We start from the raw sequence: 70,942 nt of genomic DNA, 5'->3' as shown, positions 1-70,942 counted from the left end.
GGAACAAGCATCCTGGGAAGAATGTAGGGAAACTGCCTGAGAGTGTAGGGATGGAATTGGGAAAGCTAAGGCATAGCTAGAGTTAAATTTGGCAAGGGAAGTGAAGAATAACAAAGGCTTCTACAGGTACATCAGTCAGAAAAAGAAGACAAAAGAAATTGTACCTCCTCTGATGAGTGAGATAGGAGACCTGGCTACAAATGACATGGAGAAGGCTGAGATACTCAACGTTTTTGCCTTGCTCTTCACTGGCAATTGCTCTTCCCTCATCTGCCAAGTCCCTGAATGTCAAGGCAGGGACTGGGGCAATGAAGTCCCACCTACCACAGGAGAAGACCATCGAAGGAACCTGAATGTGAACAAGTCCATGGGAACCGACAGGATGCATCTCAGGGTCCTGAGGGAACTGGCTGAGGTAGGTGCTAAGTCGCCATCATATTTGAAAAGTCATGGCACTTAAGCAAAGTCCCCAGTGACTGGAAAAAAAGGGAAACATCACACTCATTTAAAAAAAAAAAAAAAAAAAGGTAAAAAAGATCATAGAATCATAGAATATCCCAAGTCGGAAGGGACCCATAAGGATCATCGAGTCCAACTCCTGGTACCACACAGGTCAACCAAAAAATTCAGACCATGTAACTAAGTGCACAGTCCAAACGCTTCTTAAACTCCGACAGGCTTGGTGCAGTGACTACTTCACTAGGGATCCTGTTCCAATGTGCGACAACCCTCCTGGTGAAGAACCTCTGATATCCAGCCTGAACCTCCCCTGTCGCAGCTTGACTCCATTCCCTTGGGTCCTATCACTGGTCACTAAAGAGAACAGATCGGCACATTCCCCTCCACCCCCCTTATGAGGAAGTTGTAGACTGTGATGAGGTCCCCCCTCAGCCTCCTCTTCTCCAGGCTGAACAGGCCAAGTGACCTCAGCCGCTCCTCATATGTCTTCCCCTCTAGGCCCTTCACCATCTTTGTCGCCTTCCTCTGGACACTCTCCAACAGTTTTACGTCCTTTTTGTACTGTGGTGCCCAAAACTGCACACAGTACTCGAGGTGAGGCCGCACCAGCGCAGAGTAGAGCGGGGCAATCACTTCCCTCGACCGACTAGCGATGCCGTGCTTGATGCACCCCAGGATACGGTTGGCCCTCCTGGCTGCCAGGGCGCACTGCTGGCTCATATTCAACTTGCTGTCAACCACAACCCCCAGATCCCTCTCTGCGGGGCTGCTCTCCAGCGTCTCATAGCCCTGTCTGTATGTATAGACACGGTTGCCCTGTCCCAGGTGCAGGACCCGGCACTTGCTTTTGTTCAACTTCATGTGGTTGGTGATCGCCCAGCTCTCCAATCTGTCCAGATATCTCTGCAAGGCCTTTGGTACAACAAATTGGTACAACATTTGCCAGCTTCCAGTCCAATGGGACCTCTCCAGATTCCCAAGATCGTTGAAAAATAATTGAGAGAGGTCCCGCGATGACGTCAGCCAGCTCTTTAAGCACCCTGGGATGAATCCCATCCGCACCCATGGACTTGTATGGATCCAGGTGGAGCAGCAAATCCCGCACACGTTCAGGGCCGGTTGGGAGTTTGTCATTCCCATCGTCATGGTCCTCCAGCTCAGGGTACCCTGGGTCCCGAAGCCCATCATCAGCACTGAAGACAGAGGCGAAGAAGGCGTTAAACGTCTCTGCTTTGCCTATGTCATTGTCTGTGAGGAGACCTTCCCCATCTAGTAGCGGACCTATGTTTTCTTTGGTCCTCCTTTTTCTGTTCACATATCTAAAAAAAACTTTTTTATTGTCTCCCACAGACCTGGCCAGCTTCAACCCTAGTTGGGCTTTGGCCACACGAATTTTCTCCCTACAAATGTGGACAGCATCCCTGTATTCCTTCCACGTTGCCTGACCCTGCTTCCAGCAGCTGTACACTTTCTTTTTTCACCTAAGCTCCAGTAGAAGGTCCCTGGTCAGCCAGGCCGGCCTTCTGCCCCGCCTGCTTGACTTTTTTGGAATCGCCTGATCTTGTGCTTTTAGGAGGCAGTGCTTGAAGACTGACCATCACTGATGGACGCCAATGCCTTCAAAAGCAGTTTCCCAGGGGACCTTGCTGACTAGTTCCCCGAACAGCCTGAAGTCTGCTCTCCCCATATCCAGGACTGAAGTTTTGGTGGCAGTTTTCCTTCTGTCACCATAAATTCTAAACTCAACCACTTCGTGGTCACTATGACTGAGACGGCCGCCAATTGCCACGTCCCCCACAAGACCCTCTCTGTTCTCCAGCAACAGATCTAGGAGGGCACCTTTCCTAGTTGGCTCCCTTAGCACCTGCACCAAGAAGTTATCATCTAGGTGTTTTATGAACCTCCTGGACTTGCTCGTGTCAGCCGTGTGGTGATCCCAGCTGACGTCTGGCAAGTTGAAATCCCCCATAAGGACAAGGGGAGTTGATCTCGAGGCATCTCTTAGTTCTGCAAAGAATAATTCATCGGCGTTGTCGTCCTGGCCGGGTGGTCTGTAATAAGACTCCCACAACGACTTCCCCTTTATTTGTTCGTCCCTTAATCCTTACCCAGAGGCTCTCAACTTTGCCATCGCCACCTTGAAGTTCCACACAGTCCAGCCCATGCTTCACATACATTGCCACCCCCCCACCTCGCCTACCCTGCCTGTCCTTCTTGAAGAGCCTGTAACCATCTATTGCAACACACCAGCCACAGGACTCATCCCACGAGGTTTCGCTTATGCCGATGATGTCGTAGCTGTGGGACTGGGCCAAGACTTCTAGCTCATCCATTTTATTCCTCATACTGCGTGCGTTTGTGTAGAAGCACTTCAAATGCGCCTCCCTGCACACAGCACCTTGTGTACCTGACCGAAGGGCCTCACTAGGACACAGTCCCTCTGATTCTAGCACACCATCCCTTAGCTTATCACTGGCGTGCCTGGTTTTATCCCTTTCCCCCCTTGACTTTAGTTTAAAGCCCCATCTATCAGCCCCACTAACTCCTGAGCAAAAATCCTTTTCCTCCTCTGAGAGAGGCGCATCCCATCTGGTGCCAGCAGGCCTGGTGTCACGTAGACCTTCCCATGATCAACAAAGCCAAAGTTATGCCGGTTGCACCAGTCCCGAAGCCATGTATTAATATGACGAGTCTGCTTGTCAACATCGATCCCCCTTATCAGGACAGAGGCAAACACAACCTGTGCCCCTGAACCTTTAACTAGTCGCCCCAAAATAGAATCATAGAATATCCCAAGTTGGAAGGGACCCATAAGGATCATCGAGAATGACCCTGGGAACTAGAGACTGCTCAGCCCCACCTTTGTACCCAGTAAGATCGTGGAAGAGATCCTCCTGGAAACCATGTTAAGGCATATGGAAGACAGAGAGGTGATTTGAGATAGCCAACATGGCTTTACCAAGGGCAAATTCTTCCTGACTAATCTGGTGGCCTTCTACAATGGACTGACAGCATCTGTGGACACGGAAAGAGTAATGGATGCCATCTACCTGGACTTCTGTAAGGCCTTGGATATGGTCCCCCATAACATTCTTACCTCTAAATTGGAGGGGTATGAGTTTCATGGATGGACTGTTCAGTGGATAAGGAATTGGCTGAAAGGCCATGTCCAAAGAGTTAGAGTTAATGGCTCAGTGTCCAAGTGGAAACCAATAATGAGTGGTGTCCCTCAAGGATCCGTGCTGGAACCAATACCACTTAATATTTTCATTAATGACATAGATAGAGGAATTGAGTGCACCCTCAGCAATTATGCATATGACAACAAGCTGAGTGGTGCAGTTGATACTCTACAGGGAAGGGTTGCCAACCAGAGGGACCTTGACAGGCTTGAGAGGTGGGCCCACATGAACCTTATGAAGTTTAACAAGGTTAAGTGCAAGGTGCTGCACCTGAGTCTGAGCAATCCCAGACATGAGTACAGACTGGAAGATGAACGGATTGAGAGCAGCCCTGAAGAGAAAGACTTGGGGATATTGGTAGATGAAAAATTGGACATGAGCTTGCAATGTGCACTTGCAGCCCAGAAAGCCAACCATATCCTGGGCTCTATCAAAAGAACCACGGCCAGAAGGTCAAGGGAGGTGATTCCCCCCCTCTACTCTGCCCTCATGAGGCCCCACTTGGAGTATTGGTTTCAGCTTTGGGGACCTCAGCATAAGAAGGATATAGACTTGTTGGAGCAAGCCCAGAGGAAGGCCACGAAGATGATCAGAGGGCTGGAGCACCTCTCCTATGCAGAAAGGCTGAGAGAATTGGGGTTGTTCAGCCTGGAGAAGAGAAGGCTTCGGGGAGACCTCATTGGAGCCTTTCAGTGGCTGACAAGCTGGTGCCATTTGTGGTTTTTTTTTGACCATGGGGCAGTTTACTCAGCACCTGGCCTGATGGCTGCAGATGGGTCCCACCTGTCTCAAAGGGGGAAAGGGATCCTAGACCAGGAGCTGGCAGGGCTTGTTGAGAGAGCTTTAAACTAGTTATGAAGGGGGAAGGGGATGAAATGAGGCTTGATAGAGATGAACCTAGGGGCGCAATGCCAGGGTTAGGGGTGAGAGCAATGGCGCAACTGAAGTGTATCTACACTAATACACACAGCATGGGCAGTAAACAGGAGGAGATGGAAGCCATTGTACAGCAGGCAAACTATAACCATCACTTGCCATCACTGAAACGTGGTGGGACCACTTCCACAACTGGAGTGCTGCAATGGATGGCTATAAGCTCTTCAGAAGGGACAGGCAACAAAGAAGGGGCAGTGGCGTGGCTCTCCATATTAGAGAGAGTTTTCATGTTGTTGATGTCGGGGCTGGGAATGATTAGGTAGAGTCCCTATGGATAAGGATCAGGGGAATGGCCAACAAGGCGGACATCCTGTTGGGGGTCTGTTATAGACCTCTAAACAAGGATGAAGAGATGGATGAGGCATTCTACAAGCACCTGGTGGAAGTCGCACAGTCACCAGCACTTGTTCTCACAGGGGACTTGAACTTCCCAGATATATGCTGGAAATACAATACAGCCCTGAGGAAGCAGTCTAGGAGGTTCCTGGAGTGTATGGAAGATAGCTTCCTGATTCAGCTGGTTAGTGAATCTACCTGAGGGGTGCCCCACTAGACCTACTGTTCATGAACAGAGAAGGACCGGTGGGAGATCTGGTGGTCGGGAACTGTCTTGGGCAGGGTGACCACGAAATGGTAGAGTTCTCTATTCTTGGTGAAGTCAGGATGGGGGTCAGTAAAACTGCTGTCTTGGACTTCCGGAGGGCAGACTTTGAACTGTTCAGGACACTGGTAGGGAGAGTCCCTTGGGAGTCAGTCCTGAAGGGCAGAGGGGTCCAGGAAGGCTGGATGCTTCTCAAGAAGTAAGTCTTCAAGGCGCAGGAGCAGTCTGTCCCTGTGTGCCGTAACATGAGCCGGCAGGGAAGAAGACCACCATGGCTGAACAGGGAACTTTTACTGAGTGTCCGGGAGAAAAAGAGAGTTCATGTCCAGTGGAAGAAGGGACAGGCAACTCGGGGAGAGTACAAGGAAGTTGACAGCATATTCAGAGAAAACATCAGGAAGGCCAAAGCCCAGTACAGGCTCAACCTGGCCACTATGGTAAAGGATAAAAAAACTGTTTTTACAAGTATATTAATGGTAAGAGGAAAGCCAAGGAGAATTTCCATCCTTTACTGGATGCAGGGGGGAACATGACTACTGAGGATAAGGAAAAGGCTGAGGTTCTTAATGCCTTCTTTACATCTGTCTTTACTAGTCAGACCATTTATCCTCGAGGTACTCAGCTTCCTGACCTGTAAGTCAGGGATGAGGAGCAGAAGAAACCCCCCACAGTTCAGGTGGAAACGGAGACCTGCTGCAACACCTGGACTGTCTCAAGTCCATGGGGCCAGATAGGATCCACCCGAAGGTGCAGAGGGAGTTGGTGGATGTGATTTTTGGGCTGCTTTCCATCATCTATCAGCAGTCATGGTCATCTGGAGAGGTCCCGGATGGTTGGAGACTTTCTAATGTGATGCCCATCTATAAGAAGGATCGTAAGGAGGACCTGGGGAACTACAGGCCTGTCAGCCTGACCTCGGTGCCAGGAAAGGTGATGGAACAGGTCATCTTGAATGCAATCACACAGCATGTGCAGGACAGCCTGGGAATCAGGCCCAGCCAGCATGGGTTCATGAAAGGCAAGTCCTGCCTGACCAATCTCATCTCCTTCTATGACTGTATGACCCGCCTGCTGGATGAGGGAAAGGCTGTTGACGTAGTCTACCTAGACTTCAGCAAAGCCTTTGACATGGTCTCCCACAATATTATCCTGGAGAAGCTGGCAGCCCATGGCTTGGACAGGTACACTCTTTGCTGGGTTAAAAATTGGCTGGACAGCTGGGCCCAGAGAGTGGTGATGAATGGAGTGAAATCCAGCTGGCGACCAGTCATGAGTGGTGTTCCCCAGGGGTCGGTATTGGGGCCCATCCTCTTTAATAACTTTATTGATGATTTGGATGAGGGAAGTGAGTGCACCCTCAGTAAGTTTGCAGACGACACCAAGTGTCGATCTGCCGGAGGGTAGGAAGGCTCTGCAGAGGGACCTGGACAGGTTGGATCGATGGGCAGAGGCCAATGGGATGCGGTTCAGCGTGGCTAAGTGCTGGGTCCTGCGCTTTGGACATAACAACCCCATGCAATGCTACAGGCTTGGAGCAGAGCAACTGGAAAGTTGTGCAGAGGAAAAGGATCTGGGGGTGTTGGTCGATGCTCACCTGAACATGAGCCCACAGTGTGCCCAGGTGGCCAAGAAGGCCAACAGCATCCTGGCTCGTATCAGGAATAGTGTAGCCAGCAGGACCAGGGAGGTGATCATCACCCTGTACTCTGCTCTGGTGAGGCCACACCTCAAACACTGTGTTCACTTTTGGGCCCCTCACTACAAGAAGGACATCGAGGCCCTGGAACATGTCCAGAGAAGGTCTACAAAGCTGGTGAAGGGCCTGGAACACAAGTCCTATGAGGAGTGGCTGGGAGAACTGGGTTTCTTTAGTCTGAAGAAGAGGAGGCTCAGGGGAGACCTTATTGCTCTCTACAGCTACCTGAAGGGAGGTTGTGGGGAGCTGGATGTCGGCCTCTTCTCTCAGATAACTAGTGACAGGACAAGGGAATGGCCTCAAGTTGCAGAAAGAGAGGTTTAGGTTGGAAATTAGGAGACATTCCTTCTCAGAAAGAGTAGTCAGGCATTGGAACGTGTTGTTCAGGGAGGTGGTGGTGTCACCCTTCCTGGGGGTGTTTAAGGAAAGGTTGGGCATGGTGTTTAGGGACATGGTTTAGTGGGTGATATTGGTGGTAGGGTAATGGTTGGACCAGATGATCTTGGAGGTCTTTTCCAATCTTAATGATTCTATGATAATACTTAAAGGGGGCTTATAAGACAGATGGAGAGAGAATTTTAGAAGGGACTGTAGTGGTAGGATAAGGGGTAATGGTTTTAAACTAAAAAAGGGTAGGTTTATATTAGACATTAGGAAGAAATTCTTTCCTATCAAGTTGGAGAGACACTGGAACCCAGAAAACTTGTGGATGCTCCATCCCTGGAAGTGGTCAAAGTCATTTTGAATGGGGCTTTGAGCAACCTGATATAGTGAAAGATGTCCCTGCCCGTAGCAGGGGGGGTGGAACTAGAGATTATTGTCACTGTTATTTAGATCAATTAAATACCGCCACCTTTTGTCTATAATTTTGGACCAGGGGATAGACCGCAGGGTTCTGCATACCATGCCCCCAATATCTTTCACAATAATGACAGACAGGCAGAAAGTCTGATCAAAACACAATTCTCTCTTACTTTTCAGGGGAGTACTGGCACAGTCTAAAATTTTGCAGTGTCCATATTGTTTAGATAAATAGCAGGATAATGCAAAGGGTCACGAATGCTGGCAGCTTCAAGACGGAGCTGAGCGTAATCACCAGGTTCAAACAGGTGCTGTAAGTGATCAAAAATTTGCTCTTCACCCCAAACAAATGTTTCACAAGCTTCATGTAGCAATATCTGATCTAAATTAACAAATCCGTATTCTTCTGCATATTGCCTAACTCCAAACCTCTAGATTGGCCGTTCCTAATGCCTAACATGCTCCATGGAAGCCATGAGGCAGTCTGCTGCTTCCTCCATCACCCGTGCTACACTTGAGGGTGGTGGTAAAGCTGGCATTTCAAATGCCTCCTCAGGACTTGGGAGTGCAACATGCAGCCTCCCCAGGGAAACATCCTCATTGTGTTTCACAGCATCTTGTTCTGCAGGGGGCTGCAGTAACTAGGAAGGCCCTTCAAGGGGATCATCATCAAACTTCATGGTAGATTTATTCACTGGCCCACCACATTCAGAAAAACAGTATGCATTTAAGGGTCCTTGTGGTCCCTGTAACCCCTTGTCAATAAGATGCTTGCAGTGACACAAAAATTGCTTAGTTTTTCTAATTAGCAATCTTCATTCTACCTGTTTGTTTTTTTTTTCTGTTTTGCATGCTTGTAAGCTAAGGCATCAGAACTAACAGCCCCAGCAGCACTTTTATCACCACCATCCTGCCTGCTACTCTTCTGTGCTTGAAAATAATGATGGTCTTTGAGAGCTAAAAACATTTGCTTACTGTTACATCCCCCCCCCCCCCCCCCAACTGGCTTATCTGTGCTAATTAATGGCCTTGTTTGTAACTGGGTGTTTTGCTTCAATGTCCTGTGAACAATAGCCACAGCCTTATGAGCACAACTAGCACTTGTATGACCACCCCCCTGATTTGCAATAGCCTCTGTCATAGTACCACTGTCAGCCCTTTTATCAACAGCATCCTGCTGGCTACTCCTCTCTACTAGATAATAGTCATGGTCTTTCAGCTCTGCAATACCCCCATTGCTCTTACTGATCCGCTTGCTCTTTCTGTAGTAGCTGTGGTCTCTAAGAGCATGGGGCTGCGGTCTGTTTCCCAAAGCCTGGGTCTTGCTGCTTTTGCAGGAGTCAGGATAGTCTAACAGGACAGTCGTGACTGCATGCTTGGTCTTCTGCCTCTTATTTGCAGCATCGATCTAAGGACAAGGAAACACATATAGCACCAGCCTGCACCTCGTAATGGTTTTACAGGTAAGCCCCCCCCCCCCCCCCCCGATATTGGGAAAGGGAGTTCCCCCACCACTACTCACCCTCTCTGGGGCACACTTACCTTGAAATCTAGTTGGCAGTTCACAGGCCCGTTGGCCAACTCTTCTTGTTTGTTTGGTCTTTTTTGGGATCTCCTTCGGGCCTTTTCTTTGTTGTCCCCATGCACATGTTCTTCTGAAGCTGTCATTTTATTCTGGTTTTCCATTTTTACATACAGTGTTGCATGTGACAGGTTTTGTGCTAGGGACCCCTTGGTGGGCCTTGTAGGTGGGATCCATAGTCCTTGGGCATGTTCTGACTTGTCTATGCCTCCTCACCCTTTTGGTGTTCCCCCCCCCTCCCCCCAACGTGTCAGGGCTTGTTCTGCAGCCTGTTAAAGTGGAGGACCCCAAACATGTTTTGCGTTTAACTATTTTCTATTCACACTTCAACTTTAATTATTCATTCAATTGTCTTATTAAAGTATGTTTTTGTAATGATATGTGGAATGTGAAAAAGTTTATTATTTGAAGTAAAATTGTCTAACTAAGTGCCTCACAAAACTGAGATGAGGAAGAAAGGGAGGAGAACACAGAAATTCTGATCAGTGTTAACAAAGACAATGACCAGAAACAAACATGGTCAGCTGCAGTAACTGACAAGTAAGTAACTGATGTGAGAATGTTTATTCCTGCAGTACTATTTAATTAAGGACTTCTAAATTGGGGTGCTAAGGAAAAAGGGAAACAATAAACAAACATACTTAGACATAGATCTGACAAAACAAACATGAAGACAGAGTCAAGAAACAACTTCACCAGTCTCCCTAATTGATTTGCCATCTAGCAATTACAGGCACCATTCCTAGGAAAGCCCAACCAGGACTTGGTATCTGATAAGACTGTAAAACAGGGGGGAAACACTGGACTAGGAGGGGTAGAGGATTTGATACAAACCCTATACAAATCCATGAAGGGATTTACAGGGCAAGGGGAGCAGGGAGGAACAAAGAGGGGGGTAGATAGAAAAGGAAATAAAGGGGGCCAGTTGAGCATAAAACAGGGACAGTCTGTCTGAGCCCTGCACCTCAAGACTGCCATCTGTCCTATCTTTTTATATCTTCTGATTAAATCATTTTCTTAACTATCTCTCTGTGTTATCTGTAGGTTTGTGCCTGGTGTACCTGGCCAATAAGCACACAGTCAGAATCTACATGAGTGTAATTAATTCTGCAGAATCAAGTGCTTGGCAAGCACACCTCTGACTTGAAGCACCATTATTTATACACAGCTAACTTGTGAAACTCTCTCTCTAGCTACTTCTGATTGGTTGTTTTAGCTCATCTAGCTTATTTGCTATTGAGCATGCATGTTAAAGAGGAAGGGGGGGGGATCAAATCTCACATTTCTATACATTTCCATTTCGATGGGTGTGTTTTTAATATGATAATGACCTTTAATGAGCAAAAGGTTACTATGGGTCAGTCTGGAATGTTCCTGCAGCTGTTTTCCTCCTTGCTTTCTTGTTTTCATCCCTTATCTCCTTTGATTTTGCTAGCTCAAGGCTACTGGTCTTGTTTTCTTCAAGGTTTCCTTGTTTTCTTCAGCTCAGGACTGTTGTCTGATAAAAAGTTCTAATTTGTTACTGTGGGAATAGAAATGTTGTTTTTGCAGTGTTACATTGTATAGAAGGAAGGAATGTGGTATTGAGATATGCTTACAGTGATAAGAAAGCTCAGCAGGTGACCTCCTAAAATGCAGACAACCAGACTCCTTAGAGCAATCAGGTGAAAATCACTATGTTAAGTCAAGCCAGATAAGGGGAGAAAACATTACCATCTCAAAAACAGGCCGGCAACTGAAGGCCAGGCATTGTCTGTGAAGCATCAGATAGATTGTGAACCTGGATTATCCACTCCAGTGGGGAAACAGGGGAGGGTCCTGTCATCAAAAAGTATATAAACTGTGTTTTTGGAACTAGTAGGTGCGCTCTCCTGCTTGTGGGGCGCCCGCCATTGCAATCGCGAATAAATTACTACTTCACTGAGATCCTCGCCTGAGCCTAAGTTATTGGCTACAGAGTGTTTCTCACAATCTGGGGGCTCGTCCGGGATCCAGTCACCTACGGGGGAGCCCCACCGCCGCAGCAGCAGGAAGGCATGCCCCGCTGATTTCAGCGGTCCTGTGCATCGACGGTGGCGGTTCTGAGGTGAGCTGACAGAGGGCCCGAGACTGATTAAAGAGGCAGGATCCGTGAAGTAGTGGGGAAAGGAAGAAGGTAGGCACTCCGGGTTTTAAGAATTGATCCGGTAACTCTGTGCACAGACCAAGGTAAGAAATATTAAATATTGCCTTGGGGGTCGGGTGAGACTCTGTGTGATGTGTGATTGAGACGTACTTTTGTACGAAGCGAGTGTGGAGTCCTGATCCGCGATTCCGTAGCTCCGCGAGGGGCGCGGCCGGAGACGGACGAAGCGTGAGATAAGGGAGAGAAAGGAAGAGTCTCGGGAAATTTGGTGTACGGTAATCCTTGCACGGGGTAGTGCTCGGAAGTACACCAGGGAAATTTGGTGTATGGTAAGCCTTGCACGGGGAAGTGCTTGGCAGTACACCAGGGAAATTTGGTGTGCGGTAATCCTTGCACGGGGTAGTGCTCGGAAGTACACCAGGGAAATTTGGTGTGCGGTAAGCCTTGCACGGGGAAGTGCTTGGCAGTACACCAGGGAAATTTGGTGTGCGGTAATCCTTGCACGGGGTAGTGCTCGGAAGTACACCAGGGAATCTGGTAAACTCATAGGTGTGCGGTAGCCCTTGCACGGTGAAGTGCTTGGCAGTACACCCCCATTTTCCAGAATAGGAAAAATGGGAAATATGAGTTCCAGGGGACAAGGAGATATCCCTGGGGGAGTGCCTACCGAAAGTTCTTCCTGAAGAATTATAAGAAATTGGAAAAATAATCTCAAAATTGGAGGAGATGGTAAAAAAAATAAAAAAAATATGGTTAAATATTGTGTATTAGTCTGGACAAAAGAACCAATTAAGGAAACAGCAGTATTTTGGCCAAAATACGGGCCTGATGAAAATTCAGGCTTGAAATTTATGTGTAAACAATAAGATTCCTTTTTTTTTGGAGGAGGAGCCAAGTTATGCTCCCTATAATCCTAATATTGCACCGGTGGCAGCAGCAGTCGCTCCAGGAAAGGAGACAGGGACTGCAATTAACACTGTCCCTACAGAAGAGCGTACTCTAGGCTCTGGCAAGAATTAGAACAAGGTAGAAGAGATACTGAGAATTTTGCCTTCCCTGATACTAACAGTACTAACACTAACTGTGTATCCTCTTAAGTGAACTTCCCCCCCTCCTTACCAGCAGAGAGGTTAGGAGTTTCCTAGGACTTAACTTATACTCTTGGGGAGGGGGAATTATGTATATAAATATGTTGTTTACAGGGAAAGAAATGGGAATGATCAGGAGGAGAGCTGCTATACAAAAATGGGAAAGAACTCATCCTCCAGGACCAGGGGTAATACCGGCAGGGCAGAAATACCCACTTGCCGATCCTGGCTGGAAGAATAATAGTGTGCAACACAGAAATCATATGAGAGACTTGGGGTCAGAATGAGAAAGTACTTGGGGATGAATCCTGAGGACCCGGTATCCCAAGGGCTCTTGAAAGTTCATTTTGTGATTGAAGCCTGGCAAGATGCACAGAAAATGCTCCAGAAGGTGGGGGGGATGTAGTGAACAGTCACTGGGGGGCCCTCCTGTGGGAGGCCCTGAACGTGTGTGTCAGGAGGGGAGATGAGAAGGAAAGCAGAGAGTGAAACTAATGGTATTGACAGTGTAGCAGGTAGTCAGGCAGAGGGTTGGAGAAAGAGGAAGAAAATCTTCAGGGGGAGTCAGGGCCAGGATGGAAAGGAGAGGAAGAGAGATGAAGGAATGGCAGGCAAGGAAAGCTACCCGTGTTGTGGCCTGAATCTTAGCAGGGACAGGCTTTGATGGGATGTTTTAAGTGTGGGCAGGCTGGCCACTTCAGGTAGGAATATCCGGAGTGGAAGAAGGAGGAGAGAAGGAAAATGGGATGAGGGAGAAAGGTATGGAATTAAGTTGGCTAATGACTGAGACTTTGGTGAAAGTACAGGCTGGAGAAAGATAAGAAGAAGTGTTAAAAAGGGTTATTGAAGGTGTTAAAGGTGTGGTATGTAATGTTTGACAGAGCTGTTTTTTGAATGAGTTGGGAAAGTTGAATGAGCAGGGAAAGAGGATGTAGGCACTATCTAAGTAACAGTCTAGAAGTTTTGGTATATTTGCTGTGGTGTTTGGTCAGTTTCCCAAGTATCGAGAAGGGGGGGGGGGGGGGCGGGGGGGGCAGCCTGCTCCACCAGGGGCGTCTCCACAGGCCACAGGGGTCTTCGGCTCCGGCGCCTGGAGTGCCTCCACCCCCTCCTTCTGTGCTGACTTTGGTGTCTGCGGGGAGGTTTCTCACTCCTCCCTCTCCCAGCTGCTGTTGAGCAGCAGGTTTTTGTTTGTTCACTTTCCTTGGATGTGCTCTCACAGAGGCACGGACTGTGTTGCTCATGGCTTGGCTCTGGGCAGCGGTGGGCCCCTCTGGGGCCGGATGAAATTGTCCCTTATCTGCCACGGGGTGGTTTCTGGATTCTCCTCGTGGGGGCTGCCACTGCAGCCCCCTCCCGAACCTTGCCATCAAACACAATACACAGGGGCAGCTAGGTCATTACTGGCCTGTAAAGTATCAGGGATTAAATTAACTAATGAAACCCTAAAAAGTGATGGGGGTAGAAGGGGCTGGGATAACAGTGCCACCTTTGGGGGATACCAAGCTGAGACTAGGGGATAAAATGATCTCTGGGCAATTATTGTATGTACCCAAGGCAGGGACTAACTTGTTGGGAAGGGATTTGATGATGAAATTGGGCATTCAAATAGTAAATTGGTAGACTGGAATAACAGTGGTATTAATGGAGTGTTCTCAGGCCCTGAGAGCAAAGATATATTCACCTCTGACTGGAAAGACCCTGAAATGGGGGCAGAAGCAACAATACATATGGACAGTTTTACCTCAGGGGTTTACAGGGCCACCGATTAATTTGGGCAAAGTTCTAGAACAGATTTTGGAGCAATTCCAACCTCCCAAGGAGGAATTTCTATTACAAAACGTGTATGATCGTTTATTGTCAGGACAGGAGAAAACAGTTGTGAAGGAAGCTACTAACAAGCTATTCAACTTTCTGGGAAAGCAGGGCTTGGGAGTATTGAAAAATAAATTACAATATGTAGAAAGAGAAGTCAGGTATTTAAGGCATCTAATGTCTGAGGGAAAACTGAGAATAAATCCAGAGAGGATTCAGGGAATTGTTGAAAACTAAGAAAGAACTAAAAAGTTTTAAGAGAAAGATTTTTTTTTTTTAAGGAATCAGGAGCCACGAAGCCTGAGGGAAAATGGATACTCCCTGATGGGAGAGAAATGCTGAATAAAGCACCAATGAGGCAAATATGATGTTTTACATCAAGAGAGTCATTGGGAGATGCAAGCAATGTGTGATGTTGTGCTAAGAAAGTATGTCTGTGTAGGAATATACACTTCAGTGAAGCAAATATGCAGAGGATGTGCCATATGTCAAAAGGTAAATAAAAAGGTCATTTGTAACTAACCTAGAGGGGGACGGGAGCCAGGGATTTGACCTTTCCAAAGTATACAGGTAGACTTTACTGAGTTACGTAAAGGAGGGAGATTTAAGTACTTGTTTGTCCTAATTGACCACGTGACTGGATGGGTGTAAGCTTTCCCCTCTGTATCTGCCACTGCAAACACGGTGGCTAAGGTATCACTGGAGCAAATAGTCCCTAGATATGGGATAGCTGAAAACATTGATTCAGATCAAGGAGGTCATTTCACTTCACAAGTACTGCAAGGGTTAATGCAGGCCTTAGAGATTGAGTGGAATTTTTACACCCCCTGGCACCCCTCCTCTTCTGGGAAGGCAAAGCGAATGAACCAGACATTAAAGAAGCAATTAACTAAATTAGTGTTAAAAACCCAACTTCCTTGGGTAAAATGTTTACTTTTAGCACTCCTACAGGTTCAAACAGCACCAAGAAAGGATATAGGAATTTCACCATATGAGATGCTGTTCGGATTACCCTATCTGGGCAGAAGGGATGAGATACCACAATTCGAAACAAGAGAGTTTTCTTAAGAACTGTATTCTGGGGTTGTCCTCTTCTTTGTCATTTCTCAGGACCCGTGGGAAATTGGGTCCTGATTCAGACCTGGAAAGGATCAACTCCGGCCCGAATGGGAAGGACTATTCCAAGTACTACTAACCACTGAAACAGCCATAGGAACTGCGGAAAAAGGTTGGACTCACTATACTCGAGTGAAGGCATCCATCGACCCTAGTACCTGGGAAGCTGTTCCTACAGAAGACTTGTTGGAAGCTGAAATCGAAGAGAAAAATCTCATAGTGGACTCTGAGAGGGATAAGAGCTTGCAATTGTAAACTAACCTTTTATTTTCACAGGTAACTAATGAGTGTGACTTGTGATTGAGAGAAAGGACAGACCTATAGTGAATTGAAGTGTTCCCAAGGGGGGTTTGTTATAGTAGTAGTGTATATCTTATTCTTTGTATTGATAATTATTTGGAAACCTAAGGTTTAAAAATAATGACAGGGAAAAATCAATTATTAATTTTGTTTTTAGTGATTGTAGGCCTCAGAGAAAGCCTTGGTCAATTGGCAACTTGGAAAAGGCATGACCAGATAACAGTAAGATGGGATACCCCATAAAAATATGGGTGAATGTGACAGAGGGTTACGTACCACAATCTGTCATGTTTGATGCTTGTGAGGTGTTAGCTTGTGGAGATTTAAATGCCCAACGACAATTGAGCAGAGAGAACAAATAACTGGTAGAGACCCAACAGCCAGTTTGAGAATAGCTGTATGGAAACGATCCTCTATTGCCATCAGAGAAAGGGAGAAACTCAAGGAGAAAACAGGAGAGAAAACAGGAGGCCCTCTTTGAAATGTGGCAGTTCAAACATTTGAGATTGAAACAGGGTATGGGGATGTGAATGCCTGGATAGAATGGGTCAAATATACTGTCCAGAGTCTCAACCATAGCAATTGCTATGCTTGTGCCTCAGGATGACTGATTGCCCAGATAGTGCCCTGCCCATTGGGGTGGACCGAGGATTCCCAGGGAATGCGATGTATGATTGCATTGTACCAAGAAAAGACTGCCTGGGGAAATGAGGCCTGTAAGTCTCTCTCTTTGCTGTTCCCTTCCTTGCATGATAGCAATATCAGGGCTCCCCCTGTATTCTCCACAGCTATAGGTAACCATACAGCTTGCCTCTCACAGCAGGGTGTGAGTGCTACCCAGCATCTGGGAGAATTTGCCTTGTGCACGAGGACCTTGAATGCTACCGAGGACTTGATGGGAAACTATTCAAGACTTGAGATCCCCAGGGCAGATCTCTGGTGGTACTGTGGAGGGAAGATCTTACGGTCCATCCTGCCATCTAACTGGGGAGGCACTTGTGCACTTGTTCAATTAGCTATACCCTTCACCCTGGCATTTGAAAGAGAAACATCACAAATACCCAGAAGAAGTAAAAGAAGCTTAGGAGTATCATTTGATGATAGAGCGTACATAGATTCTATTGGGGTGCCTAGAGGAGTTCCTGATGAACATAAAGCCAGGAATCAAATTGCTACAGGGTTTGAGTCACTGTTCTGGTGGGTAACAATTAATAAAAATGTGGATTGAATTAATTATATCTATTATAATCAGCAGAGATTCATAAACTATACAAGAGATGTGATAAGAGGAATCGCTGAACAACTAGATGCCACCAGCAAAATGGCTTGGGAAAACAGAATAGCATTAGATATGATTCTTGCGGAGAAAGGTGGTGTGTGCGTGATGCTGGGCAACCGTTGTTGTACTTTTATCCCTAACAATACTGCCCCGGATGGCACAGTAACTAGAGCATTGCAAGGGCTTACCACCCTTGCCAATGAATTGGCAGAAAACTCAGGAGCAGACACTTCCATCACAGGATGGTTGGAATCTTGGTTTGGTAAATGGAAAGGGATGGTAGTGTTAGCGTAGCAACCACATAACCACCAAGTGATTATATGAAGGTGCTTTATTCAGCGCTGGAAGCCGGGGCAGGTGCCCAAATCTGGCTTCAAGTCCCGTTACTTCCCAGCCGTTATTTATACATACAATATTGCGTCAGGTATACATATTCATTACAGGTTGCAACATCAGCCTCGCTTTTCATTCTAATTAGCTCCCCTCCCCTTTGCACATGCGTGGCGCACTCTGGTGGTCGTCCAGGTGGTCGTCCAGATGAAGTAAGGAGTCTTCCTCTCCGCTGAACTCTTTCACCTTTCTCACTCGACGCATGCTCCCTCCGCTCCTTGGTTCTGCTTCAACTCATTTCAGCATCTCCAGGCCCTTATCCAAGGTCAGGTTGTACCTATTCCCTCCCAGGGTTCCCCTTCAACGATTCCTTTAAATGTTCAGTGTACTCCCTAGGTTTCCAGTATACATAGATTACTTGATAATGTAAGTACATTTAATAATATTTAATTATACCGTATGATCCATCACCTGAGAAACATTAATAGAACATCCATTCGATTCTCCCCAACACTAACATTTCCCCCCTTTGAAAATACTTCACTCATACCAAGAGCAAGTATTTTCATTACTATTAGGTTGAATCAGGTTAGTAGAGGTTAGTGAGTATAACTTGATATAGAGATTAGTAAGTATAATCTTAACGCATCTTCGTTAGTCTACTATCTTATTGATTCCTCTATGCCTGCTTGTTAACGCTAGTACTATAGGATGGGGGTGGAGTAAGTGGGATAGGGTGTTCTGGGTGATTCCCAGTAACCTACTAACCTCCTTAACCACATTGGCAATGAAATGTGGTCCCCTGTCTGAAGAAATACCCAATGGTACACCAAATCTAGGGATTATTTCCTGTAGTAACCATTTTACCGTTTCCTTTGCTTGGTTGGTGCGACAGGGAAGGGCCTCCGGCCATCCTGAAAAAGTATCAACCCCTACCAATAGGTATTTATAACCTCTTGCTTTAGGCAGTTCCACGAAATCTATTTGCCAGTAATCTCCAGGCTCTATCCCAGCTCTAATTCTCCCCATCTCAGCATGTTTCCTTGCTACCGGGTTATTCTTTAAGCAAAGCTCACATTTTGACATTACTGACTTTGCCATTGTTAACATGTGTACCGAGATGACACCTCGTTTCAAATAGGTCACCATTGCTCCTGCACCCCAGTGACATTCATTATGTTTTATTTGTAAGATTTCTCGCATTATTATAGGAGGCACTATGAGTTGTCCTGTCGTAGTCACATACCATCCGTCAGGATTCTTCCGGGCCTTCATCAAATTTGCAAGTCTCTCATCTTCTGCTGAATACTTTGGGTTTTTAGGTAATTTGAAACAAGAGAGGCCTACCTTCGATGGAATTAGAGCCATTACTTTCTGTACTTCACGCGCGACCTTCCGGGCCGTCAAATCTGCCAATCTGTTACCTTCTGCAATCTCTGACATCCCTCCTTGATGAGCTTTACAATGCATTATGGCCACCTGTTGGGGTTTCTGTACAGCTGTTATTAATTTCAATATTTCTTCCTGATATTTTATATTAGTCCCTTATGAGGATAGCATTCCCCTTTCTTTCCATAATGCCCCATGTACGTGGACTACCCCGAATGCATATTTTGAATCTGTCCAAATATTCACATTCTTACCCTCGCTTAGTTCCAGGGCCCGCGTCAGGGCGACTATTTCTGCTCGTTGGGCTGAAGTCCCCGGAGGTAGGGAATTTGCCTCAATCACTACCTTTGATGTAATTACCGTGTATCCTGCATAACGAGTCCCATTTTCCACAAAGCTGCTTCCATCCGTGAAAAGTTCCCAATCCGGTCTCCCCAGGGGCTGATCCTTTAAGTCTGTTCTGCTGGCATAGGTATGTTCGATGATCTCCACGCAATCATGACTGAGGTCTCCTTCCTCCGTAGTTGTTCCTAGAAACACTGCTGGGTTCAATAAGTTAGTAGTTCTTAAGATTACATCATCTTGCTCAGTTAGTATAGCTTGATATTTCATCATTCGGCTGGGCGATAGCCAATGGCCCCCCTTTTGCTCCAATACCGTAGTCACCATATGTGGCACGAACACTTCAATTCGTTTCCCTAATGTGAGCTTCCTGGCTTCCTGTATTAAAAGGACTGTGGCTGCCACGGCCCTTAAACACGAGGGCCATCCGGCGCTTACCGCATCCAATTGTTTAGAAAAATACCCCACAGGTCTTTTCCAGCTCCCAAGTCGCTGGGTCAGTACTCCTAATGCCAATCGTTGTCTCTCATGCACAAACAGCTGGAAGTCCTTTGATAAGTCCGGCAAGCCCAAGGCAGGCGCCTTTATCGGGGCTTCTTTTAATTTCTTAAAGGCCTCTTATTGTGGCTTTCCCCAGGTAAATGTACAGCCTTTTGGGTTTCATAGAGGGGCTTTGCTATGAGTCCATAGTCCATTACCCACAGTCTACACCACCCGGCCATACCTAGGAAAGCCCGTAGTTCGTGCAGATTTCGCGGCTCGGGGATTTCACAAATAGCTTGTATTTGGTTAACTCCCAATTTTCTTTGTCCTTGAGAAATTTCACATCCCAAATAAATTACTGTTGTGCACGCGATTTGTGCCTTTTGTTTAGAAACCTTGTACCCATTTAGTCCCAATTGATTCAAAATATCAATAGTTACCTGAATACATTCTGACTCTCCTTCGGTAGCTATTAATATATCGTCCGCATATTGTAGCAGCAAGTATCGATCCTTTGGTACCTGAATCTGTTCTTGGTTAATCCAATCTTCTATTTCTTTAGCTAGTTGACCGCCGAAGAGGGTCGGGCTATTCTTGAATCCTTGAGGCAATCTTGTCCAGGTCAGTTGCATCTTTCGTCCGTTCCGTGGATTTTCCATCAAAAAGCAAAGAGTTTTCTACTATCCTTGTCAATGGGTATGCAGAAGAAGGCATCTTTTAAATGAATTACCATAAACCACTTATATTTCTCTTTTACAGATGTTAACAATGTATAAGGATTAGCCACCACTGGGTGAATATCTTTTGTTATTTCGTTTATTGCCCTAAGGTCCTGCACTAGCCTGTATTCCCCATTAGGTTTCTTTACTGGGAAAATTGGGGTATTATATTCAGATTTGCATTCCTCCGGAATGTGGTAGCTAAGAAATTTATCTATAATCTTTACTATTCCTAGCCTAGCTTCTAGCTTCAATGGGTACTGTTTAATCCGTACCGGTCGGGCCCCTTCCTTAAGTTCAATTTTTACTGGCTGGGCTACTTTTGATTTTCCAGGCACGTCCGTTTCCCAAACAGCAGGCATTACTGCATTTTCTACCTCTTTTGGTATATGAGGAACAGCCTTCTCTTTAATCATTAATATTTGTCCCACTTTTGATTCCGGGATTCTCATAATCAATTCTCCATCTTCAAACATTATAGTTTAGTTAGCAAATCCCGTCCCAAAAGAGGAATAGGGCATTCTGGTACATATAAAAATTCATGCGTAATTTCTTTACCTCCAAACTGTAAATCAAGGGGTTGTAAGAACGGCCGTATTTCCTCCTTCCCGGTGGCACCTACAATAGTAGTTTTCCTTTCCCCTATCTTACCACTTAATCTATTGAGTACTGAATATGTGGCCCCTGTATCAATTAAAAATTTTACTTCCTTATTTCCTATTTGAATTTTTTACCAAGGGCTCTTTAGTTTCTTTCAATCTCTCTAAAAAGGCGGAAGGTGATTCCGCTTTTTCTTGCCTGACATTATACAATTTTGACCAATTTATGGTCCGGGGCATGGCATTCTGTACCCCGATTTGTACCCAATCTTGATATCTCTCCAGCCTCCTTATTCCATCCCCTGTGTTATAATCCCATTGGGGATCCTCGGTGGGGAAGTTTTGATCTAGATTTCCAAGCACTAATCCATTACGTATATCTTCTCGGGCTCTCTCTCTGGCTGCCCGTAATACCATGTCCTTTTCTGTTGAATCCATCAAAGTATCCAGGATCACCTGGAGATCATCCCAATCGGGATTTTGGGTTTTAATTATCATTTTCATTATCCTAGCTACTTTATCTGGGTTTTCCCTGTAGGTGCCGGCTGCTTGCTTCCATATCATTAAATCCCCAGCTGAAAAAGGCACCTTGACATATACCGGTCCTTCTGTCCCCACTCCTTGCCTGAGGGGAGCGATTATTTTCCCTCCCTCTTCATTTATAGTTTCTCCTGCCCTTCGCTGTTGCCGGGTCCTATGTGACACGGGGAGACTAAAATCGGGGATTCTCCATCATTACTGCTATCTTCCTTTTCTCTTTTCCCTCCCTGTCCTGGCTCTTCCGGTGGAGCCGACGGCGCAACTTCCAGATCAATATTTCCATTATTATATTATTATATTATATTATTATATTATTATATACATTATTATATTATTATATATATTATTATATTATATTATTTCCCATAATACTTATTATTCTCTATTGCCTGATGCTGTATACAGCGTCCCTCCTTAGTACATGCACAACAACGTTCCTCAGTTTAAACTTCAAGCACCATTATTCCACAAGCATGCTGCCATTCAGGCTTTCGGTGCAAATAAAAGAATAATTCCACATACGGCAGTTCATCATATTTTCCTTCCCACTTACAAAATAGCATTATTGTAAAATTGTATTATATTGCAATGTTCCATTCTCAGGCCAAGTTTCTTGGTCCTCTAGTTTATACTGTGGCCACCAAATATTACAATAATCAATCAGCTTTCCTTTCCGCATTTCTTGACCAAAACCTCCCTCTTTCCAGTGTGCTAGCAAACACCCCAGCGGGGATGTCCGCGGGATAGGTACATCTTTTCCCAGAATTTCTTTAATCTTTTTCATTTTGAGCTTATGATACGGACCCAAAAGCTGCCGGAGCAGCAACACACTCTCCCGAAAGCTGCCGGAGCAGCAACACACTCTCCCGAAAGCTGTCGGAGCAGCAACACACTCTCTCGAAAGCTGCCGGAGCAGCAACACACTCTCCCAAAAGCTGCCGGAGCAGCAACACACTCTCCCAAAAGCTGCCGGAGCAGCAACACACTCTCTCGAAAGCTGCCGGAGCAGCAACAGCACACTTTCCGGAAGCTGCCGGAGCAGCAGCGTGCTTTCCCAAAAGCTGCCGGAACAGCAACACACTCTCTCGAAAGCTGCCGGAGCAGCAACACACTCTCTCGAAAGCTGCCGGAGCAGCAACACACTCTCCCGAAAGCTGCCGGAGCAGCAACACACTCTCCCAAAAGCTGCCGGAGCAGCAACAGCACACTTTCCGGAAGCTGCCGGAGCAGCAGCGTGCTTTCCCAAAAGCTGCCGGAGCAGCAGCAGCACGCTTTTTACATACCAATAATACCAGGTGCTGACCCTTCAGCACAAACCAATACAATTACCAATGCCGAACCTGCAGAGCTTTCGCTCTGTCTAACGGACGGCGCCTAGGCTTACCCCGGGAGCTCCCTGCCCAACCGAGCGTGGCTTTCGCCGCGTCTGACCGGCAGGCTTTCCCAACCAAATCGGTACCGAATACCCAAAGTTGAAAGCACCTTTGCTTACCACTCCAGTGGTACGTCGTGAGCAGCGGAGGTCGGTCGTGGTCGACTGCTCCCCGAGAATCCCTCGGTGCCGGCTGGAGCGAAACCGAGACACGATCCGCCTCAGCAGTGCCCACGCTGTCCCATCTGGGTCGCCAAAATGTTAGCGTAGCAACCACATAACCACCAAGTGATTATATGAAGGTGCTTTATTCAGCGCTGGAAGCCGGGGCAGGTGCCCAAATCTGGCTTCAAGTCCCGTTACTTCCCAGCCGTTATTTATACATACAATATTGCGTCAGGTATACATATTCATTACAGGTTGCAACATCAGCCTCGCTTTTCATTCTAATTAGCTCCCCTCCCCTTTGCACATGCGTGGCGCACTCTGGTGGTCGTCCAGGTGGTCGTCCAGATGAAGTAAGGAGTCTTCCTCTCCGCTGAACTCTTTCACCTTTCTCACTCGACGCATGCTCCCTCCGCTCCTCGGTTCTGCTTCAACTCACTTCATCATCTCCAGGCCCTTATCCAAGGTCAGGTTGTACCTATTCCCTCCCAGGGTTCCCCTTCAACGATTCCTTTAAATGTTCAGTGTACTCCCTAGGTTTCCAGTATACATAGATTACTTGATAATGTAAGTACATTTAATAATATTTAATTATACCGTATGATCCATCACCTGAGAAACATTAATAGAACATCCATTCGATTCTCCCCAACACTAACAGTAGTGTCCATATTTACATCCTTGATTGTAGTAGCAGGAGTTTTGACAGCCATTGGTTGTTGCATAAGATGATGATATTAGAGGAAATGGAAAGCAAAGAAAGTGAAGAAGAGGAAGACATCTACCAAGTTACATCTTAGAGAAAAATTTTGCAAAAATCAACAAATTATAAAAAGAGAAAAGGGGGGAATTGTGGGAATAGAAATGTTGTTTTTGCAGTGTTACATTGTATAGAAGGAAGGAATGTGGTATTGAGATATGCTTACAGTGATAAGAAAGCTCAGCAGGTGACCTCCTAAAATGCAGACAACCAGACTCCTTAGAGCAATCAGGTGAAAATCACTATGTTAAGTCAAGCCAGATAAGGGGAGAAAACATTACCATCTCAAAAACAGGCCGGCAACTGAAGGCCAGGCATTGTCTGTGAAGCATCAGATAGATTGTGAACCTGGATTACCCACTCCAGTGGGGAAACAGGGGAGGGTCCTGTCATCAAAAAGTATATAAACTGTGTTTTTGGAACTAGTAGGTGCGCTCTCCTGCTTGTGGGGCGCCCGCCATTGCAATCGCGAATAAATTACTACTTCACTGAGATCCTCACCTGAGCCTAAGTTATTGGCTACGGAGTGTTTCTCACAGTTACCCATTGTGCAGTGAACCAATCCACACCCTAGGTTGAAATATTGTTTATTTCAGAATTGAGCAAGTCTGGGTACCAGGTGGTTTCCCACAAAGCTATCAAACCTAAGGATTTTCCAGGCCATTCTTTATACAATCCCTTATCAATACGTTTACATGTTTGTACAATCCCCTAGCCTCTGCTTGGTTATGTAATTAGCATACTGCTGCCATGACACAATCATTCTGTGCAACCTCAGAGAGGAAGGGTCCCTTGTTGGGCTGGGGTCTCCCAGCCTAGGGGTGTGATTTTTACTATTATAATGAGGATGGTTCACAGATAGTTCACATTAGAATACTCTTAATCTTTGTTTTTCAGCCAACTAGTTAGGTTGATTGGTGATGAATTCAAGGGCATAATTCAGGATGTTTCCCTCAAGAATGTCAATGTAATGGTCTTCCTGATTAGCAGTGCCTCAGTTAATCATCCTTTAGACATCTCCAAGGCCTGGGTCATCTTGCCTTTTCCTCAAAGTACATATTTTATCTCTTTCACACAAAACAGAATTAACTATACACTGGTATCAGGACTACATTTGCATGTTCTCATTCTCTATCCCATGGATATGTGTGCTGCAAGGACTAAGTGACAGCTACTCATGAGATCTGTGTGTGTGGTTGGTGCCAGCTGCTGGAGTCAGACCCGGGGTATAGGTGCCGCTGGCCTGTGGTGTCATCGGCTGCAGTGAATGAGGGTCCTAGTGTCAGTTGTTGGAGGGGCCATAGCTCTCTGGATCTAGGGAGGGTCCTAAAGACCTTGAAGCTGGAGTACCAGCTACTGGGGGGATCGTCATGAATGGACTGGGTGTCAGCTGCTGGAGTCAGACTGAGGGTGTAGGCAACCCAGCTACTAGAGTGAATAGGGTCTCAGAATCAGCTACTGGATTGGCAGGAGTACTTAACCTCCAGCCACTAGCGCAGGACCATTTTTTGTCCTGAAAAACAGATACTGGGAGGGACTAGCATTAGTGAGAGGCTCAGTACTGTGGCTGGAGCAGGACAACAGGTCACAGCCTGCATGCCTGGTGCTGGCTGCTGGGGGAGGGGTGCCAAGTGTCTGTATTTTCCCCAAACCTGGTATGCATATGTATACACTAGCCAACTTCCTGCTGGACTAGCTGGTGGGGGACTTGTGAATGTGGAGTGCCTGTGGGACGAGCGTGTGAGTGCTGCATGTGAACATCAAACTGGACCAACCAGTGAGCAGAGGACCTGTGAAGTGGGTGGGATCTAGGCAATGGTACCAGGTGGACAGAGGGGCCATGCCGGTACTTGACGAATCTGTGACTGTGCATGTGCTTGCGTTGTGTGTGTGCCTTCACTAGTGACCTATTGTACCAGATGAAGGGGGACTTGGCTGTCTATGTTTACATTCTATGTGAGTCCTGTATGTAGGTGCTGTTGAAGACAGTGCCTCATCTGTGTCAGTTTGTGTGTGACTAGCCGTGTTAGTGTCCTCTGTGTGTGTGTGTCTCTGGGATACATGCTAAGCTTCACTGTTGGTTGAACCTGCAAACAGGAAAGTGGCAGCCGCCTCTCTCAGCCTAAGCAGAGACCCCAGGTCCCTGAGTCACTGGGCTGGTCTCCCTGAGAAAATGTGGGCATAATGGTGTCAAGAAATGTCTGTCAGCCAATCACAGAGCAATATGAAAACATATGGGGAATGACGCTGTCAAAAGTGGCAGCCACACTGTACGTAATGACAGTAGGCTTCCTTTACTGGTGTGCTCCCAGGTACACTGATAAGGGTGACTAGTCCTACCAGACAGTCGCAAGGCTACCTGAGAACATATGGGTATGACAGTGTCAAGAAATGTCCATCAGCCAGTCGCTGGAGTATGAAAACACATGAGTTATGTTTAACAAAATAGTAGCTCCCTTCAATAAAATGGCACCTGTAACAAAATGTCAGCCCCCTCTGTATGTAAGGGAAGTGCCTTCCCGGTCTGATATACATTTGAGTAAACAAGTAGGGTGGTTAGTCATAGAATCATAGAGTATCCAGAGTTGGAAGGGACCCATAAGGATCATCAAGTCCAACTCCTGGCACCGCACAGGTCTGCCCAAAAGTTTAGACCATGTGACTAAGTGCACAGTCCAATTGCTTCTTAAATTCAGACAGGCTTGGTGCAGTGACTACTTCACTGGGGAGCCTATTCCAGTGTGCGACCACCCTCTCGGTGAAGAACCTCTTCCTGATGTCTAGCCTAAACTTCCCCTGCCTCAACTTAACACCGTTCCCGCAGGTCCTGTCACTGGTGATAATGGAGAATAGGTCACCTGCCTCTCCACTCCCCCTCGCGAGGAAGTTGTAGACTGTGATGAGGTCCCCCCTCAGCCTCCTCTTCTCCAGGCTGAACAGGCCAAGTGACCTCAGCCGCTCCTCATATGTCTTCCCCTCTAGGCCCTTCACCATCTTTGTCGCCCTCCTCTGGACACTCTCCAACAGTTTTACGTCCTTTTTGTACTGTGGTGCCCAAAACTGCACACAGTACTCGAGGTGAGGCCGCACCAGCGCAGAGTAGAGCGGGACAATCACTTCCCTCGACCGACTAGCGATGCCGTGCTTGATGCACCCCGGGATACGGTTGGCCCTCCTGGCTGCCAGGGCGCACTGCTGGCTCATATTCAACTTGCTGTCAACCACAACCCCCAGATCCCTCTCTGCGGGGCTGCTCTCCAGCGTCTCATCGCCCAGTCTGTACGTATAGCCAGGGTTGCCCTGTCCCAGGTGCAGGACCCGGCACTTGCTTTTGTTAAACTTCATGTGGTTGGTGATCGCCCAGCTCTCCAATCTGTCCAGATCTCTCTGCAAGGCCTTTCCACCCTCATCCAAGTCCACAGCTCCTCCAAGTTTGGTGTCGTCGGCAAATTTCCTCAAAACACCCTCTAGTCCTACATCCAAATCATTTATAAAAACACTGAAGAGGACTGGCCCTAAAATGGAGCCTTGAGGGACCCCACTAGTGACCATCCGCCAGCCTGATGTGGCCCCATTTACCACAACCCTTTGAGCCCTGCCCGTCAGCCAATTGCTCACCCATCGTATGATGTTTTTGTTTAGCTGTATGCTGGACACTTTGTCCAGTAGGATCCTATGGGAAACCGTGTCGAAAGCTTTGCTGAAGTCCAAAAAGATCACATCAGCTGGTTTCCCTTGATCGACTAGATGGGTGATCTTATCATAAAAAGAAATCAAATTTGTTAGGCAGGACCTACCCCTCGTGAACCCATGTTGGCTGGGACCAATGACTGCATTGTCCCCCAGGTGCGCTTCAATAGCTTCAAGGATCATCCTCTCCATAATTTTACCAGGCACTGACGTGAGACTGACAGGCCTGTAATTGCTAGGGTCTTCTTTCTTGCCCTTCTTGAAAATTGGCACAACATTTGCCAGCTTCCAGTCCAATGGGACCTCTCCAGATTCCCAAGATCGTTGAAAAATAATTGAGAGAGGTCCCGCGATGACGTCAGCCAGCTCTTTAAGCACCCTGGGATGAATCCCATCTGCACCCATGGACTTGTATGGATCCAGGTGGAGCAGCAAATCCCGCACACGTTCAGGGTCGGTTGGGAGTTTGTCATTCCCACCTCTGCAAGTCAATTTCTTTTTTACTCAATTAAATTTTAAATTTTACCATTAAACTCAAAAATGTATAAAATTTTGAAGTATCTGTAGCAACAAATGTTGATGCTAAAGGTATAAAAAGGAAGACAGATTAAAATAGGCCTAACGAATGCCTGGTGATATAGAATCATAGAATGGTTTGGGTTGTAAGGGACCTTAAAGATCATCTAGTTCCAATCCCTTGCCATGGGTAGGGTCACCTACCACTAGACCAGGTTGCTCAAAACCCCATCCAACCTGGCCTTGAATGCTTCCAGGGATGGGGCGTCCACAACTTCTCTGGGCAACCTGTTCCATTGCCTCACCACCCTCAGAGTAAAGAATCTCTTCCAACTATCCAATCTAAATCTACCCTCTTTTAGTTTAAAGCCATTACTCCTTGCCCTATCGCTTCTCTCCCTGACAAAGAGTCCCTCCCCAGCTTTCCTGTAGCCCCCCTTTAGGTACTGGAAGGCCCCTCTAAGGTCTCCCCAGAGCCTTCTCTTCTCTAGGCTGAACAACTCCTACTCCCTCAGCCTGTCTTCGTAGGAGAGGTGTTCTTCCAGCCCTCTGATCATCCTTGTGGCCCTCTGGACTCATTCTAATACTTCCATGTACTTCTTGTGCTGGGGGCCCCAGAGATGAATGCAGTACTCCAGATGGGGTCTCACGAGAGCACAGTAAAGGGGGAGAATCACCTCCCATCGGCCTGCTGGCCATGCTCCTTTTGATGCAGCTCAGGATACTGTTGGCTTTCTGGGCTGCAAGTGCACGTTGCCAGCTCCTGTTGAGCTTCTCATCAACCAGCACCCTTCAAGTCCTTCTCCTCAGGGCTGCTTTCAATCCATTCTCTGCCCAGCCTGTATTTGTGCTTATATAGATCTAGAACTGTTAAGATCCTTTTTGGGAAGTAAGAGAAACATGGGACAGGAAATCTGATATATCAGTTCTGGCCCATTGCAGTCAAAGGGAGTGAATAAAATAGTGAGAGCACAGGCAATCCCATCCATCCTGGGAAATTTCTTAGCAGCAACACCCAGAGAAGCCCCCAAAATATGTGCCAGATCCCTGACTGTAGAAAAAGTGTAAGGCTTTTCACACATCTTGAGCTTTGTTTTCCTTATGACAGGGTCCTAGACCAGGCCCACTGTTGGAGAGTTTGTTAGCGTAGCAACCACATAACCACCAAGTGATTATATGAAGGTGCTTTATTCAGCGCTGGAAGCCGGGGCAGGTGCCCAAATCTGGCTTCAAGTCCCGTTACTTTCCAGCCATTATTTATACATTCAACATTACATAAGGCATACATATTCATTACAGGTTGCAACATCAGCCTCGCATTCCATTCTAATTAGCTCCCCTCCCCTTTGCACATGCGTGGCGCTCTCTGGTGGTCGTCCAGGTGGTCGTCCAGATGAAGTAAGGAGTCTTCCTCTCTGCTAAACTTTTCACCTTTCTCACTCGACGCATGCTCCCTCCACTCCTTGGTTCTGCTTCAACTCATTTCAGCACTTCCAGGCCCTTATCCAAGGTCAGGTTGTATCTGTTCCCTCCCAGGGTTCCCCTTCAAAGATTCATTTGACTGTTCAGTATACTCCCTAAGTTTCCCAGTATACATAGATTATTTGATAATATACTCCCTAAACTTCCCAGTATACATAAATTAATTGATAATGTAAGTACATTCGGCAATGCTTAATTATACTGTATGACCCATCACCTAAGAGACATTAATAAAACATCCATTCGATTCTCCCCAACACTAACAAGTTGACAACTGAAGCTTTGTTGTGGAGGTTAATAAGATGGTTCATAGATTTCATCAACATGGAGAGGGACTTTCCGCAAAGTATGCTGCCGTGTCTTGCCCTAAAGCCCTATTTCAAAGATGGCATCCTAATTGATGTTATTCCAGATGTGCAGATACTTCATTTCTACCTCCCACTCCACACCTGGGAGCTCCAGGGGCCTCACTAGCTGTACAGTAAATTTTGAGCAGGTGTTTTGGGGGAAGAACCTAAAGCTGGCATTGCTGGGTAGCGTGATGTAGAAACACCCATCTGCCATCCTTTTTCCTACCCTGCTCCAGTACAAATCACTAGATGTCTTGGACTTGGGAGGCTTCTATCCATCTGTTAAATTTCTGGGGCCATATCACTTCACCAGCAGCTGTTTCTTTCTTTTCTCTTTTGCATAGATCTTCTTAATTTTGTAGATTCTGCCCTTTGTCAGGATTCACTTTTTGAGGTTCTTTAGGGTAAAATCTCTCCTCAGTTGCTTCATAACCATAGTCTATTAAGCAGTACCCTATTGGTTTTACGTGGCAAGATTTTGGTAATGAGGAGACTGCAGAGGTGGCCTCTGTTAGAAGGGACCAGGGGCTGCCTCCCGCTGTGTAGGACAGAGCTTGTTCCAGCCAGCTCTAAAAGGGACCCACCTCTGGACAAAGCTGAGCCAAACAGTGAAGCTGGTGGCACCTCTCTGAAAACATATTTAACAAAGGGTAAAATCCATTGCACAATAGCTGTGAGAGAAAGGAATGAGAAAAATGTGAGAGAGACAATCCTGCAGACACCAAAGTCAGTGAAAAAGGAAGGGGAGGAGGTGCTCCAGGTTCCAGAGCAGAGATTTCCCTGCAGCCTGTTGTACTGGTTTTGGCTGTGTAGGGCTTGGCTGCCTACCAGGGTTAACCCTCAACATGCATGCAGAAGACCATGGTGAAGTAGGTTGTCACCCTGTAGCCCATGGAGGAGACCACGGTGGAGCAGATATTCCCTGTAGCCCATAGGAAAAACCACATCAGAGCAGATATCCACACTGCAACCCATGGAGGACCTGATGCCACAGCAGGTGGCTATGGTCTGAAGAAAGATGTAGCCCATGGAGAACCCACACAGGAGCAGGTTTTCTGGCCTGAAGTACAGTCCCTAGGGGACCCATGCTAGAGCAGTCCATTCCTGAAGGACTGTACCCTGTGGTACGGACCCATGCTGGAGCAGTTCTTGAAGTATGAGCAGTGTGAAGAAGGAGCGTCAGAGGAGAAGTGTTAAGGACTGACCCCAACACCCATTCCTCACCCACCCCTGAGACATTCGGCGAGGGAGAAGGTAGAAGGTCAGGGAATGTAGTTGAGACTGGGGAGAAGTGGGAGGTGGGGGAAAGGTGGTTTTAGTTCTGTCTTTGTTTCTCACTATTCTACTCTGTTATTAATTAGCAACAAATTAAATTAATCTATCCGAAGTCAAGCCTGTTTTGCCCTTGATGGTAGTTGATAAGTGATCTCCCTGACCTTAGCACGACCCATGAGATTTTCCATCTTATTTTCCCCCCTGTCCTGTAGAGGAAGATGAGTGAGAGTGTGACCAGGTGGACGTATGGCAGCCAGCTAAAGTCAAACCTAGAACAGGTACACAGGTATCTGTCCACTTCTTACAATTTCAGCTATGAAAATTTAATCTGTGAACTTTTCTCAAATCTCATTGTCTTTCATTCCAGACACCCTGACGTGGTCTCCCTTTTTGAACAGAGGTACAGATTCTTTAATTTTAAATGCATCCCCATATACAGCTTTTCAAAACCTTGCTGAGTTTGAAGGATTGACATCCACAGGCTTGGCTCTGTTAGTCTTGTGGAAGCTATGGTTATAGCTCTTTATAAACTCTGACAGGACATCAATATAGTGAACAGTGCTGTGTGCTGTAAAATATAACCACATCTTGGTTTTGAGAGTCCTGTTAAAATGCTTTATGATAGGGGCTTTTACTTCAATTTAGTAAAAAAATGGAACATTAAATTGCTTTATAATCTTTTTCAAAGGCTGGCTTAAAAATTCTTCTCCCCAATCAGTCTGTAATTCCTGAGAATTGCACCCCCTGCTAAAATTATTTTTAAATCCCTGGTGTTGTGGGTTAACCCTTCTTGGCAGCTAAGTACCACACAGCTGCTCACTCGCTTCTCCCACCCTCCTCCACTCTCAGTGGGATGGGGGAAGAGAAAAGGAAGAGTAAATGTAAGAAAACTTGTGGGTTGAGATAAAAATAGTTTTATAAGTGAAGGAGAAGTTGAAGATGAAAAAGACACAAAACAAAACAAGTGATGTAAAGGCAATCACTCACCACCTCCCACAGTTAAACCAATGCCCAGCCAGACCCTGAGGAAAAGATGGATAAGCTACCTAAACACCCCTCTTCTCCTTTTTATTGCTGAACGTGATGTTCTATATGGCATGGAATATCTCTTTGGTTAGTTTAGGTCATCTGCCTGGTTGTGTCCTCTCCCAACCTACTGCATTGGGGGTATAATGTAAGACAGAGAAAGCCTTGATGTTATGCAAATACTGTTCAGCAATAGCTAAAACCTGAGTGTACTATCAGCATTGTTTTGGTCACAAATCTAAAACAGATGCACAGGAGCTGCTATGAAGTAAATTAACTCAATCCCAGCCAGAACCAGTATACCTGGCTCTTTCATCACCTGTTCTGCCTTTTAGACTAATGGCCCAGGCATACATGGCTAATATGTCTAGCATCACTGGGATGTACTTAACACTACCATTGTGTTTGGAAAACTGTTGCATATCAACTAGGTCTGCCTGCACTGTGCATCCACCTTGCTTGCAAGCCAGGTTGCCACTTGGCTTCTGTTCAACTTAGCAGTTTGCCTTTTAGTGTCCTTAAAAAGGGGATTTATACAGCCAAAGCTTCCCACTTTCCCAGGAGCATAGTAAATATCTTTTAAGAGAACTGGCATGTCTGCTGACACACTGCTACAACACATATATAAAATGAAACACTAGACAATCAATTTAACACAAAAAGAGGGAAAATTAATTAACAGGATATGAGGGGAGTTGGTTACCAGTCAAACTTCTCCAGATTTTTTTCATTTTTTTTCCTTGAATTCTGCTGTCACTTCAATGCCTGTTCTCCTTTCTTTGGTTGCTGCAGGCCTGGACGGGAATGCAGAAAAGTCATAATACAGTCCTGACTTCTCCCTGTAACAAAGTCATTTGGAAATTTTTGAAACATTGTATAAGGTCTTCAACCTAAGGACAAAGAAAGACGCATAGCACCAGCCTGCACCCCATAATGGTCTTAAAAGTAGCTGTAAGATCCCCACCACCACCCAGGGGAAAGGGATCTCTGCGACCACCACCTGCCCTCTCCATGTGACACTGACTTCAAAATCCAGTTTGTGGTTCATGAGCTGACTGACCAGTTCTTCTGGTTTGTTTAGTCGTTTGGGATCCCCATTGGGTCTTTTCTTTATTGTTCCCATGCACCTGTGCTGTGGCTTAACCTGGCAGGCAGCTAAGCACCACACAGCCATTCGCTCACCCCCCTGCCCCAATGAATGGGGGAGAGAATCAGGGGAAAAAACAAAAAGCTCATGGGTTGAGACAAAGATAGTTTAATAGGACAGAAAAGAAAGAGAAATAATAATAATGATGATAATAGTAATAATCATAGCATGTACAAAGAAAGTGATGCACAATGCAATTGCTCACCACCCGCTGACCGATGCCCATCTTGACCAGAGCAGTGGTCCCACCCCAGGCTCGGCCAGCCACCCCATATTAACTGTTCAGGGTGACGTCATATGATATGGAATACTGCTTTGGCCAGTTTGGGTCAGCTGTCCTGGGTCTGTCCCCTCCCAGCTCCTGCTGCACCCCCAGCCTGCCCGCTGGCAGGACAGAGCGAGAAGCTGAAAAGTCCTTGGCTTGGTGTAAGCACTGCTCTGCAACAATTAAAACATCAGCATGTTATCAACACTCTTCTCATCCTAAATCCCAAACAGGGCACCCTACCAGCTACTAGGAGGAAAATTAACTCTGTCCTAGCCAAAACCAGGACAGGCCTGTCCTCTTGGGAGGAGTATAGGAGTGTTGTCAGGGCCTGCAGGGACGCGATGAGGAAGGCTAAAGCCCACCTGGAGATGAAGCTGGCAAAGAAGATAAAGGATAATAAGAAGGGTTTTTTTAAGTATGTAAACAATAAAAGGAAGACTAGGGATAATGCGGGTCCCCTGCTGAACGAGACGGGTGTCCTGGTAATGAGGGATGCTGAGAAGGCAGAGATATTGAATGCCTTCTTTGCTTCAGTCTTTGCTTCAAAGACTACCCCCCCAGGACTCCTGGACCCTGGAGGGAGGAGAAAGAGTCTGGGAAATGGAGAACTCCCCTCTGGTTGAGGAGGGGGTGGTTCGGGAGCATCTGACTGGGATCAACGCACACAAATCCATGGGCCCTGATGGGATGCATGCACGTGTGATGAGGGAGCTGGCAGAGGTTATCGCCGAACGGCTCTCTTTCATCTTTGAAGCTCTTGGAGAACAGGAGAGGTGCCTGAAGACCGGAGGATAGCCAATGTCACTCCGGTCTTCAAAAAGGGCAAGAAGGAGGATCTGGGAAACTACAGGCCAGTCAGTCTCACCTCTGTCCCTGGAAAGGTGTTGGAACAGCTTGTTCTGGATGCCATCTCCAAGCAATTGGAAGAGAAGAAGGTTATGAGGAGTAGTCAGCATGGATTCACCAAGGGGAAGTCGTGCTCGACCAACCTCGTTGCCTTCTATGATGGCATCACCAGCTGGGTTGATGGAGGGAGAGCAGTGGATGTCATCTACCTTGACTTTAGCAAGGCTTGTGATACTGTCTCCCACGACATCCTGCTAGCAAAGCTGATGTACTTCTTACGGGTTATTTGGTAGAGCAGGCGTACAATTAGACTGTGATTTGCAATGTGCATTCTCCTAAACCCCACGACACCTAGGAAAGTTTGGGTTTCTTTTTTGTTAGTTGGTGGAAAGATTATTATCTTTCTAACATCACCAGGGCAGCTGACCTAAACCAACCAAAGGGATATTCCATACCATATGATGTCACACTCAGCAATAAAAGGTGGAAAAAGGAAGAAGAGGGGAGGGGTTGGCTCTCGTTGCGAAAACATCTGTCCTCCCGAACACCGGCTATGTGCATTGAGGCCCTGCTTCAAGGACGTGGTCAAGCATCGCTCATTTGTGGGAAGCAGAGAGTATTTTTTTCCTCTGCACTTCTACACAGCCTTTCCTTTGTTTTTTCTGTTTTCCCTTTTTTCCCCTTTCCCCTTTTTGCCTTTAGTTAAATTGTTCAATTAATAATAATCTTTCCTTAATAATTATTTTTCCCTTTAATTAAATTATCCTTATCTCAAGCCATGAGTTGTCCTTTCCTTTACTTTTTCCCCTCCTCTTCTGAGGAGGGGGAGTGAGAGAGCGGTTGTGGTAGAGTTCAGCTGCCTAACAAGGTAAAACCACCACAAGGATCTGAAAGAAAGAAACCCAAACTTTCCTAGGTGTCGTGGGGTTTTGGAGAATGCACATTGCAAATCACAGTCTAATTGTACGCCTGCTCTACGAAATAACCCGTAAGAAGTTGTGGATGCCCCATCCCTGGAAGCATTCAAGGCCAGGTTGGATGGGGCTTTGAGCAACCTGGTCTAGTGGTAGGTGACCCTACCCATGGCAAGGGATTGGAACTAGATGATCTTTAAGGTCCCTTACAACCCAAACCATTCTATGATTCTATATCACCAGGCATTCGTTAGGCCTATTTTAATCTGTCTTCCTTTTTATACCTTTAGCATCAACATTTGTTGCTACAGATACTTCAAAATTTTATACATTTTTAAGTTTAATGGTAGAAAAGAAATTGACTTAAAATTGATAGACACCAACTGCCACAACAGGTATGATATGCTACCAGTTGTTATTAATCCCACAAACCACAGGAATGTCAGAAAAACATGCTGTAGACAAGAGGTTTACAAAGGTATCTCTGGGGGCGGAAAATAAATCTGCTAAATATGGCTAACTTCCTACTCCTTAACTGGGAAGCCTTTGTCTGCTTTGTGCCTTGCCTTCACATCAGCTTTTTTCCCTGTCCACAGTCACAAAATTAAATCCTTTAATTCTCATCAAACATCCAGCACAGAAAGGAGCTAAAAAATGGCACGATACTCCAAACTGCCCCAGTGATTTGGCCAAGACTTTATTTTGTAGGCAATCCTGAAGTATAGTCAATAGCTGAGCTTGCAATACTTTTAGCCTGTGGTGTATAGTGTCTAATGATAGCAGCCTAACAATCACAAGCCCTGGTTATCATGGGGGATTTCAACTACCCTGACATTTGCTGGAAGGCCTACTCAGCCATCCATCTGCAGTCCAGGAGGTTCCTTCAGTGCACTGATGAAAACTTCCTGATGCAAATGGTGAATGTGCCAACTAGGAGAGGAGCGCTGCTGGATCTTGTCCTCACTAACAAGGAGGGGCTGGTTGAAGTGGTGAAGGTTGAGGGCAGCCTTGGTTGCAGCGACCATGAGATGGTGGAGTTTAGGATCTCATGTGGCAGGAACAGAATACCGAGTAGAATCGCAACCCTGGACTTCAGTAGGGCTGACTTTGGCCTTTTCAAGCAATTGCTAAGGGAAATCCCATGGAACAGGGTAGTTGAAGGTAAAGGGGCCCAAGACAGTCGGTTAGCATTCAAGGATTGCTTCTTCCGAGCTCAAGATCAGAGCATCCCAACAGGTAGGAAGTCAGGAAAGAGAACCAGGAGACCTGCATGGTTAAACAGGGAACTGCTGGGCAAACTCTAGTGGAAGAGGAGAGTCTACAGATCATGGAAGGGGGGGCTGGCCACTTGGGAGGAAAGTAAGACTGTTGTCAGAGGATGCAGGGAGGCAGCTAGGAAAGCTAAGGCCTCCTTAGAATTAAACCTTGCGAGAGGGGTCAAGGAAAAAAAAAAAGGCTTCTTCAAATACATTGCAGATAAAACTAACACTAGAGGCAATGTAGGCCCACTGATGAATGAGGTGGGTGCCCTGGTGACAGAAGATAAAGAGAAGGCGGAGTTACTGAATGCCTTCTTTGCCTCTGTCTGTAATGCCGGAGGCTGTCCTGAGGAGCCCCATACCCCTGAGGCCCCAGAGGAAGTCGGGATAAAGGAGTTTGCCTTGGTTGATGAGGACTGAGTTAAGGATCGATTAAGTAAGCTGGACATCCATAAATCAATGGGTCCTGATGGGATGCACCGCGGGTGCTGAGGGAAGAAGTCACTGCTAGGCTGCTCTCCATCATCTTTGGTAAGTCGTGGGCATCGGGAGTAGTGCCTGAGGACTGGAGGAAAGCAAATGTCACTCCAGTCTTCAAAAAGGGCAAGAAGGAGGACCCGAGTAACTATAGACCGGTCAGCCTCACCTCCATCCCTGGAAAGGTGATGGAACAACTTATCCTTGACATTGTCTCCAGACATATCAAGGATAAAAGTGTCATTGGGGGTAGTCAACATGGCTTCACCAAGGGGAAGTCGTGCTTGACCAACCTGATAGCCTTTTATGAAGACATAACCAGGTGGATAGATGATGGTAAAACAGTGGACGTGATCTGTCTTGATTTCAGTAAAGCCTTTGACACCATCTCCCACAGCATCCTCACAGCTAAATTGAGGAAGTGTGGTCTGGATGATCAGGTAGTGAGGTGGACTGCGAACTGGCTGAAGGGAAGAAGCCAGAGACTTGTGGTCGATGGGATGGACTCAAGTTGGAGGCCTGTATCTAGTGGAGTCCCTCAAGGGTCAGTACTGGGACCAGTACTGTTAAATATATTCATCAGTGACTTGGATGAGGGAATGGAGTGCGCTGTCAGCAAGTTTGATGATGACACTAAACTGGGAGGAGTGGCTGACACACCGTGTGAGAAACACTCTGTAGCCAATAACTTAGGCTCAGGCGAGGATCTCAGTGAAGAAGTAATTTATTCGCGATTGCAATGGCGGGCGTCCCACAAGCAGGAGTGCACCTACTAGTCACACAGTACGGTTTATATACTTTATTTCTCGATGACCAGGACCCTCCCCTGTTTCCCCATTGACTGGGTAATCCAGGTTCACAACCTATCCGATGCTTCACAGACAATACATGGCCTTCAGTTGCTGGCCTGTTAAATTTCAAATTTCTTTTGACATTTTTACTGTTTGAAGTGGTAATGTTTCTTCACTTATCTGACTTGACTTGACACCGTGATCTTCACCTAATTGTTCTAAGTAGTCTGGTTGTCTGCATTTTACAAGGTCGCCTGCTAAGCTTTCTTATCACTGCAAGCATATCTCAATACCACATTCCTTACCTTTAAACAATGTAACTCTGCAAAAACAACATTTTTATTCCCACAACTGGAAGGCTGTGCTGCCATCCAGCGAGACCTCAACAGCCTGGAGAGTTGGGCGGGGAGAAATTTAATGAAATGTAACAAGGGCAAGTGTAGAGTCCTGCATCTGGGCAAGAACAACCCCAGGCACCACTATAAGTTGGGGACTGCCCTGTTGGAGAGCAGCATAGGGGAAAGGGGCCTGGGGGTCCTGGTGGACAGCAGGATGACCATGAGCCAGCCAGCCAAGAAGGCCAATGGCATCCTGGGGTGTATTAGAAGGGGTGTGGTTAGTAGGTCGAGAGAGGTTCTCCTCCACCTCTACTCTGCCCTGGTGAGACCGCATCTGGAATATTGCGTCCAGTTCTGGGCCCCTCGGTTCAAGAAGGACAGGGAACTGCCTGAGACAGTCCAGCGCAGAGACACGAGGATGATTAAGGGAGTGGAGCATCTCCCTTATGAGGAAAGGCTGAGGGAGCTGGGTCTCTTTAGCTTGGAGAAGAGGAGACTGAGGGGTGACCTTATTAATGTTTATAAATATGTAAAGGGTGAGTGTCAGGAGGACGGAACCAGGCTCTTCTCAGTGACATCTCAAGATAAGACAAGGGGCAATGGGTGCAAGCTGGAACATAGGAGGTTCTGCTTAAATGTGAGCCGAAGCTTTTTTACGGTGAGGGTGACAGAACACTGGAACAGGCTGCCCGGGGGGTTGTGGAATCTCCTTCTCTGCAGACACTGAAAACCCAGCTGGACACGTTCCTGTGTGACCTGATCTAGGTGAATACGGAATATCCCTTTGGTTGGTTTAGGTCAGCTGCCCTGGTGATGTTCCTTTCTCACTTTTTGCCCACCCCCAGCCTGCTGACTCCGGGAGGGTTAGAGGGAGTCCTTATGCTGTGCCAGCACTGCTCAGCAGCAGACACAACACTGGTGTGATACCACTGCAGTTCTAGCTACAAGTGCAGAGCACAGCACTGTATGGGCTGCTGCAGGGCAAGTTAACATCCCAGCTAGACCCAGTACAGTCCTTTGACTTTATTTTCTTTCATGGCAAAACCAGCCTTCAGAAGGATTTGGACTATTTTCTTCCCTTTCTCAAACACTTCCTCTGCTGTGTCACCCCACACAATGATGTCATCGATGTACTGCAGGTGTTCAGGAGCTTCCCCCTGCTCCAGCGCAGACTGGGTCAGTCCATGGCAAATGGTAGGGCTGTGTTTCCACCCCTGGGGCAGCCGATTCCAAGTATATTGGACACTCTTCCAAGTAAAAGCAAACTGTGGCCTGCATTGTGCTGCTAGAGGGATGGAGAAAAATGCATTAGCGATATCAATTGTGGCATACCACTTGGCTGCCTTTGATTCCAGTTCGTACTGGAGTTCTAGCATGTCCGGCACTGCAGCACTCAGCGGTGGCGTGACTTTGTTCAGGCCACGATAGTCCACTGTTAGTCTCCACTCACCATGAGACTTTCGCACTGGCCATATGGGACTATTAAAAGGTGAATGAGTCTTGCTGATCACTCCTTGGCTCTCCAGTCGATGAACCAACTCATGGATGGGAATCAGGGAGTCTCGGTTGGTGCGATATTGCCGCCGGTGCACAGCTGTGGTAGCAAGTAGCACCTGCTGTTCTTCAACCCTCAGCAACCCCACAACAGAAGGGTCCTCTGAGAGACCAGGCAAGGTAGACAACTGTTTAATGACCCCTGTCTCTAAGGCAGCTATGCCGAAAGCCCACCGGAACCCTTTTGGATCCTTGAAATATTCTCTTCTGAGACAGTCTATGCCAAGGATGCACGGAGCATCCAGGCCAGTCACAATACGGTGCTTTTGCCACTCGTTCCCGGTTAGACTCACTTCAGCCTCCAATACAGTTAACTGCTGGGATCCCCCCGTCACCCCATAAATACAGATGGGCTCTGGCCCTTTATAGCTTGATGGCATTACAGTACACTGTGCACCGGTGTCTACTAAAGCCTTATACTTCTGTGCATCTGATGTGCGAGGCCATCGAATCCACACAGTCCAATAAACCCGATTGTCCCTTTCCTCCTCCTGGCTGGAGGCAGGGCCCCTCTAGTCCTTATCAGAATCTTCATTCCTGTGTCTGGAGGACTGCCCGCTGGAAATAGGAGCAGCAAGTTTCTCAGAGAACCCCCCTTTTGTGACTGTTTTTCCTTATAACTCACGTACCCACGCCTCTAGGGGCGAGGTAGATTTTCCATCCCATTTTCTCATGTCCTCTCCATGGTCATGTAGGTAAAACCACAGGGTGGCATGTGGTGTGTACCCACTATATTGAGTTCCTTGCTCAGAAGGATGCTTACCCCTGATAGCTGAGACACTGGTTTGTAAAAGTGGGGAGGAAGATAAATTCTAAGTTGGTGGACCTCTTCAGAAAGTTTCTCCAAAGTATTCTCTTTTAGTAGGTGGAACTCTTGAGAAAGTTTTTCCACAGCCGAGATGCAGGCCTGTAGTGAAGAGGAGAGACTTTCTTCAGACCGCCGGAGTTGTTTAGCCAATTCATCCACCGTGGGTTCCTCATTGTCTTTCCAGGTCATTACCGCCAATGAGTTGGCATATGATGATGGTGCACTCCGTACAAACTTCTGCCACATGGGTGGTGTACATTTGACTTCATCTGGATCTTTGGATAGCTGCTCACTGTCTAGGTCCTCATAAATCACCTCTCATACACCTAATTCCCTCAGGTACTGGATTCCCTTCTCCATGGTGGTCCACTTGCCCGGTAGACATACAAGATCTTCCTTGAAGGGATACCTTTCCTTCACACCTGCCAGGAGATGCCTCCAGAGGACTTGTGGTCCGTTTCCGTTTCCCAGCACCCTTTGCCTATAAGTGTCTATAAGGTTGTTTCGGAAATGGGTCCCATTGTCTGACTCAGTTCATTCTGGGGTGCCATGTCGCCATAGGACTTGCTTTTCGAGGCCCCGGATAGCGTTCTGGGCGGTGGCATGGGGCACAGGATATGTTTCCAGCCATCTGGTTGTTGCTTCCACCTTTGTAAGTACGTGGCACTTGCCGTTGTGGGTTTGAGGGAGTGTGAGTGTGAGTGAGGGAGTGTGCCCACTTGCCAAGGCAATCGGCTCTGGGGCAGATGTGTTCTGCAGCGGAGCGGGGGATCGAGACAGGCAAGGCTTTTTTTTCGGCATCGAGGCCACTGGAAGCAGCCGAGGGAGCCGCCAGGACCCGGCAGCCCTCACGAGGGAGGCTGAGAGGCATAGGCGGAGCCAGCAGCGCCCCCGCCCCGGCCGTTCAAAGGCAGCCCCTAGGGAGCGCGAGCGACCAGGACCACGGCAAACAGGGAGGGCAAACAGGGCGTGGCGCATCAGAAGGGCGGGGCACGGCAGTTTGCGTGGCAGTTCATGCAGGCAGGGCGAGCAGGGAGGGCCCCTCGCTGCTCTTTTGCAGCGGTCTTTCCCTTCGGTACTTGTAGCCTGCCTACGAGGAACCTGGTCAAGGTATCCACCAGGCAGAAAACCATGGCCTCCGCATCTGTTGCGGCCTCTCCAGCCACAGTCACCGATGTGGCTACTCAGATGGAGGGCTCGGGGAAACATGCAGCCGTCCAGGTCTTGGGCTGCAGGGTGTGCCCGAGTCTTCTGTCGGTATCTGACAGCAGCAGCGAGGGGTATGCCTGTGGGAGGTGTGCCCAGGTTGAAGAGCTGCTCAGCCAGGTAGCGGAGCTTCGGGAGGAGGTGAGCAGGCTCAGGAGCATCAGGGAGTCAGAGAGGGAAATTGACTGGTGGAGGTGTACTCTACCCTCTCTGAGACAGACTCACGAGCCTTCCATAGCACAAATGTCTCCTGCTACGCAGAAGACAAAAGTTCCCTCATCCCGCCAGGCAGTAAGAGGAGACCTAGGCCAAGGGGGGGAATGGAGGCAGGTTCCTGTTTGGGGTGGTAGGCGAGCCCTGTCCCTGCCCACCTCACCTTCCCATCTACCCTTATATAACAGGTATGAGGCTCTAGAACACGACAGTCAGAACAACGAAGTAGACGAAAGCCCGTCCCAGTTGGAGAGGATGCCTAAGGCAAGGCAACCTACCCCCCGCATTGCTACATCAACTGTCAAAAAAGAAAGAAGGGTTATTGTCATGGGGGACTCCCTTTTGAAAGGGACAGAGGGCCCAATATGCCGACCGGACCCAACCCACAGGGAAGTCTGTTGCTTCCCTGGGACTCAGGTGAGAGACTTCGCTAAGAAAGTCAAGCACCTGGTAAGGCCCACCGACTACTACCCGCTACTGGTCTTTCAGGCTGGTAATGACGAGGTAGCAACGAGAAGTCCGAGAGCGATCAAAAGGGACTTTAGGGCTTTGGGGCGACTACTTAAAGGATCAGGGGCACAGGTTGTGTTTGCCTCTGTCCTTCTGATAGGGGGGATCGATGCTGACAAGCAGACTCATCACATTAACACGTGGCTTCGGGACTGGTGCAACCGGCGGAATTTTGGGTTTTTCGATCACAGGAAGGTCTACGCGACACCGGGCCTGCTGGCACCAGATGGGATGCGCCTCTCTCAGAGAGAGGTAAGGATTTTTGCTCAGGAGTTGGCAGGGCTGATAGATAGGGCTTTAAACTGGAGTCGAAGGGGGAAGGGGATAAAACCAGGCACACCGGTGATGAGCTAAGGGATGGTGTGCTAGAATCAGAGGGACTGTGTCCTAGTGAGGCCCTTCGGTCAGGTACACAAGGTGCTGCGTGTAGGGAGGCGCATTTGAAGTGCTTCTACACAAATGCACGCAGTATGAGGAATAAAATGGATGAGCTAGAAGTCTTGGCCCAGTCCCACAGCTACGACATCATTGGCATAAGCGAAACCTGGTGGGATGAGTCCTGTGGCTGGTGTGTTGCAATAGATGGTTACAGGCTCTTCAAGAGGGACAGGCAGGGTAGGCGAGGTGGCCGGGGTGGCAATGTATGTGAAGCATGGGCTGGACTGTGTGGAACTTCAAGTTGGCGATGGCAAAGTTGAGAGCCTCTGGGTAAGGATTAAGGGACGAACAAATAAAGGGGATGTTGTTGTGGGAGTCTTATTACAGACCACCCGGCCAGGACAACAACGTCGATGAATTATTCTTTGCAGAACTAAGAGATGCCTCGAGATCAACTCCCCTTGTCCTTATGGGGGATTTCAACTTGCCAGACGTCAGCTGGGATCACCACACGGCTGACACGAGCAAGTCCAGGAGGTTCATAAAACACCTAGATGATAACTTCTTGGTGCAGGTGCTAAGAGAGCCAACTAGGAAAGGTGCCCTCCTAGATCTGTTGCTGGAGAACAGAGAGGGTCTTGTGGGGGACGTGGCAGTTGGCGGCCGTCTCGGTCATAGTGACCACGAAGTGGTTGAGTTTAGAATTTATGGTGACAGAAGGAAAACTGTCACCAAAACTTCAGCCAAAACTTCAACTCAGGGGGGTTGTGGAATCTCCTTCTCTGGAGACATTGAAAACCCAGCTGGACGCGTTCCTGTGTGACCTGATCTAGGTGTTTCTGCTCCGGCAGGGGGATTGGACTAGATCTTTCAAGGTCAGCTTCCAATCCCTAACATTCTGTGATATGAAAACAGCATTGTTCGATGTTTCAGTTTCATATTATCAGCTTTACAGCACTGGGTATAAAATGTAAAGGCTCTGGTTTGAAAACTGTAGTATAAACGGGAACTTAGAAAATGCTTTCACATACGATTTCTCCCCTTGAGGTAAGACATGGAGCTTACTACATAGCCTGAAATGAACTACAACCACGTAACACTAGAATAAATACATTGGTTGACAGTTCTATGGCATACCTATATCTGAATATTAGTAAAATTTAATGTGCATTAAATTATGAGGACTAATGTCTATGTGGTAGTATTTCTGCTTCACACTACATTCAACAGCTGTGACTCCACAGCAGTCTGCATCCTGCCAGTTCTGCTGTTTGTGACACTGTTGTTGCTTGCTGGTCACAAATTGACTTCCTGTTAACTTCTAAATGTTGCTACCCAACCAAGTGAATGTTCAAGAAATCCCCAGGAAGATCTACCAGAATAAATTACCAACTCCAAATAAATGGTAATGGGAATATAAGCAATGGGCTTAAAAAAATAGTTTGCAAGGAAAATAAAATTAAAAAATATTTTCTTATCCGTGCCACATTTCAACTTCTAAGCATCACAGAAGGATCTGTTTCAGATCTCTCATATTTCATAAAGGTAAGAGAACCAGGAATAAAAAGACTCATGGAAAAGTGTCTGTGCAATAAATCACATCTCTTCAAAGTACAAAAGCTAGAAACAGTCCACAGGTTTCAATACACACATCATCTGAAAACCCTGAAGAAAGAACCCCAGCCTAGAGTTACTTTTTTTGAATAAATCATTTTAATAACTAGCATTCACTAATCAATATACACATGGGGTGTTTATTTCATTGTCATTAATTTGCCAGGCCGCTCAAGATATCCTGCCCTACTTCTTTATTTCACATCTACATTAAAAATGGTGACCAGAAACTGAGAGAAAAATTAAAAAGTGAGTGGTTTCTTTGAGAGTATGTATGGATTCCATTTCCAGCCAAACCACCACTTAGTCTCTCTTTTTCTTTACTAGCCCAAATCTCTGAGGGAAGCTTAAAAAACTGCCTTTACACAGACTGAAAATATTTGTTTTGTTTGCTCCATTCTACTTCAGTTCTACTCCATTCTACTTTAATTCTACTCCATTCTACTAATTATTATTGTTTACTGATTACTGTGTAAAATAAACAATATCCATATTAGTTTACCTTGAAGGTTGAACAATATATTGCTGGAAGTTCCAAAGTTTTATAGCATCAGATTTTTCTTTGTTCAGTTGTGGTTTGGGATGATTAAGCTATATTAGTAGTACAGGTACCACTGACGTACAAGATAAGAAGTGACAAATTCCCCACTTCCCCTCAACTTTTAGTGGAAAATCCACTCCCTCTCAGCAGCCTCAAGGGTATTTACCCCAGCAGTCACTCCCTTCTTCCGGTCGCATGCTCTGTTGTGATTGGCTGGCAGGACTGTGTGGACTATGACATGTGACCATGAAGTGGTTGAGTTTAGAATTTATGGTGACAGAAGGAAAACTGCCACCAAAACTTCAGCCCTGGATATGGGGAAAGCAGACTTCAGGCTGCTCAGGGAACTAGTCAGCAAGGTCCCCTGGGAAACTGCTTTTGAAGGCATTGGCGTCTATCAGTGCTGGTCAGTCTTTAAGCACTGCCTCCTAAAAGCACAAGATCAGGCGATTCCAAAAAAGTCAAGCAGGCGGGGCAGAAGGCCGGCCTGGCTGACCAGGGACCTTCTACTGGAGCTTAGGTGAAAACAGAAAGTGTACAGCTGCTGGAAGCAGGGTCAGGCAACGTGGAAGGAATACAGGGATGCTGTCCACATTTGTAGGGAGAAAATTCGTGTGGCCAAAGCCCAACTAGGGTTGAAGCTGGCCAGGTCTGTGGGAGACAATAAAAAAGTTTTTTTTAGATATGTGAACAGAAAAAGGAGGACCAAAGAAAACATAGGTCCGCTACTAGATGGGGAAGGTCTCCTCACAGACAATGACATAGGCAAAGCAGAGACGTTTAACGCCTTCTTCGCCTCTGTCTTCAGTGCTAATGATGGGCTTCAGGACCCAGGGTACCCTGAGCTGGAGGACCATGATGGTGGGAATGACAAACTCCCAACCGACCCTGAACGTGTGCGGGATTTGCTGCTCCACCTGGATCCATACAAGTCCATGGGTGCAGATGGGATTCATCCCAGGGTGCTTAAAGAGCTGGCTGACGTCATCGCGGGACCTCTCTCAATTATTTTTCAACGATCTTGGGAATCTGGAGAGGTCCCATTGGACTGGAAGCTGGCAAATGTTGTGCCAATTTTCAAGAAGGGCAAGAAAGAAGACCCTAGCAATTACAGGCCTGTCAGTCTCACGTCAGTGCCTGGTAAAATTATGGAGAGGATGATCCTTGAAGCTATTGAAGCGCACCTGGGGGACAATGCAGTCATTGGTCCCAGCCAACATGGGTTCACGAGGGGTAGGTCCTGCCTAACAAATTTGATTTCTTTTTATGATAAGATCACCCATCTAGTCGATCAAGGGAAACCAGCTGATGTGATCTTTTTGGACTTCAGCAAAGCTTTCGACACGGTTTCCCATAGGATCCTACTGGACAAAGTGTCCAGCATACAGCTAAACAAAAACATCATACGATGGGTGAGCAATTGGCTGACGGGCAGGGCTCAAAGGGTTGTGGTAAATGGGGCCACATCAGGCTGGCGGATGGTCACTAGTGGGGTCCCTCAAGGCTCCATTTTAGGGCCAGTCCTCTTCAGTGTTTTTATAAATGATTTGGATGTAGGACTAGAGGGTGTTTTGAGGAAATTTGCCGACGACACCAAACTTGGAGGAGCTGTGGACTTGGATGAGGGTGGAAAGGCCTTGCAGAGAGATCTGGACAGATTGGAGAGCTGGGCGATCACCAACCACATGAAGTTTAACAAAAGCAAGTGCCGGGTCCTGCACCTGGGACAGGGCAACCCTGGCTATACGTACAGACTGGGCGATGAGACGCTGGAGAGCAGCCCCGCAGAGAGGGATCTGGGGGTTGTGGTTGACAGCAAGTTGAATATGAGCCAGCAGTGCGCCCTGGCAGCCAGGAGGGCCAACCGTATCCCGGGGTGCATCAAGCACGGCATCGCTAGTCGGTCGAGGGAAGTGATTGTCCCGCTCTACTCTGCGCTGGTGCGGCCTCACCTCGAGTACTGTGTGCAGTTTTGGGCACCACAGTACAAAAAGGACGTAAAACTGTTGGAGAGTGTCCAGAGGAGGGCGACAAAGATGGTGAAGGGCCTAGAGGGGAAGACATATGAGGAGCGGCTGAGGTCACTTGGCCTGTTCAGCCTGGAGAAGAGGAGGCTGAGGGGGGACCTCATCACAGTCTACAACTTCCTCGCGAGGGGGAGTGGAGAGGCAGGTGACCTATTCTCCATTATCACCAGTGACAGGACCTGCGGGAACGGTGTTAAGTTGAGGCAGGGGAAGTTTAGGCTAGACATCAGGAAGAGGTTCTTCACCGAGAGGGTGGTCGCACACTGGAATAGGCTCCCCAGTGAAGTAGTCACTGCACCAAGCCTGTCTGAATTTAAGAAGCAATTGGACTGTGCACTTAGTCACATGGTCTAAACTTTTGGGCAGACCTGTGCGGTGCCAGGAGTTGGACTTGATGATCCTTATGGGTCCCTTCCAACTCTGGATACTCTATGATTCTATGACTAACCACCCTACTTGTTTACTCAAATGTATATCAGACCGGGAAGGCACTTCCCTTACATACAGAGGGGGCTGACATTTTGTTACAGGTGCCATTTTATTGAAGGGAGCTACTATTTTGTTAAACATAACTCATGTGTTTTCATACTCCAGCGACTGGCTGATGGACATTTCTTGACACTGTCATACCCATATGTTCTCAGGTAGCCTTGCGACTGTCTGGTAGGACTAGTCACCCTTATCAGTGTACCTGGGAGCACACCAGTAAAGGAAGCCTACTGTCATTACGTACAGTGTGGCTGCCACTTTTGACAGCGTCATTCCCCATATGTTTTCATATTGCTCTGTGATTGGCTGACAGACATTTCTTGACACCATTATGCCCACATTTTCTCAGGGAGACCAGCCCAGTGACTCAGGGACCTGGGGTCTCTGCTTAGGCTGAGAGAGGCGGCTGCCACTTTCCTGTTTGCAGGTTCAACCAACAGTGAAGCTTAGCATGTATCCCAGAGACACACACACACAGAGGACACTAACACGGCTAGTCACACACAAACTGACACAGATGAGGCACTGTCTTCAACAGCACCTACATACAGGACTCACATAGAATGTAAACATAGACAGCCAAGTCCCCCTTCATCTGGTACAATAGGTCACTAGTGAAGGCACACACACAACGCAAGCACATGCACAGTCACAGATTCGTCAAGTACCGGCATGGCCCCTCTGTCCACCTGGTACCATTGCCTAGATCCCACCCACTTCACAGGTCCTCTGCTCACTGGTTGGTCCAGTTTGATGTTCACATGCAGCACTCACACGCTCGTCCCACAGGCACTCCACATTCACAAGTCCCCCACCAGCTAGTCCAGCAGGAAGTTGGCTAGTGTATACATATGCATACCAGGTTTGGGGAAAATACAGACACTTGGCACCCCTCCCCCAGCAGCCAGCACCAGGCATGCAGGCTGTGACCTGTTGTCCTGCTCCAGCCACAGTACTGAGCCTCTCACTAATGCTAGTCCCTCCCAGTATCTGTTTTTCAGGACAAAAAATGGTCCTGCGCTAGTGGCTGGAGGTTAAGTACTCCTGCCAATCCAGTAGCTGATTCTGAGACCCTATTCACTCTAGTAGCTGGGTTGCCTACACCCTCAGTCTGACTCCAGCAGCTGACACCCAGTCCATTCATGACGATCCCCCCAGTAGCTGGTACTCCAGCTTCAAGGTCTTTAGGACCCTCCCTAGATCCAGAGAGCTATGGCCCCTCCAACAACTGACACTAGGACCCTCATTCACTGCAGCCGATGACACCACAGGCCAGCGGCACCTATACCCCGGGTCTGACTCCAGCAGCTGGCACCAACCACACACACAGATCTCATGAGTAGCTGTCACTTAGTCCTTGCAGCACACATATCCATGGGATAGAGAATGAGAACATGCAAATGTAGTCCTGATACCAGTGTATAGTTAATTCTGTTTTGTGTGAAAGAGATAAAATATGTACTTTGAGGAAAAGGCAAGATGACCCAGGCCTTGGAGATGTCTAAAGGATGATTAACTGAGGCACTGCTAATCAGGAAGACCATTACATTGACATTCTTGAGGGAAACATCCTGAATTATGCCCTTGAATTCATCACCAATCAACCTAACTAGTTGGCTGAAAAACAAAGATTAAGAGTATTCTAATGTGAACTATCTGTGAACCATCCTCATTATAATAGTAAAAATCACACCCCTAGGCTGGGAGACCCCAGCCCAACAAGGGACCCTTCCTCTCTGAGGTTGCACAGAATGATTGTGTCATGGCAGCAGTATGCTAATTACATAACCAAGCAGAGGCTAGGGGATTGTACAAACATGTAAACGTATTGATAAGGGATTGTATAAAGAATGGCCTGGAAAATCCTTAGGTTTGATAGCTTTGTGGGAAACCACCTGGTACCCAGACTTGCTCAATTCTGAAATAAACAATATTTCAACCTAGGGTGTGGATTGGTTCACTGCACAATGGGTAACAAATTAGAACTTTTTATCAGACAACAGTCCTGAGCTGAAGAAAACAAGGAAACCTTGAAGAAAACAAGACCAGTAGCCTTGAGCTAGCAAAATCAAAGGAGATAAGGGATGAAAACAAGAAAGCAAGGAGGAAAACAGCTGCAGGAACATTCCAGACTGACCCATAGTAACCTTTTGCTCATTAAAGGTCATTATCATATTAAAAACACACCCATCGAAATGGAAATGTATAGAAATGTGAGATTTGATCCCCCCCCCCTTCCTCTTTAACATGCATGCTCAATAGCAAATAAGCTAGATGAGCTAAAACAACCAATCAGAAGTAGCTAGAGAGAGAGTTTCACAAGTTAGCTGTGTATAAATAATGGTGCTTCAAGTCAGAGGTGTGCTTGCCAAGCACTTGATTCTGCAGAATTAATTACACTCATGTAGATTCTGACTGTGTGCTTATTGGCCAGGTACACCAGGCACAAACCTACAGATAACACAGAGAGATAGTTAAGAAAATGATTTAATCAGAAGATATAAAAAGATAGGACAGATGGCAGTCTTGAGGTGCAGGGCTCAGACAGACTGTCCCTGTTTTATGCTCAACTGGCCCCCTTTATTTCCTTTTCTATCTACCCCCCTCTTTGTTCCTCCCTGCTCCCCTTGCCCTGTAAATCCTTTCATGGATTTGTATAGGGTTTGTATCAAATCCTCTACCCCTCCTAGTCCAACTGATTCTATGATGTAAACAATCTGCCAGGCCTCTCCATATTTATATTTCAGCCATTGTCCTCCATACCAGAGAGGCTTTAACCACTTGGCTTGCTTGATTGAAGCATGTTTCACAGTCATGGATAATCTGTACAATAGTGTCCATGGTCAGGTCCACCCCTTGATCACGAGCCCACCTGTATGTTGCATTTATTTAGGCACTGGAACAGGTTGCCCAGAGTGGTGGTAGAGTCACTGTCCCTGGGGGTGTTTAAGAAAAGGTTCGATCTGGTACTTTGGTACATTTTTTAGTTGGTAATATTGGTCGTTGGGGGACTGTTGGACTAGATGATCTTTGAAGTCTTTTCCAGCCTTGATGATTTTATGATCTCTTCCTCAATGGCCTGAGGTGGAAGCCACTGTGCAACAGGCAAGCTATGAAACGTGGTGGGACCACTCCCATGACTGGAGTGCTGCAATGATTGGCTATAGGCTCTTCAGAAGGGACAGGCAGCACAGAAGGGGTGGTGGTGTGGCTCTCTATATTAAAGAGTGTTTTGATGTTGTGGAACTTGAGGCTGGGAATGATAAGGTTGAGTCCCTATGGGTTAGGATCAGCAGGAAGGCCAACAAGGCAGGCATCCTGGTAGGGGTCTGTTATAGACCACCAGGATGAGGACACAGATGAGGAGTTCTAAAGGCAGCTGGCAGAAGTCGTGCAATCGCCAGCATTTGTTCTCTTGAGGGACTTCAACTTCCCAGATGTATCCTGGAAATACAGTACAGCTCAGAGGAAGCAGTCTAGGAGGTTTCTGGAGAGCGTGGAAGATAGCTTCCTGATGCAGCTGGTTAGTGACCTACCATGGGAGGTGCCCCTCTTGACCTTCTGTTCACAAACAGTGACGGACTGGTGGGAGATGTGGTGGCCGGGAGCTGTCTTGGGCAGAGTGACCACGAAATGGTAGAGTTCTCTATTCTTGGCGAAGTCAGGAGGGGGATCAGTAAAACTGCTGTCTTAGACTTCTGGAAGGCAGACTTTGAGCTATTCAGGACACTGGTTGGCAGAGTCCCTTGGGAGGCAGTTCTGAAGGGCGGAGGAGTCCGGGAAGGCTGGGCACTCTTCAAGAAGGAAATCTTAAAGGCTCAGGAGCAGTCTGTCCCCACGTGCCCAAAGACAAGCCGGCACGGAAGAAGACTGGCCTGGATGAACAGAGAGCTGTGGCTAGAGCTTAGGAAAAAGAAGAGGGTTTATGATCTTTGGAAAAGATCATAATGATTTATGATTTTTGGAAAAGAGGGCGGGCCACTCAGGAGGACTATAAGGATGTTGTAAGGCTGTGCAGGGACAAAATTAGAAAGGCCAAAGCTCATCTGGAGCTCAATCTGGCTACTGCTGTTAAAGATAACAAAAAATGTTTTTATAAATATATAAACACGAAAAGGAGGACTAAGGAGAATCTCCATCCTCTACTGGATGCGGGGGGAAACTTAGTGACAAGAGATGAGGAAAAGGCTGAGGTGCTTAATGCATTCTTTGCCTCAGTGTTTAGCAGCAAGACCAGTTGTTCTCTGGATACCCAGTACCCTGAGCTGGTGGAAGGGGATGGTGAGCAGAATGTGGCCCTTATAATCCATGAGGAAATGGTTGGCAACCTGCTACAGCACTTAGATGTACGCAAGTCAATGGGGCCGGATGGGATCCACCCGAGGCTAATGAGAGAACTGGCGGAAGAGCTGGCCAAACCGCTTTCCATCCTTTATCAGCAGTCCTGGCTATCAGGGAAGGTCCCAGTCAACTGGAGGCTAGCAAATGTGACGCCCATCTACAAGAAGGGCCCGAGGGTGGACCCAGGAAACTATAGGCCTGTCAGTCTGACTTCAGTGCCAGGGAAGCTCATGGAGCAGATTATCCTGAGTGTCATCACACGTCACTTGCAGGGCAAACAAGCGATCAGGCCCAGTCAGCATGGGTTTATGAAAGGCAGGTCCTGCTTGACAAACCTGATCTCCTTCTATGACAAAGTGATGCGCTTAGTGGACGAGGGAAAGGCTGTGGATGTGGTCTACCTTGACTTCAGTAAGGCTTTTGACACTGTTTCCCACAGCATTCTGAAGAAACTGGCTGCTCATGGCTTGGACTGGCATACGCTTTGTTGGGTTAAAAACTGGCTGGGTAGCCGGGCCCAAAGAGTCGTGGTGAATGGAGTTAAATCCACTTGGAGGCCGGTCACTAGTGGAGTCCCCCAGGGCTCAGTACTGGGGCCAGTCCTCTTTAATATCTTTATCAATGATCTGGATGAGGGGATTGAGTGCACCCTCAGTAAGTTTGCAGACGACACCAAGTTAGGTGCATGTGTTGATCTGCTCGAGGGTAGGAAGGCTCTGCAGGAGGATCTGGATAGGCTGGACCGATGGGCTGAGGCCAACTGTATGAAGTTCAACAAGGCCAAGTGCCGGGTCCTGCACCTGGGGCACAACAACCCCAAGCAGCACTACAGGCTGAGAGATGAGTGGCTGGAAGGCTGCCTGGCAGAGAAGGACCTGGGAGTATTGGTTGATAGTCGGCTGAATATGAGCCAGCAGTGTGCTCAGGTGGCCAAGAAGGCCAACAGCATCCTGGCTTGTACCAGAAATAGTGTGGCCAGCAGGTCTAGGGAAGTGATTGTCTCCCTGTACTCGGCTCTGGTGAGGCCGCACCTCGAGTACTGTGCTCAGTTTTGGGCCCTTCACTACAAGAAGGACATGGAGGTGCTCGAGCGAGTCCAGAGAAGGGCAACGAAGCTGATGAGGGGTCTGGAGAACAAGTCTTACGAGGAGCGGCTGAGGGAGCTGGGATTGTTCAGACTGGAGAAGAGGAGGCTCAGGGGGGACCTTATCACTCTCTGTAAGTACCTTAAAGATGGCTGTAGCGAGGTGGAGATTGGTCTATTCTCCCACGTTTCCGGTAATAGGAAGAGAGGGAATGGGCTAAAATTGCACCAGGGGAGGTTTAGGTTGGATATTAGGAAGAACTTATTTACCAAAACGGACGAAGATCTTTTCGTGCATTTCCATACATTACCATTTTGATGGGACTGTTCTTTAATATATTAAAGGTTACTATTTTTATAAATTACTCTTTAGCCAGAAAGAATTTATAGCAAGTCGATTAGTTTATTGAGTAAGCGATCAGCAAGCAAAACAGCGCTGGGCGGCCGGGGAGTCCATGCTCCTCCAAACGGCACGCACCCTCCCCCTTTCGCAGTCCCCTTTTATCATCAGGTTCTTCCGGGGTTACGTGGCCCCTTTCTAGTACTGCGGCTGCGTCGATTGGTGCTAGGGGGTCGTCTCTGTCCCTCTGGTGGTCGCGCGGATGAAGGCAGTAGTCTTCCTCTGCTTAGTTTGCAGCGCTTCTCCTCCTTATTTGGTCATGTTAGTTTTTCTTAAGATAGGGCAGTGGGTTATCGGGTTGGCAATTGTACTGTTTACACAAAGTTCTCTTAACCGTATATCCGAGACATCAACAGGCAGGATGTCTCAAGGTTTTTACCGCCGCTTGAGCAACTCCTTTTGTTCCCTTCTTAATATAGCCATGAAAAATAATGAACAAACATTTCTTATACATCACACTATGGGTCAGTCTGGAATCTTCCTTCAGACCACTTCCTCATTCTTGCTTTCTCCTGTCTCCTTTGTTTTCTTTAGCTCAAGATTACGGTGGTACAAATAGGCCTGCAGCAGACCATTCCTTTATTGGAATCAATGTCTGCAAATTTATTAGGGTGGGACTTTTTGTGTAAATTGCAAGCAGAATTGGTATGTTCCTCTGAAGGTATAACTTTAAAACTTTCAAAACAAAATGTTCAAAAAATAATGATGGGAATTTCACCCCTTGAGAATCTCCTTGTAACACAAGACCTATGGGCAATTAATAAATGAGTAGTGATACCCCACGCGGTAGTCCCTGATCCATCGACTATGATAACCTTGATACTGGCAGATACAAAATATTTTTCTGTACTTGATTTGTGTGCAGCTTTCTTCAGGATTCTCAATATTTATTTCCTTTTACATGGAAGGGGTGACAAATGACATGGACTAGAATACCACAAGGCTTTGCAGGATCATCTGTGCTATTTTCAAAGATTTTAGTTACAGACTTGTAGAGTGTTGAATTACTGAATAATTCTGTGCTGATTCACAATGCTGATGATTTGCTAAGTGCTAGTTCAAATACAGGAATTTGTGTAAAAGATACAAAGGCTTTACTGGTTGCTTTAGTTGAAAGAGGCCACTGGGTTTCCCCAGATAAATTACAGTTTTGTAAGGAAGAAGTGGAATATTTAGGGTATTTATAATCTGAAAAAGGCAGGGAAATATCGGGCAAATAAAAAACATTCAGGATATGCTCAGGCCTAAAACAAAGAAAAAAGTGAGAGCATTTTTAGGAGTTGTAGGATTTTGCAGACCCTGGATACCAGCCTTTGGAGAAATAGCTGATCCATTGGTGGCCTCTGCAAAAGCAGACACTGAAGGACTTCAGATTTCGATAAATCATTCATAACTCTGAAGAAAGCCTTGATGGCAGCACCTGCACTCAGAATGCCAAATTACGTAAGCCCTTCCATTTACTTGTAGAAAGGAATGGCCTCTGGAGTCTTGGCTCAAAATTTGGGAGGGCGAATGTACCCAGTTACTTATTATTCAGTCCAGTTGTATCCAATTATTAAAGAGACAGCAGGATGTATTAAAACAATAGCCTCAGCAACACCATTGGTAAGAAAAAAATATCAGAACATTGTGTTAGGACATCTGTTGCGGAACTGATTTTTCACAACTTGAATGTAGCAGCAGTTTAGGATTTATTTTATACTTTTATGGTAAATAACAAGGTTAGATGGAATGATTTCTAACAGCACTTAATATTTAAGCATCAGCATAAATTTAACACAATGATTTCAACAGAATTTGCTACAATAGAAACAGCAACTTAGTTAAATGAGTATGGCAAGGTTCACCTGAGACATATTGCAGGGTCCTGGGGTGTTTCTAAATCCAATCACACACTTCCAAATTAACCCCTAGAGTAAATTACTCACCCTGCTTCCTCGTCAGCATTTGTCCATCTGAGCTTGTTGCTTGAGGAGTGAGCCCAGAGATACACTGCCCCTCAGGGGGTACCCTGAGACATGTCCCAGCTCAAGGGGAAATAGAGGGTGCGGCCCGCTGAGGTCCTTGTAGAGCTCAAATAAGCTTTTCTCCAGCTGTTGTATTTATAAGATAAAGTGATTGACTTGTAGTGAAACTCAGATTCCTTACCATGTTCTGGAACTCCAATGTGCAAGGAATGGTCACATCGAATCCTACTGTGGCTCATAAGCCTGAGCAAGACTTATGTCAATCACAGAATGTTAGGGATTGGAAAGGACCTTGAAAGATCATCTAGTCCAATCCCCCTGCCGGAGCAGGAACACCTAGATCAGGTCACACAGGAACGCGTCCAGCTGGGTTTTCAATGTCTCCAGAGAAGGAGATTCCACAACCCCCCTGGGCAGCCTGTTCCAGTGTTCTGTCACCCTCACCGTAAAAAAGCTTCGTCTCACATTTAAGCAGAACCTCCTATGTTCCAGCTTGCACCCATTGCCCCTTGTCTTATCTTGAGATGTCACTGAGAAGAGCCTGGTTCCGTCCTCCTGACACTCACCCTTTACATATTTATAAACATTAATAAGGTCACCCCTCAGTCTCCTCTTCTCCAAGCTAAAGAGACCCAGCTCCCTCAGCCTTTCCTCATAAGGGAGATGCTCCACTCCCTTAATCATCCTCGTGTCTCTGCGCTGGACTGTCTCAGGCAGTTCCCTGTCCTTCTTGAACCGAGGGGCCCAGAACTGGATGCAATATTCCAGATGCGGTCTCACCAGGGCAGAGTAGAGGTGGAGGAGAACCTCTCTCGACCTACTAACCACACCCCTTCTAATACACCCCAGGATGCCATTGGCCTTCTTGGCTGGCTGGCTCATGGTCATCCTGCTGTCCACCAGGACCCCCAGGCCCCTTTCCCCTATGCTGCTCTCCAACAGGGCAGTCCCCAACTTATAGTGGTGCCTGGGGTTGTTCTTGCCCAGATGCAGGACTCTACACTTGCCCTTGTTACATTTCATTAAATTTCTCCCCGCCCAACTCTCCAGGCTGTTGAGGTCTCGCTGGATGGCAGCACAGCCTTCCAGTGTGTCAGCCACTCCTCCCAGTTTAGTGTCATCATCAAACTTGCTGACAGCGCACTCCATTCCCTCATCCAAGTCACTGATGAATATATTGAACAGTACTGGTCCCAGTACCGACCCCTGAGGTACTCCACTAGATACAGGCCTCCAACTTGAGTCCATCCCATTGACCACAAGTCTCTGGCTTCTTCCCTTCAGCCAGTTCACAGTCCACCTCACTACCTGATCATCCAGACCACACTTCCTCAATTTAGCTGTGAGGATGCTGTGGGAGACGGCTTTACTGAAACCAAGATAGATCACGTCCACTGCGTTACCATCATCTATCCACCTGGTCAAGTGCAGTAGTAGAGCATACTCAGCACAACATCCATTGACTGTAACCACCCTATGTGACGTCAAACTGATGTTAAACAGGACGCGCAAACAGGACAGGCTTGGCAGTTAGCGCAGGCAGTTTGTGCGGGGCAGTTCAAGCGGGGCAGGGAGGAGCGCAGGGAGGATCCTCTCCTCCTTTCCCACCTCCCTTTCTCTTCCTCTCCTCTCCTTTGGGAACTCTGCCTCTTACAACTTATAATTTTAGTGAGGACCACACACAGCTCGGCTGCCACGAGGGTCCTGGCAGAGAGGTGAGCAAAGAGCGAGGCTTCCCTCACCGCATGAGTGTCATTTGGACAGCGCGATGTGTCACTGCCCACCAGGTCCAGGGAGGAGATGCAGAGCAGAGCACCCCATTGAAGGTACCGTAGAGAGTACTAGCGAGCCTGCTGGTTTGCCGTAGCTGCACCCCGGCGGAAGGCTATTGCCAAGAAAAGTGTGGAGACGCAGGCAGAGGCCCCACTAACATGTGAGTGCACAGGTCTCTGGCTGCAGCGAGTGCCAGAGCCTGGCCCTTGCAGTGCAGTGGGACGAAGACAACACCTGCGTCAGATGCGACCAGGTGAATGATTTACTCAGCCTAGTGGCTGACCTGAAGGAGGAGGTGGAGAGGCTGAGGAGAATTAGGGAGTGTGAGAGGGAGATAGATTGTTGGAGCCAGTCCCTGCCAGCCCTGAGGCTTAGGCAGCCAGCAGAGGCTCCGTGAGAAGCCTATCACCCCCTACCACCTTGCAAACAGGTAATAGGAGGGGACCAACAGGCAGAGTTCCTGCTACAGTGAACCTCCTCTCCTCCCCCTAACAATGATGGTGATGAATTGGGGGACAGGGGGCAATGACAAAAGGTCCCTGCTCAGTGTTACAAGCATAGCAGGTGCACCTGCCTGGTGATTCCCCTACCTCCCCAGCTGCCTCTGCAGAACAGGTACACTGCTCTGCAAGGACAATGGTGAGGATGATGGTTCTTCCTACTTGGAGGTGTCACCAAAGTCTAATCAGACTACCCACTGCATTAAAACCTCCTCAGTAAAGAATAAAAGATGGGTCATTGTCATTGGTGACTCACTGCTGAAGGGAGCGGAAGGCCCGATATGCAGACCAGACCCGCTACACAGGGAGGTTTGCTGCCTCCTGGCGGCCCGGGTTAAAGATGTAAGGAAGAAGCTTCCTTTGCTAGTATGGCCCTCAGATTATTATCCTCTTTTGTTGTTTCAGGTAGGCAGTGATGAAATAGGAAGAACTTCTCTAAGGACTATGAAGAAGGACTTCAGAGCCTTGGGGTGACTGGTCAAGGGTTTGGGAGCACAAGTCCTGTTCTCCTCTATCCCTCCAGTTATCTCCTCCAGTATCTCCTCTATCCCTCCAGTATCTCCTCCGAGCCTGGTGTCACCAGTGGGGGTTTGGGTTTTTTGACCTTGGCTCGATTTCCATGATACCAGGCCTGCTGACAACAGACAGAAATAACTTATTCCACTGGAAGAAAAGTGTTTTAGGATGGGAGTTGGCAGGGTTCATTGACAAAGCTTTAAACTAGGTATGAAGGGGGGTGGGGGTGAAACTGGGGTTACTAGAAAGGAGCCTGAATCTTGCCTGAATCATGTCAGTTCTTGTGGGTGAGGAATGTGCTAGCAAGACCTTGCAGTCTTGTGTCTTGGTGAAGGAGGAGGAGGACATAACATTTTGCAGGAAGGACACAAGGGTTGGTGAGAGGTTGGTTACTATGGAAACACCTGAGTATGGTCAAGAGGGTATTAGGGCTTCTCCTGCCCAAAAGGTGGCCCAGCTGAGGTGCATTTACACTAATGCACGCAGTATGGGTAACAAACAGGAGGAGCTGGAGGCCACCATGCTAGTAGGAAACTATGATGTAGTTGCCATCACTGAAACCTGGTGGGATGATTCCCATGACTGGAGTGGGACTGTTGATGGCTACAAACTGTTCAGAAGGGATAGACGAGGAAGGAGGGGAGGAGGAGTTGCCCTCTTTGTTAGGAAGTGGATAGATTGTGAAGAGCTGTGCCTGAGAAACAGCCATGACCAGGTTGAGAGCTTGTGGATGAAAATCAAGGATCCGTCCAGTAAAGGACATCTAGTGGTTGGGGTCTGCTACAGGCCACCTGACCAGGGGGAGTCTGTTGACGAGGCCTTCTTGCTTCAACTGCAAGAACTGTCACACTCACAAGCTCTTGTCCTGATGGGGGATTTCAACCACACGGATATCTGCTGGGATAGCGGCATGGCGGGTTCCAGACAATCCAGGAGATTCCTGGAGTCTGTTGAGGATAACTTCCTGGTCCAGGTAATAGATGGACCGACACGAGGTGAAGCCTTACTAGACCTGGTGCTCACCAATGCGGAAGAGAGCATTAGAGAGGTTAAGACTGGAGGCTGCCTGGGCTGTAGCAACCATGCCCTGGTGGAGTTTGTGATCTTGAGGAATATGGGTCTGGCAAAAAGCAGAGTCAGGACCCGAAAATTCAGGAGAGCAAACTTCCAGCTGCTCAAGGAATTACTGGCTGGGATCCCCTGGGAAACAGTCCTTAAGGGCATAGGAACGGAACAGAGCTGGCAGCTCTTTAAGGACACCCTTCTGAGAGTGCAAGAGCCCAAGCAGAAGAAATCAAGCAGAAAAGGCAGGTTACCAGCATGGCTGAGCAAGGACCTGCAGCTTAAACTGAGGGAAAAGAGGGAAATGTACAGGAAGTGGAAGCAGGGTTGTGTAGCCTGGGAGGAATACAGGGGTGTCGTCCGGATGTGTAGAGACGGGATCAGGAAAGCCAAGGCACAGATGGAGCTGAACTTGGCAAGGGATGTGAAGAATAACAAGAAGGGGTTCTACAGCAGAAGGGGTTCTACAGATACATAGGCAGGAGGAGACAGGCCAAGGAGAGTGTTCCTCCTCTGATAAACGAGAAGGGAGAACTGTCTTCCTCAGACATGGAAAAAGCTGAGGTACTCAATAAGTGCTTTGCCTCATTCTACACTGGTGGTCAAGTTTCCTATCTCTGTCAGAACCCTGAAATTCGAGGAGAGGGTGAGAGGAGCGGATTCCATCCCACTGTGACAGTGGAACAAGTCCTGGACTGCCTAATGAAATTGGATGTGTACAAGTCCATGGGGCCAGATGGTATACAGGGTGCTGAGAGAGATGGCTGATGTGGTTGCCGAGCCGCTCCTCATCATATTTGAAAAATCATGGCTGTTGGGTGAAGTCCCTGGTGACTGGAAAAAGGGAAACATTACTCCCATTTTTAAGAAAAGGAGAAAGGAAGACCCGGGGAACTACACGCTGGTGAGCCTCACCTCTGTGCCTGGGGAGATCATGGAGCAGATCCTCCTGGAAGACATGTTAAGGCACGTACGAGATAAAGAGGTGATCTGAGACAGCCAGCACGGCTTCACCAAAGGCAGATCTTGCCTAACCAATCCGGTGGCCTTCTACGATGGAGTGACAGCATCGGTGGACAAAGGAAGGGCGATGGATATCATCTACCTGGACTTGAGCAAAGCCTTTGATATGGTCCCTCACCACATTCTTCTCTCTAAATTGGAGAGGTATGGATTTGAAGGATGGACTGCTGGGCGGATAAAGAATTGGTTGGCTGGTCGCAGCCAAAGGGTTGTGGTCAACGGCTCTATGTCTGGGTGGAGGCCGGTCACAAGCGGTGTCCCTCAGGGGTCGGCCTCGGGACCGGTGCTCTTCAACATCTTTAGCAATGACACAGACGACAGAATCGAGCAAGTTTGCAGATGACACCAAGCTGAGCGGTGCAGTCGATACAACAGAGGGAAGGGATGCCGTCCGGAGGGACCTGGACAGGCCGGAGAAGTGGGCCCATGAGAACCTAATGAGGTTCAACAAGGCCAAGTGCAAGGCGTTGACCTTGGGCTGGGGCAATCCCAGGTATTTCTATAGACTGGGAGAAGAAGAACTTGAGAGCAGCCCTGCGGAGAAGGACTTGGGGGTCCTGATGGACGAGAAGCTGGACACGAGCCAGCAGCGCGCGCTTGCAGCCCGGAAGGCCAACTGTGTCCTGGGCTGCATTAACAAAGGGGTGGCCAGCAGGGAGAGGGAGGTGATTATCCCCCTCTACCCTGCTCTTGGAAGACCCCACCTGGAATACTGCGTGCAGGCCTGGGGCCCCCAGCACAAGAAGGATGTGGAGCTCTTGGAAAGGTCAGTCTCACCTCCGTCCCTGGAAAGGTGTTGGAACAGCTGGAAAGGTGTTGGAACAGCTTGTTCTGGATGCCATCTCCAAGCCATTGGAAGAGAAGGAGGTTATGAGGAGTAGTCAGCATGGATTCACCAAGGGGAAATCGTGCTCGACCGACCTCGTTGCCTTCTATGATGGCATCACCAGCTGCGTTGATGGAGGGAGAGCAGTGGATGTCATCTACCTTGACTTTAGCAAGGCTTCCGATACTGTCTCCCACGACGTCCTGCTAGCAAAGCTGAGAAAGCGTGGGATAGACGAGTGGACGGTAAGGTGGGTTGAGACCTGGCTGACCGGCCGAGCTCAGAGGGCGGTGATCGGCGGCGCAGAGTCCGGCTGCAGCCCTGTGACTAGCGGTGTTCCCCAGGGGTCGGTGCTGGGTCCGGTCTTGTTCAACATCTTCATCGCCGACCTTGACGAGGGAATAGTGTCCAGCCTCAGCAAGTACGCCGATGATACAAAGCTGGGAGGAGTGGCCGACACGCCAGAAGGCTGTGCTGCCATTCAGCGAGACCTGGGCGGGCTGGAGAGCTGGGCAGGAAGAAGCCAAATGAAGTTTAACAAGAGCAAGCGTAGAGTCCTGCACCTGGGAAGGAACAACCGCGTGTATCAGTACAGGCTGGGGGATGACCTGCTGGAGAGGAGCGCTGCGGAGAAGGACCTGGGGGTCCTGGTGGACGACAGGTTGACCATGAGCCAGCAGTGTGCCCTGGTGGCCAAGAAGGCCAATGGGATCCTGGCATGCGTTAAAAGGAGCGTGGCCAGCAGGTCAAGGGAGGTGATCCTCCCCCTCTACTCTGCCCTGGGCAGGCCTCGCCTGGGAGTACTGTGTCCAGTTCTGGGCTCCCCAGTACAAAAAGAGACAGGGATCTCCTGGAAAGAGTCCAGCGGAGGGCAACAAAGATGATACGGGGCCTGGAGCATCTCCCCTATGAGCAAAGACTGAGAGACCTGGGTCTGTTCAGCCTTGAGAAGAGAAGACTGAGAGGGGATCTTATCAATGATTACAAATATCTTAAGTGTGGGAGACAGTGGGACTTGGCCACCCTCTTTTCAGTGGTTTGTGGGGATAGGACAAGGGGCAACGGCCAAAAACTAGAGCACAGGAAGTTCCGCACCAACATGCGAAAGAACTTCTTCACGGTGAGGGTGACGGAGCGCTGGAACAGGCTGCCCGGGGAGGTTGTGGAGTCTCCTTCTCTGGAGATATTCAAGGCCCGTCTGGACGCCTACCTGGGCAGCCTGCTCTAGGGAACCTGCTCTGGCAGGGGGGTTGGACCCGACGATCTCTTGAGGTCCCTTCCAACCCCTACGAATCTGTATATACAGGAGTAAAAATACACGTGTTGATAGCGATAGGACAAGGGGGAATGGTTTTAAACTAAGACAGGGGAGATTTAGCTTAGATATTAGGAGAAAGTTTTTCACTCAGAGGGTGGTGAGGCACTGGAACGGGTTGCCCAGAGAGGTTCTGGATGCCCCATCCCTGGAGGCATTCAAGGCTAGGCTGGACGCGGCTCTGGGCAGCCTGCTCTAGTGGTTGGCAACGCTGCCCAGAGCAGGGGGGTTGAAACTAGATTATCTTTAAGGTGCTTTTCAACCCAGGCCATTCTATGGTTCTATGATATGCTCTTTGAAAGCGTACAGGCTAAAGGAAGGGTCAAATTGGTGCCTCGGGGGCAAATTTCTTCGCCTTCTACGGTTGTCTAACAGTGCCTATTAAGCAAAGAGATTACCAATCATCTTCCTCCTCTACTTTCTCAGGAATTAAACACCTTTTGTGAAAGACTACAAGCGCTGATAGCATTAGCTAGACCGACTGGGGAACAGTTGAACACGTAAATACTTACTCAAGGTCCATTTGCACAGGTTTCTTTGAGCAGTTCCATCGGCTCTTCTACGTCAACAAAACAGACCAATGAAAGAGACCAAGGACAAATACAGAAACAGAACAGTTGATCAAGTGCCAATTTAAGAAGCTTTCCCTGAAAGGGCAACAGCATCTCCACCTCCACCCACCCCTCCCTTCCCTTCCCTTCCCTTCCCTTCCCCTCCCCTCCCCCCCCCCCCCCCCCCAAGTAGTTGACTTCCACAACTATTTTCATCTGACCCCGCAAACGGCAAATTCTATATTACTTCGAGTAGAACAAGGGCTGTTTCTTGTTTCGGTTTGGTTTTTATCATTCAGCTTCTTTGAAAGACTTTAGTCATTCACAGCTGCAATCGTTAACCCCGCAAACAGATCCAGTAACAAAGATCATTCCTCCTGCTAAGGAATCGAGTTTCTTTGTGAGGAACGGAGTCACAAAAATCATTTCATTAGCAAGTTTCAAACACTAAAAATATTTAATAGCATTTTAACGCTCCCACGCTCCAGTAAGCCTTGAACGTAACCGCAATTAAACAAGGAGCACAGCAAAGCCAGAGGTCTAACAAAGCACGAGAGGTGATCGCATTTAAACGCCTTATGGTGCCTTTAGCTAATCCTTCTTCTAGTTCCTGAACAACGGACTTCGTTTAGAAAAAAAGAAGACTCTAAAAATACATACAAAAAAATAAAGGGAACGGCAGCCGAGTCTTGAACGTTCAGAAGCCGACTCAAGCATCCCAGAGCCTTCTACGCTTTGAAAAGCGTCTGTGGGAGAAATTACTTCTCGAAGTTGCGAAACCCACGACTGAAAAGAAAGCGGTAGCAAAACTCCTACGGTAGTCAAGAACAGGCTGACAAGCACCTGTCAGAAATCACACCGGGTAGAGTTTATTCTGCCTCCTCGGGACAGGGGCAGACAACAGACGATGCCTGGAAGCTTTCTTCCAACCTTATTCTTCTCTGGTTCTACATCTGCCAGTCCTCGATGCGGCTGTTTCGCAATAAAAGCACGCCCTTTTATTTGGGAGCAGGGGGAAGATAGCAAGGCCTCAAACACACAGCACATCCTAGATCGTCTTAGGGAGATGGAGACCCACAGGACCGCCGAGCGCTTCTATCTTCGCGTTTCAAATGACTGGGCAAACCACCATCTACACGACACTGTCAACAGACCGAAACATTCTTTTAACTTGCAGAACTATTTCCATCGGCAAGACACACAAGACAGAGGTCATATCCCCATGCTCCATCTTTATTGTGCAAGTGCTGCTCAAAGCTCTTTATTACCCTCCATAGACAGCCGTCCAGGAAAAAAAAAAAAAAAAAAAAAATCATACATCAACAGGGGCTAGATTGACGGGCAACATATGAAACCTACTCGGCGGCGACCCGTACGCGTGCAGTGACGCCTGCGGTGCAAAAACCTTAGCCAGGAGGCCGGCCCAACTGACCGCCACCCAGAATACGTAGATGTACACGACAGCCCGAAGGGCCCGAGGGTGGGCATTCACAGCCATCCGGAATCCATTGGTCAGGTCCAGGTTAGCAGCACACTTCTTGCCAACAACCATTACACGCCCAAGAAGCTGGAAAAAGGAAATAACGTTACCTAACATAACGTGCCACGACGCACAGAACGAACGCGAGCGGAGAACCATCCACAGAACACGGTTAGCTAATCCTTCACGATTCAACCGCTGCTCTTTGAATTACCCTCTAGACAGGAACAGACTACAAAACAGTCACAGAAGCTAAATTTGTCTCGGGGGTTAAAGCCCCCGTCATAGCTTCGGGCAACGTAAGCCGCTCTGGCGGAAAATAAAAGCTTCACGGTGCCTTTTCTTTTGCGTGGCCTCACAAAGCCTTGGAACTTGACTTGCATAGCTAACAGCGAAACAAACACCCAGCGCCGCTCAACCAGCTTTCCCTTTCCTCGCCTCTGACCTGCCCAAACCCCAAGCCCTCTTCTGCATAGTCAAAGTACCACCGCCGCTGTCTGGAAACCGTGAAAACGGGCATCAGACCGTACTTCGGAACAACACTGCTTTTTGCACTACAAGCGCGTAGCCGGAGACCAGCATCGCTTTATATCGCCGCTCTTAGTCAAAAAGCTCAACTCCATTACAAGCTAGAGGCAAAAGACTACAGCATCGGAAAACCCAAAATAGCCTACTGTGCGCCCCTCCGCAACATCCAGAGGAAAAGAGGGGACGGGAAAGAGTCTAGGAAGTTACAAACTAGTTACAGGTACAGCCAGCCTAGCGAAAAGAAAGCTCCCACAGTACTCACGGGTCCGCCAGAATCTTCTGCTTCACATAACCGGACAACTGCCTTCTCAGGAAGGACTAGGAAAAAACACTGGAGCCTGAGGCGAACTATCACGGAACGCAAGGCGCTGGAGGAAGAGTAAACAGTTACAACGCAGTCAGCTTCAGAGAAAGGCAACAGCTTAAGCAAATCACTATGCCCCACCGAACTCGTCCTACCGAAGCAGATTATCAGGTACCCCAAACGCGCACGACAAAACAGCGATTCTTCTTAAGCGATCTTTGAATAGGCAAAGTTCTCTACCTTCTACACGCAAAACACACAAGCGGCAAACAATTGCTAACTGTCCTTCAGTTATGTCCAAATATTGCCTCGGCCAGAGGTAGGAAGGCATCTTCAAAGAACCCGGAGTAATCCGGCTGAGGCTGTATAAACTCTCCGTCCTCGATAACGCCACGTACTCAGGGGAAAGAACATTCCAAGTTAGCCCGTTACGGCCGGCTCTACGTCAGACACCTCCAGACCGAGGCCAAGGTATCACCTGCGAAACACGAATACCACCGATCTGTAGGAAACCATCGACTCGCAACTAATTGCGAGGGAACTCCCCAAATCACCAGCAGACCGAAACTGCATACGGCACCAGAAGCAGGATCCAGCACGCAAGGTGACGGGGGCAACGAGACAGCCGAGTACTTCAGATTAGCGACTTCCGGCAGTTTTATTTATTTTAGATGCGACTGAAACAGCGCCGATAAGACTCGATTCCACAGATGCTTTGCACTTCTTACTCACCATCGCCTTTCACTGCGCGACAATCGAGAATTACGAGCCTTCCTCACACTTCTCCCCCCTATAACATCGCTCAACTGTGAAACAGGCCTTCGGTACAGCGAGCTAAGCAAATTCAAGACCATTCGCTATAGCCAACTACACTCCAAAAGCAGTTCTAAGTTCCCCCCCCGCCTCAAGTGAGGACCAGCAGCCTGCGGGATTGACTGGCTTCTAGATGTTTAAGAAAGCTAGGAAAAGCTGCAATTCTTCCCTTTCACAAGCCACTTTGGAGAGAGCGTGCGCTCGCGTGCGCGGTGGGGGTGGTGCCATAACCAAAGCCTAGCACGGCCGAGCCGGGGCGTCTCTAGAACGCTGTCACGAGGCGCATCAAGACCTGCGTTTCTGCTACGCAGAAATGACTGATTACGGTCACTACTGCGATGCTCGCTGCCTATACGCAGGCAGTCCGAACCCCCAAGGAGACCGACTGCGCCGGCGACCCAGTACGCGCCGTGGCACCCCGGGGGCAGGCGGGACGCGCACCGAAGAAGCGCGGGGTTTTAGAGGCGCTGCAGTAGAGAGCGCCACGAGCCGGAGAGACCCCGACCGACCGACCGACCGACCGACCGACCGTCCGTCCGTCCGTCCGTCCCTCCCTCCCTCCCGCAGCAAGGCCACCACCCGCCCTGCCGCACTCCCGGGACCCGCGACGGGCCCTCGTTTCAGAGGGCCTGCGAGCGGCCGAGGGAAGGAAGGAAAGAGAAGACTCGCACGACGACGCCGCGGCTACCTCCTCGCCCACGACCGCTCATCCTCACGGAGAACGTTGGCGGGGACCTCCTTGCCCTTGCAGGCGACCTCTCCGAAAGCGGCTGCAGCGGCAGCGCCGCCGCCGGGCCAGGCGGCCTGCGCCCTAACGATCCCGTCGGCCATGACGGCGCCCGCTCGGTACAACGCCCCCTCCCTTCCCGCACTCGGCCCGGCCCTCCGCGGCGCTCATTGGGCCGACAGATCGCCGCCGACCGCTCCCGCGCCTCGATTGGCTGCCTCGCCTGCCCTCTTCCCTTGTCCCCGCCCTCTCGGCGGCTCCGCTCCCGTCGACCCGGTGCTTATCGGCGCTCAGGGAGGTCGCGTGCCCTCGGGGCGCGGAGGGATCCGACCGGGAGGGAGGAAGTGGGCGCCCGAAAACGGGCTGGGCGGCTCCGCGGAGGGAAGCCGGGCCCTGCACGGCTGGGAAACGAGCTCCACAGAACGGTTGCTCCGATCATAGAATCATAGTGTTATAAATGACTGAGTCCCAAATAGGATTACAATCAGAGTTTACAATTTATTAAACGAATAGAGGCAAGCAAACAGCGCTGGGTGCGCCGGGAGTCTCTGCTCCACCGGGACGCACACCTGTTACGTAAGGCGGCTGGTTTTTATGCTCCTAGGCTAATACATATTCATTACTACTTCTAGAAGAGGCAGGGTTATTATAATTGGTTTCCCGAATCCGAAGTCCTCCCAGGTGCGCCTGCTTATCAGTCTCTGTTAGTTTCTCGGGGGCCGCTCGGACAGGGAGGCTCATATTCTTCCTCCTTATCTAGTGGTCTCTTGGCCGGCTGTCAGAAGTTACTGCACATTCGTGCAAAGTCAGCAGTTTTTCTCCGAAGAAATCCCTTTGTTCTCTTCTCGCCTAAACCCAGGCCTCAATGTTAACCCTTCAAAACCCCTTAGTGGCACGAATTGCTGGACCATTTCTTACAATTCCTCCCTTTTTTTTTTTTAATCATCAATTCGTGTCTCTCCTTCAACCTTTGTCAGTAACAATTGGATTTCATCAGTCAGTTCTCGGGGTGTCCACTTCTTAAGCATCATTATCGACACGTCACCTTTTCTCTCCACTGAAGTCATCACAAATTGGGTGCTATTTATTACTCGCTGTATCAACAACGTAAAGCAAGGTATCATACAAGGTATAAACAATAATGTCACTATACCACATAAAAATAAAAACAGCATCCTTTTAACCCATGGTTCACCAGGCAACCATGAAAAGAAATCCCAATCCATACCCTTCCAAGTTTGTACTGGGACGTGGGCTAGCTTCCTAATTTCCTTTGTTATCTGCTTAACCACTTTTCCATTATCATCAATTTGTAAACAACAATTAGAATCGTTCAGTTTTCCACACACTCCCCCTTCTTCTGCTAGTAAATAGTCTATGACCATTCTACGTTGAAAGATAGCATTCCTCATCTGAGTGGATTGATCATCCAGAAGATCCAAGGTCGTCACTGTTTGATTGGTTACAACTTCGAGGATAGCTTGCGACCTAATTATTCGGTTCAAATTATAAATAGGTTCTCGGGCTCCTGATACCAACTCATTCGGGTTCCAGGTAGCTGGCCCATAATGCTGTATGATTCTTTCAGGAGGCCATTCATCCTTTCCCCATTTTTGGGCACTATCCCCGGCTAAGGAAGTATCAATAGATCGTTTTACTCTGTTCAGGTCATCATATAATCTTATTCCTAAATGATTTCCTTGTGTTTGTGACAATAAAAAGAACAAGGGTCTTATGTACCCCACATAGCATATTCCCGACCAGTTTCCGGGTAGCCTCTTGTAAGCATGTTTGCCACACACCCAATAATGTCCCTTTAGGGCCCACGTCCCGTTTGGAAAATGACCATCCCATCCATCTTTACCCTTTGGGGCGTGATAATACAGAGTTTCCTTGTTACCGAGTGGTCCTGTTACAATGTCTGCCCCGTTTGTACTCGTATATGCACGCTTCCAAGCTCCCACGTTGGGTTTCCACTTACAGTCACAATTCAGTTCTCTTTGGCGACCTGTCATATTATAAGCCTTTTTCGCCGTCCAATCTTGAGAGTGTGGGAAGCGCCTTCAATCATGGGGTTGGGCCCGCTTTCAGAGCTTGTGTTACCATTCAGCCCTTCAGGGTGATCCAGCTCCTGGAAAAACTAATCACAATTTTATTATGGGTTTAAAAGGTTCTCATGTTATTTTTCTCAGGACAAACTGATCTTGGTGTGGGAGAAGTCCGGTCGAGGCACTCTCACTCGGCGGTCAATACCCATAGGGGTTGCCTCCCTCGGTAGACCATACATGCCGCAGTGGAGGGTCCTACCCCGGTCTTGCCTTCTCCCTTTCCTCCCTTCAGCCTTGTCCTCTTTATCCAGTGCCCTTAATTCATGCAGAACCTCATTGCTGGGATATCAGTTCCTCTTTAGTCTCAGTTTCAGTTCCCCAGGAGTGGGCTCAACCCTCCAGGCTTCGGTAGTTATTGGTCCTTTTATTCTGGATGCGTGGGTCCAACCCCTTCTTGCTGTTCTCACAGCTGTTTCAGTAGTAAGTAAAACAAGGTACAGTCCCTCCCATCGGGGGTTCAATGATTCTTCTCTCCAGGTTTTTATTAAGACCTTGTCTCCTGGTTGTATTTTATGAATAGCAAATCCTAAAGGTGGTGTCTGAGTCATCATCCCAATTTCTCTTATCTCCTGTAATCTCCTTCCAATGGTAATTATGTATTTCTGGATACTATGATCCTCAACTACATTGTTCCCTAGGGGCATCCCTTGAGAATAAGGCATACGATATAACATTTCATATGATGATAATCCAGTCTCACTGTGTGGTTTAGTTCTTATGTTTAAAAGTGCCAATGGTAAGCATTTCGTCCAGGGCAGCTGTGTCTCGATCATTAACTTAGCCAATTGTTGTTTTATTGTTTGATTCATCCTTTCTACTTTCCCTAAGCTTTGTGGGTGCCACGGAGTGTGGTATTCCCACTGAATACCTTTCAAGGGGTACATCCTTCAAATCTTTGTGGCTGGCGTATGTTCGATTATTTCCACACAATTGTGTTCCAACGGTCCTTCTTCTGGAACGGTTCCTAGAAATACTGCTGGATATAACAGGTTAGTCGTTTTCAAGGTTATGTCATCTTGTTCAGTTAGGATTGCCTGATATTTCATCATCCGGCTGGGTGATAACCAGTGCCCCCCCCCCTTTGTTCCAAAACGGTTGTTACCATATGTGGTCCAAAAACTTCAATACGTTTTCCCATTTGAAGGCAAATAATTTTCTACTATCTTTATCAAGAGGTATGCAAAAGAAGGCATCCTTTAAATCTATCACGGTAAACCATTTATATTTCTCTTTCACAGATGTTAACAATGTTTAAGGATTAGCTACTACTGGGTGAATATCCTTTGTTATTTCATTTATTGCTCTAAGATCTTGTACAAATCTATACTCGCCATTCGGCTTCTTTACTGGAAAAATTGGAGTATTGTATTCCCATTTACATTCTTCCAGAATCTGATATTTGAGAAATTTGTCAATAATTTTCACCATTCCCGTGCCTAGCTTCTATCTTAAGTGGATATTGTTTGATTCAAACAGGTTTGGCTCTTTCCTTTAATTCCACCTTTACCAGTTGTGCCAGTTTCGACTTCCCTGGTACATCTGTTTCCCGTACTGTTGCTATAACTGCATTTTCTACTTCTCTTGGAATATTAACAAAGGGTTTATCTTTGATCATTAGGATTTGGCCTACTTTGGACTCAGGTACCTTCATTATTAATTCTCCGTCCTCAAAGGTTATTGTTGCATCTAATTTGGCTAATAGATCCCGTCCCAAGAGTGGCATCGGGCATTCTGGTACATACTAAAATTTATGGGTTAGTTCCTCACCCCCAAAACGCAAATCAAGGGGTTGTAAGAATGACCATTCTTCCTCTTTCCCTGTGGCTCCAATTATTGTAGTTGTCTTAGTTCCTAATCGTCCTTTTAAACTATTTAACACTGAATATGTTGCTCCTATTACATTTACAGCCTAATTAACACAGAGAAAGAAGCTCCCATAACCAACAAAAAATTCAAGCCTGTCTTCGTTTCCTAGCTTTATTTCAACTAGTGGACCTGCTAGGGTAGATGCCCCAGGTCCCCATCATTCCTGACTGTTGTTTGTCCTGCAGCCTAAGACAATTTCTTTCTGATATCAGGGGCTGATTGCCCTGGAAAGAGGTTAGCCAGTTGCCTCTCTCTCTCTTTTTTTTTTTTTTTTTTTTTTTTTTTTTAAGCCAGGTCCATTTTTTTTTTTTTTATTGCATTTCAAAGTTGGTCCAGAAATTCAAAAATTCCATAAATTCC

The 70,942-nt window shown here is 47.7% G+C and overlaps 2 protein-coding genes and 2 long non-coding RNA genes across 6 annotated transcripts in view; 2 read left to right on the top strand and 2 right to left on the bottom strand.

Annotated features, from left to right (window-relative positions):
• Window positions 1-11,028: 11,028 nt before the first annotated feature.
• On the top strand, window positions 11,029-17,260 carry LOC308184852. Of its 3 annotated transcripts, none has more exons than XR_013942955.1 (3): window positions 11,029-11,465; window positions 14,567-14,780; window positions 15,226-15,863. It is a non-coding gene; the product is annotated as an uncharacterized lncRNA (long non-coding RNA). The 3 variants fall into 3 exon arrangements; XR_013942956.1 differs by having other exon boundaries at window positions 11,033-11,465; window positions 15,396-15,863; XR_013942954.1 differs by adding an exon at window positions 16,522-17,260 and having other exon boundaries at window positions 11,331-11,465; window positions 14,567-15,677.
• A 24,174-nt stretch (window positions 17,261-41,434) lies between these two features.
• On the top strand, window positions 41,435-43,187 carry LOC308184770 (uncharacterized protein; the record flags this gene model as incomplete). The annotated part of the gene is made up of 2 exons (XM_080572299.1): window positions 41,435-42,601; window positions 43,159-43,187. The coding sequence occupies 2 exons, from the start codon at window positions 41,435-41,437 to the stop codon at window positions 43,162-43,164; spliced, it is 1,173 nt and encodes a 390-aa protein (XP_080428425.1). The 3' UTR covers window positions 43,165-43,187.
• Window positions 43,188-63,194: 20,007 nt separating this feature from the next.
• On the bottom strand, window positions 63,195-66,754 carry LOC308184809 (adenosine 5'-monophosphoramidase HINT1-like). Its single transcript, XM_080572387.1, has 4 exons — window positions 66,570-66,754; window positions 65,027-65,132; window positions 64,116-64,323; window positions 63,195-63,898 (listed from the first exon to the last, which is right to left on the bottom strand). The coding sequence occupies exons 1-4, from the start codon at window positions 66,710-66,712 to the stop codon at window positions 63,852-63,854; spliced, it is 504 nt and encodes a 167-aa protein (XP_080428513.1). The 5' UTR covers window positions 66,713-66,754; the 3' UTR covers window positions 63,195-63,851.
• A 716-nt stretch (window positions 66,755-67,470) lies between these two features.
• LOC308184921 overlaps window positions 67,471-70,942 on the bottom strand; it is a 6,365-nt gene continuing 2,893 nt past the window's right edge. The window contains exons 1-2 of the long non-coding RNA XR_013943040.1: window positions 69,585-70,942; window positions 67,471-68,748 (exon numbers count right to left, since the gene is read on the bottom strand). The exon at window positions 69,585-70,942 is cut by the window's right edge and continues 2,893 nt beyond it. This is a non-coding gene — a long non-coding RNA (uncharacterized lncRNA). The remainder of the gene's footprint in view (window positions 68,749-69,584) is intronic.

Source organism: Anser brachyrhynchus (assembly GCF_964034855.1).
Source record: "Anser brachyrhynchus genome assembly, chromosome: W".
Taxonomy (NCBI): Eukaryota; Metazoa; Chordata; class Aves; order Anseriformes; family Anatidae; genus Anser; species Anser brachyrhynchus.
Note: the sequence above shows the minus strand (reverse complement) of the source record. Positions and strands in the feature narration are given on the sequence as shown.

Excerpts from the sequence above, each read along its gene's own strand:
- LOC308184809 (XM_080572387.1), bottom strand. The coding sequence starts at position 66,712 with ATGGCCGACGGGATCGTTAGGGCGCAGGCCGCCTGGCCCGGCGGCGGC. Across the intron at positions 64,324-65,026 it reads CAGAAGATTCTGGCGGACCC|CTTCTTGGGCGTGTAATGGT; the intron begins GTGAGTACTGTG and ends TCCTTTTTCCAG. Across the intron at positions 63,899-64,115 it reads CGCGTACGGGTCGCCGCCGA|TGTCGTGTAGATGGTGGTTT; the intron begins GTAGGTTTCATA and ends GTCTGTTGACAG.